At 41.4% G+C, this 65702-nt stretch overlaps 3 protein-coding genes across 5 annotated transcripts; 1 reads left to right on the forward strand and 2 right to left on the reverse strand.

Annotated features, from left to right (window-relative positions):
- Positions 1-8400: 8400 nt before the first annotated feature.
- Positions 8401-12465, reverse strand: LOC116247794 (uncharacterized). 2 transcript variants are annotated; one of them, XM_031620115.2, is made up of 4 exons: positions 10901-12465; positions 9403-9490; positions 9253-9331; positions 8401-8623 (listed from the first exon to the last, which is right to left on the reverse strand). In XM_031620115.2, the coding sequence occupies exons 1-4, from the start codon at positions 12437-12439 to the stop codon at positions 8533-8535; spliced, it is 1797 nt and encodes a 598-aa protein (XP_031475975.1). In that variant the 5' UTR covers positions 12440-12465; the 3' UTR covers positions 8401-8532. The 2 variants fall into 2 exon arrangements, with proteins under 2 accessions (XP_031475975.1, XP_049931975.1); XM_050076018.1 differs by lacking the exons at positions 8401-8623; positions 9253-9331 and having other exon boundaries at positions 9442-9573.
- Positions 12466-16581: 4116 nt separating this feature from the next.
- On the forward strand, positions 16582-18389 carry LOC116262414 (peroxidase 3-like). The gene is made up of 4 exons (XM_031641762.2): positions 16582-16884; positions 17224-17415; positions 17501-17663; positions 17773-18389. Exons 1-4 carry the CDS (start codon positions 16684-16686, stop codon positions 18183-18185), a joined length of 969 nt encoding a protein of 322 aa, XP_031497622.1. The 5' UTR covers positions 16582-16683; the 3' UTR covers positions 18186-18389.
- An 8549-nt stretch (positions 18390-26938) lies between these two features.
- LOC116246193 (DNA polymerase I B, chloroplastic/mitochondrial-like) lies at positions 26939-58795 on the reverse strand. Of its 2 annotated transcripts, XM_050076272.1 has the most exons (13): positions 58627-58795; positions 58429-58590; positions 56458-57400; positions 56126-56314; positions 54450-55126; positions 52538-52991; positions 48981-49076; positions 44866-44958; positions 44555-44749; positions 36931-37023; positions 34684-34896; positions 34507-34596; positions 27032-27646 (listed from the first exon to the last, which is right to left on the reverse strand). In XM_050076272.1, the coding sequence occupies exons 2-13, from the start codon at positions 58569-58571 to the stop codon at positions 27485-27487; spliced, it is 3348 nt and encodes a 1115-aa protein (XP_049932229.1). In that variant the 5' UTR covers positions 58572-58590; positions 58627-58795; the 3' UTR covers positions 27032-27484. The 2 variants fall into 2 exon arrangements, with proteins under 2 accessions (XP_031473793.1, XP_049932229.1); XM_031617933.2 differs by having other exon boundaries at positions 26939-27646; positions 58429-58794.
- Positions 58796-65702: the final 6907 nt, after the last annotated feature.

Genomic DNA, 65702 nt, shown 5'->3' on the forward strand with positions numbered 1-65702 from the left:
TCCACTACAGGAGTCGAGTAATTATATTAGTTGGATCAATCGGTGAAGCTGAAAGGATATGCTGAATCATAATCCAATTGTATGACTTGATGCAACAGCTCTAGTTTTGGTTACTTACCGTCCATCATGTAATGTAATCAGCCTGCCTTTAGATGTGAGAGGAGTCCCACACAAACCTTCAACGCTCCATCTGGTTGTGGCGGGCGTTGATCTCGTCTATGATCCTACCGGCAACCGTGCATGGATTCCCCCATCCAGCTTCAGCATGAATCTGTAATTCACCTGGGTTTGCGCTTTTTGTTGTTTACCTTTTTACTTTGTCGGATTTTCATTAAAAAAAAAAAAAAGTTTTTTTCTAGTAATCTGTATGTATATCGTAAAAGTATTTTCATAATTGAACATAGACGCCCATGCACCGCTACCTGAAGTACATTAAAAAAGAAAAAATTAGAAAAATGGGCGAGAAGACAAGCCCAAGTACAGTCTCATGTCGAGTATACTCTGAGCCAATGTCTTATTAATAATTGTTCTCCAACCGACCACTATCAACTGCGACGAAGCTTAATTCCCAGAAAGAGCCTAAAGATTAAACATCAAACCTCTGCAGACTTCTTCTGGTTTTATTCTTCTCCTCACTAGCTTCAAACCATATGTAATTTTGATACAACTAACAAGGAAAAGGAAAAGAGCAAGCGTTCCAAACATGAAAAGATACATACCTAATATTTTTTGAACTTTTGTAGCTTCAAACTGGAACAAAACCCGTCATATACACTCATCAAATACAAAATAAACTAAGAATTTCGACTAATAGGGAATTTGGACGAATTTTCTTCCCATAAAAGAGGAATAAATAAACGTCTAATTAAGTAGCGCCACTTTTTCCAAAAAGTTACGTGTACAGAAAAAACTTTTTAAGGATAATCATGCAGTCGAAACATCGATCCTACAAGCCTCTTTCCAATTCCCCCTTTGGTCATCCTCTATGTGTCACATTTCTTATACCTTTGATCTGTTCTGAGGTACGCACAGGCAGCTTGCTTGACCACTAAATTAAGCAAGGCAAATTCCTTCGAGGTTTGTCTTTCGTGTATTGCTCGGATAATCACGGGGGACGCGATAGCTTGAGATGGGGGTAAGAGAATGCAGGCAGCCATGTCCTGGACCGCCTGTGCCTATGCACCAGCTCTCACACGCATGCACCTCAATCACAGTGGAGGTCATGCAGGCACATTGGCTTTACATGGCCGGCTTGCTGCCTTTTGGTCCACAGGTCAAGCAGCAGTGTTTCCTGCAGCATGCGCGCATGGGCAGCTGATATTAGTTGACCTGATCTTTTAACAGTCAACAACACCACATCCTTAATTTTTCTCTTTTCTTCCCTGTAATCATTAATCTAGCTAAACCTTCATCAGTAAGAGTTGATATAAACTAGCGGTTACAAGGAGGACATGAAAAGAGATCGTCAAGTTGCAAAAGAGAAATGTTAACAACATCAACATTCTATTTGTTCTGAACCTGACATCTCGATCCCATGAATTGGTCAACACTTGATCTCAAAACTAACGCAGGAACACAAAACGTGCTACCTGACCATGGCTTTCACGCAGTCGCTAACAGCGTCCCTCAGCACCTGGGATTTTCTTTTCTTTTCTTTTTTAAAAAAATTTTTTAAAAAAAAAAGCAAAGACAAAATGAGATTGCATGCATAATCGAATTTCAAATGCTTTCAGAAGCAATTGATCAGTCCTTCATGTTCGCATTCTTTGTACAATTTGTTGAAGGATCCACATCGTCATTTTCCCAAAAGGCGTGCTCTAAATGGAACTGTGCAAGATGGTCGGCAAAACCTCAAAAAACATCGACCTGACCCACCAAAACGAGAGGCGGTGGAGGGTCCTACTGGTTCGAGTAAAAGGAAAGGAAACATCTTGCTTCCCTCATCGTTAAGCCACAGCCCCATTACGCCATTGATCTTTTCCAGCAGCGCTCATGATGGTGGGAAGCATTTGCACTCTTTACATCTAAAAGAGCAGACGATCAGCGGAAAGCTTTAGGAGTAAGAAGCAAGTCAAGCAATAGGGATGAACGGGTGAACAACCAAATGAGCTGTCGTTCCCACTCCCCACCAACCTTTTGTCTTGCTCGATTGACTTCCTTTTTTGAATAATATGGAGCAACACATCGGAAAGAGGCAGCAACAGGATTTGGATGATGAACTTCAGCCCAAGCAAAGAGGCGGACAAAGATCAGGTAGTTGCAGAGTAGAACAGGGTATACGCAGGGCAGATACAGAGAGAGAAAAACAGCGATTAGGGCGAAGTTCATTTCATTACTTAATGACCAGCCATTTATGGACTGAGTTTGTTGCAGATGAGCAACTGAGATTGTGTTACAACAAATATCTCAGATTATGAATTACAATTGTGTCCTTTCCTAACAAGTGTCTACTGTTACACTTGTTCTTTACAGAATCGGTAGAGCAGAAGTATGGACTCCGTATGACAGAATGCTGAAAAAATGTGTATTTGATATCTTCCGAACTAATTCAGAAGCAAAGAAAGAGAGAACCGCAACCCATCTGCGGACCCATTAAATTTGTGGTTGGATTTGGTTGCGACGATGCTGCAGCCATCTGTTAGTAGCCACATGACGATTGAGAAATAATTGAAATTGTGAATTTTCTTCTTCGAATGTCTTGTACACTTCCTTTGAGATAAAAAGACTACATGATGCCCAAGAAAAGCATGCAGACATTTGGCAGCCATTGTATTGGTGGGGAGGAGTAATCAGCACCACACAAACATGATGTTACTCCTTTCTTTTTGTCAAGATTGGAGGCTTCAAGAACAACATGAAACTGTGGGTGAGACCTCAGTCTACATGAAGCTGCACTCAATAGTTCTTTCATGTACAATCCCGATAGGAAGAAGGGCTTAATTTGCTTTCAACTCAGTTGTTAAGGAGCCGTCTCATCAGGAAGTGTAAGGGAGAACTTGAAATTGTCAGACCCAACTCCTTAGGACGAGAGATCGTCACAAGAGGTAAAAATAGAGCGGCCGGATCTAACTTCGCACAGATCTCAACCGCCGGCTTCTGATGACATAATTTTTAAATGGAATAGTAGGAAGCTGGAAGTTTATTGCAATTGATTCACTATATTATATATTTTTTCTACTTCAGACGACGAGGCATCCTCTGCAAACCAGAGCATTTAACATCTAATGTGCATGTATGTAATCCAGTGCAGATAAAGTTCGACTACTGTGAACACAATTCCACACGAGGCCTTTGGTTACGCGGTGCCATAGAAAAGTTAACCTAGTGACTCAAAGACTTGACATTGGCACCTCTATAACTCCCTCTCATACCATCAGCTCTTCTGCTGCACTACCCATAGGAAGGAAAAAATTACCAAGACCGAAAAACCCAGAAGAAGTTTCTAACTTGAGGGTAGTTGTTAATCCTAAAACATGGATAGTTTACTATATTATTTTCCTCTTCGAAAATGTCAGACCTGATCGCACGAGATGAGCTTGAAATCCTCTAGAGACCATACTTTTTCCACACAAAATTGATATCCTGTGCACTTACACGAAGAAACCTAAGAATTTTACCAACTAAAGATTTTCCAGTGTACACTCAGCAATGAGATGCTATCCGCAGCCAATCAATGGGGTTTGGTGAAAAAATGGACAAGTTGCAACTCATTTTTACTGAAACAAGAGCGCGAATTCCTGAAAGCCAGGCACCTATTAATCATCTCCCTATTACTAGGATAGGAAGCCAAAAGTGGTTTTTCAAATGGGAAAGCGTTATGGCATAACCCAGCACCTATTAATCATCTCCCTATTAAAAAAAAAGGCAATGGCCAAGCCGATCAACAAGACTTTGATCCGAATCCTCGAGAGGACGATGGAGTCTGCTTTTTGAGTGGCACGCCTTTACGAGCATATAACTCACTCTTTCTTTCCGCTGTGAAATAGGACTGATCCACTTTCGACTCTTTCGAAGAGTCTTTCGGTTGTTCGACGAATCCAACTGCGGACAGCGAAGAACGGGTTTCTCAGAAAGCAAGCCACGGAGAAAGCCATTTTGTCATAGCCTTGGTTTCTACCTTCAAAACAAAACACTGCCCTCAAAAAAAGCAAGGTTTGATGTGAGTTTCGATCGCCAAGCTGCCCTAACATAGTCTTCTCAATATTCAAAATGAAACCAAAGAAAGAGGGGAAGGAAGCCAAGGAGGTCCAAAAGAAAGTCAACCGGCTTTCTTTCTTGGCAGCCAGGTTCTCAGACGCTTTGGCGTCTATCAAATCGAAGAAGTTCTGCACGGAGATGACCGGCATCAACATCAGTGGCCCTCTGACCTCCGCAATACACCGAGCAAGGCTTATAGAATGAGAATTGGCTCGTCTGGATTGAATGGAACCCTCATTTTCAGAATCTCCGTCCATGAGTCTACCTCTCGCTTCCATGAGACTTTGGAGATCATATTACCAGCCAAGATGAAAGTACCCTCCCTATCCCTGAAGGTGAATCCCTGCCAATACTCCTCGTTTTTAAAAAGGGCATAGATACATAACTTAAACCATCCTGGAATAGGAGGTGCCCAGGTTTGAAAGTCAAGCCATTTAAGATAGGTCGGATCCTACTATCAAAGTGACATTTAAGCAAGAGAATCCGTTCCCGAACAGCCCACAAGATAGCCTCCACCAAACTCTCCACCTGAATCACCTGATTTTTCCGATGTGAAAAGATGGCTGTGTCCAAAATCTTCCAAATGGAGACTTGGGCAGCAAGCTTCCAACCTTGAGATCTCCAAGCGGAGTTAGAATGTATACGAATCCCATTCTGAACTTGACGAGGAAAAGGGACGCCATCCTTCTACTTCTAGATGAAGGCGATCCCATATTGCACGAGCAAACATACAATACACGAGAGGAAGAGCCTCCTGAGACAAGGACACCGACTGACCAACTAGTGAGTGGCCAAGCTTCCTGAGCCTATCCTGGGTTAGTAGCTTGTTGTCGATGGCCAGGCGCTTTTGAGTAGGGCAGCATTGGGAGAGTGCCCTGGGAACCAGATAGGAAGAGCATCAGTGAACTCCCGCCCCCTCTCCCTATAAGCATTCCAACCCTCTTTTGCTGAGTCTATTCTATCCTTCTCATGCACCCCAAAAGTAGCCAATCAGGTCGATTATTTAGATGAATGCGCCCGAGAGCCTCTTTCAAAAGAGGGAATTGGCTAGAGTTTTCTGCATTAAGAAGAAAAAGCGAGTCAGAATCCTTTGACATTGCCTCAGATATTTTGAGGCCCGGTGTAATATGTAGATTAGGGTATCTATATTCAGTGAGGAGGCTTTGAAGGCTGTATTGCCCTTTCCAAGGATCAAACCAAAAATCCATACTGCTCCCATCCCCCACTTCCCATCGGGAACCCATCTCAAGAACTCGCATACTCCTGATTCAGCTCTTCCAACCCCAAGAGCCAAGGTGTGGATGCTTAACAAACCATGGGGAAGATTGAAGGAGGTATTGACTATGCAACACCCGAGTCCACAAACTTGAGGAGGTCATCATAATCCCTGCTCTCTTAGCCATCAGTGCAAGATTCCTATCAGGGAGTCGTCGAATCCCAAACCCGCCTTCTTCTTTCGGCTGACAAACCTGAGAAAAAGCTGCGAAGATGAATTTGATGAGTGTCGCTAGTGCCTTGCCATCAGAAGGTTCGCATGATATGCTCAAGCTTTTCAAGAACCGAGGCAGGGAGAATCCAGGATGGAAACCAAGAACATGGGTGACTACGACGCGTGGATTTGATCACCCGCACAGCTCTTGAGAGACCATGAAGCGGTTTTTGATTTTTCACATTGAACAACAAGCTGCTCACAGCCGTCTACCTACAAAAAGAAGAAAAGAAGTCCAATCCAGCCAAGATGATCAAGAATGCGGGAAGACCTATTAAATGAAACTCCACTCGTTCTACAGCACAGAACGAGCCATGAGCGAAGCTCTTTCTATAGTGTGTTCCGTGGACGTACTTTGAGGTCAACTTCCTAGACAGACAGGTGGATAGGAGCCTCAACTAGGGCGGAGCCTCAAGCCTACTGCATGCTTACAAGGTCAAGGAAGATGGCGTTTAGTGCTTTTTTTTCTTGAACATTGGAATTGCGGTGATCGCTTGACCACTTGACCAAAGGTACCTTTTGAGGTGCTCGGTAGGCGTCAGAGAGCAGTCTGAATTTGGGATTCAAAAGGGTCTGGGTCTGCTCGGCGGTGAGAAAACAGAAGGCTTGAGGCGCCTTGGAAAGACCGAGCTCATATGACCAACTGAGGTATAAGAGCTTGAGTTGAGAGTCCCTAAGATACGAGATATGGCATCGGAAGGTGTACTGTTGGAGAGCACACTTCTCACAGCGGTACTCGGGAAAGAGTCACCCGCTGAGAGGCTCGAGTGGAGGAAATCGAGTCTTCGGAGATGGCTTGGGAGCAAGAATGGATGCCTCTGAGAAGGCTATCCAAGACTTGGCGGACGAATTCCGTTGGGCAGCGACACGAAGAGCGCCCATTGAGGAAGGCCCAGATCAAAAAGATTGTGGCTGAGTTCACTGTCCTAAAGAGGGCAGTGGCTAGTGGGGCGACTAGTCAAGGAGACTCTTCACGAGTGAGAGTCCCCGAGCCACGGTGCTACAATGGCAGGATGCAAAGGGCCTTTGGGATTTCTACAAAGACTTGAGAGCTTTGAGGGGTCGGATGATGCGATTGTCAATACCGCCACCATGTACCTCACGGGTTCTGCCAAGCGTTGGTGGAGGACCCGTGAGGAAGATATTCAGAAGGGTCTCTTTGAGCTATTGGGATGACCTCAAGAGGGAACTCAAGGCGCAGTTCCTCCAACAAAATTGCGCGTTAGCTACCGCCGTGGGATGATTGGTCAAAGTGCCTGAAAGGTGCCTGACAAACTCGAGAACAGAAAACCGCCTCTTGAGTGATTTTAGGGTGGGCGTCAAAAGGGCAATGAAGAGGGTTGAGCCTTTCTAATCGATCTTGGCTTTCTTGATCGGCATTTCAGGTCTGGTGCATGTCTCCAAATTTGGGTTGATGTCCAGAATCAGCTTGAACAGAATACAAATAACTGAAAACAAATATCTGAGTAGATCAACGTCTAGAGATTTCACCTTCTTGTGTTGCTCAGCCAGAAGAACAAGGTCGGCAGTGTATTCTCATCAGTAGACTGCCATATCTGGCAGACCATATATGCGGTTCAACTTGCTCAGCAACAAACAAGTTGGACTTAATCTCAGTTAATATATTAACTCGTACAGAAACTGGCAGCTTGAAAACATAAAACATAATATCAAAATGTCAAGCACTTGATAATATCACATGCTATAACCACATTGATCAGGCGGTACAACATGACTTGCAAAACATGTGAATGAGCACTTGATGTTGTGAACAAACTAACGCAATGAGTGTTTCCAGTGCATCAGACAGGATGAGACCAACAATAATCCCATCCTTCAAATACATTCTAGATTCTAAGCTCTTTACGTAACGGTACAAACATTAATCTTGAGTGGTACAAGAACAACTCAGAAGCTACGACGTTGTTTCCGAGACATCCGACTCCTTATACACACGTCATATTTACAAAATTCAAAAGAACTGCCAAATGCTCGCATCCGCTAATGCGCCCATCCTCTAATGCACCAATGCGGAATTCTTCATGAGACTTACGTACAATAGCCCAGACCTTTTAAAATAAATAATGTTCCTTCTCCGTTGACAAGCACAACAAAAAAGGGACGGTCGTTTCAATTTGCAATTTCTACTTGTTCTCTCAGGTGGCTTCAACTAAGGTAGTCCAAAACAACAAACTTTATTCATTTATAACAATATCATTTACGTGAAACCACATGTGTGAGTGCAGACATTGACTGCACACCAAAAAAAAAAAAAAAAGGGCAGGAACAGTGCATACAGGAATTCTGAGTCTGGTGGATTTCTAGAAGACAACTTCAGAAGTTCTATCACGTGAAGTTCTGTCCAGAACAAACCGAACTGAATAGCATATCCCAAGTATTTTTCTGCTGTGAGGGAACCCCAAAGCACATAGAGACATCTTAAAAACTATTACTGTAAAAATAGACCTTATTAATTTGAATTCACAGCAGCCTCTCACTACCATTTTCTTTCATTAGCAACTGTTTTTTTCAGTGCAAAAGGAATCTAGAGTCCCGTTAGAGTCTTCTCCTTACAACTTTGTGCTCTTGCAGGTAGAACTTTTAAAAGAATTATCGTGTTCATATACACAGTAGTTCCACGAACATGGGTTGCAGAATTTTGAAAGAAAAGCCGCTTGTTCCAGTCACATAGATGTCGACATAGGTAAACAATCTTAAGGAGGAAAAGCTATGCTTGACATGGATATACAAAAACTCTCTGATTTCTCAAAATCTTTATATACATTCAAAAATTTATGCCACCGAACCAATTCTCAGAATCCCATGTACAATATAGGTTTATAACTTTATACATCATTTACTATGTTTCTTGATCTCAGGAAAACCATTAACTCCTCTCTATTTCTGACTTTTGTGATGTCATTCCACCACCTTTTCCTGAACCAAACAGAAAAAAATATCAATAGAAAGGAGCATACATGCATACACACACACATATGCAGGTATAAAAGAAAATTCAGTCACAAAGTAGGTTTTCTTGCCCCCCGGTATTTCCTTCTTTCACAAGAAAGTGGAAACTTATGGTTGACAGAACTCCAGATAATCAAGAGATTCATTTGGAAAGAAGATTATGTCGCAGAAAATAAGGCACTATATGACTTTGTCATCCTCAACATCACCAACTCATTCCTCTAAATGCTTACTGCAAATCTGCATGTCAAATGCATTTGGAACCATGTATAGGGAGACAGTTGTGGAGCAGAAAATAGAGGTCTGCGGTTTGTTAGACATCAGTATTCAAGCAACTCACGTTACATATATGGCATATTTTTTCACAATGTCTGTGACCGGTTAATTATCTTTATTTTCAACAACCCTGGCAGTTCTTTGTGAGCAGAAGGCTAATATTGCTGAAAAAGAACATCTATCAACAATAAAAAATAAGTATGCAATTCTGAGATTGGCTAATTATCTATATTTTAAATGCCCAGCAGTTCTTTATCAACAGCAGGCTACTATCAAAGAAAAGAGAACATCTATCAACAATAAAAGAGGTCTAGGCATACCTATTCGAAGCCCACAATAGATCATATGCAATGAAACTGGTGGCAGCAACAAAACCTACCATTTCCAAACCTCCATGCACTAAGCAAGACAAAATTATGTGTCAGTCAAGCAATAAATAAATGTAAAAGAAGACAAAGACAATCATGTACCTCCAGTAGTTAACATCCCGAATATGCCTGCTCCCATAGCAATTGCTGGCATAGCCCTTCGTAAAGCATCTTCATCAGATATCTCTTCCTGGTTCAAGAAAGTGCAAGCTTAATTCATGCTCTATTTTTTCCTGTGATGACGAGAGTTCCAAACATACTTCCCTCTGCGCTCTGAGTCAAAAAATGCAGGTGAACCCCAAAAACATATATAGCATGTTGGAACTCAAGTTTTATTTGGCACCAAGACAATGGTTTATCATGAAGACAAACAAGATTCCACCCAAGACAAAAAAAAAAAAACCCTCTATTCTCTAACTTGGGCATAATTTATTCCTACATATGGATGATTATGCAACAGGTTGAGTGAGCCTCCTCTGTCCTCAAGGATCAGAAACCAACAAAATAGGATGAGAAAATTGAGAACTCAATAAGGTTCTTTAGCTTGTTAAGACGACTATGAGCCTTACAGGTCAAATAGACATGATTAGTCAAGCGGCCATATTCTGAAGGAAAAGCTAGAAATTAAGAATAAATGTTTTACAGTTAAATTTTGTTTGTCCAAATAATTTCACCTATTCCTCAACGAAATGTATTGCATATCACATGAATGTAATGCAAATCTACACATGTTAACCTGCACATGAATTGCTACAGCATTGATTATGTGAACCCAAAACATAATTGAGATCGTGTGGTAAAGTCAATTTGACAACAGTCTAGAAGAACCATCAAGTTTTCGTGCACTTTTACTCTTCACAACCATAGCTTAGTGAAGTTCAGAAAGCTCAACATACAGTTCTTGTTCCATATCTCACAACTTCAGAGTTCCAATTGTTCACTTCAGTTTACGATTCCTAAGACAATTTACTCAACTAAATCACAATGAGCCACCAATTATGGTATAATTTTTTCAACACAGTAATAGAGTGGTCCCATAGCTTCATCTCAAAGGCATTAAAATTTATAATCCACTCATAATAGACATTGGCCATTTTGAAAGTCCGTATATTAAATGATAAAAGCTCATTCTAGGAAGTAGCTGTCTTCTACCGTAAGGAAGTCTTCTAAAGTTCAAATTAATATTAAACCATATCGCGTCTGAAGGATAGCCACCTGGGTCCTTAAACCTTGACAACTTGATGAATGTACTTTAGGCTGATTCAGATATACTACGTCCAAGGGGTTCGGTTATCCCTGAAACCTAGATTTCGCTTCCTATTGTTGTAAAATGAATGCAATGATGAAGGATTGCAAGGATCCATTGAGTCTCCTATGTGACTTCACATACATACTTCAGTTCCTTCATGCATTAACAGCATTCGATTAAGTTGATTGGTACCTAAAATTGTCATCCATGTTAGAGGATTGTCCAAGAATCAAGGTTTTGTTCATCAATAAGAAAAAAGGCATAAATGCAACAAATTCAAGAATCAAGATGCAGCAATTTGACTTTCCAATGTCAAATCATTTAAATAAAAGAATTCGGCCAAAAGTCAACCTGTTCGTCAGTTGTGGAACTCCCCAAGCAACTCTCCACGCCAAACTCTGAACTGAAGGACATAACTGGCGTCGGGTTCCTACTTGAATGGTTGGATATTGCCATTGACCCATGGCCATCCTCTTCATTATGATAGCCTATTGATTCAATAGAAGCTTCAGTAGTTTTATCCCTCATTTCTGTTTCCCCTTCCATCGTTTGCGGGAGGTTCTGTTTGAAGACATTTCCTTTCATTTCTGCATCTCCAATAGTTAATTCTGACCCCTCATGGAGATGGGCATTTGATGTGTCACGCCTCTTTGTGAATTCTTCGCTTCTTTCTCTTTCATCATCAGCCAAAGGACGGTTTCGGTCCTCTTTTTCGTCATGAATAGTCCAAAGATCAATTTCTTTTGTGATATCGTCGTCACCGATTTCACTGTTGCAAGAAAACATTTTTGACTCTTCATAGAGGGAAATGGGCAATTCCCCGCTAACTTCAGCAACCATGTCATTTTCTTCCTTTCCTTCGTCAATCAACTGGTCAGAAATTTCATCTGAATTGTAGTCCACAACTACTTTTGTATCGCCGGAGACTATTTGTGATGTATTTTCAACCACTTCTTCGCTTCCCTCCATTCCGTCATTGGTCAATCGAAGATCAATTTCGGACAGATTGTCATTTCCGGCCGTTTCTATATCGTCACAGAACCTTTCCGACACGACATTTTGGAAGTATATCAATCCTTTGTCGATCGGAACACCCTTGCTCAGTTTCTTCACCTCATTAAGCAATTGACCGTGAGCAGCCATGGCGTTGCTAATTCCACCTGATGCTGCATCCCGAGAAACAATACAGTTTCCCGCCTCACCAAATTCACTCCCCGAAGTCTCCCGAAAAGGAGACGATAACATCGACGATTCTCTAAACCCTAAACCCCGGCCAAAGGCATTTGAAGAGTTGATTAACGAAGAAATGACTGAATCCTGCCTAGGCCTCCCAATTGAGTCACAAGCTTGAGTGACCTCCTCCTCCTCTTGCATTCCGTCGTTGGAAAAGATAATTCTCGCCCCAGAAACTCCCAGCAGAGACTCACCAGAAACCGCCGCATGATTCGGTCCCAATTGGACGCCATTGCCGTCGGAAGAGACGATCTTCCTTTCTGAAATGCGCCTCTTTCGCCTTGATTTCAAGACGAAGGCGAGCGCAGCAAAGACGGAGGACAGCAAGAAGGCAATCACAAGCGCACTGCCGGAAGAACTCGAGGGCTGGTTGAAAATTCTTAGCGGGAAGGGGAAGGATACGGATGAGAAGTAGGTAGGCTGGAAAATGGTGGAGGCATACACGAGCCTCTTGTTTGTCCGGCAACGCACACGCAGAAGGGAACGCCGGGGGAGCGAAGGATTTGCCGCCAAAACTGCTACGGACTTAGGGCCGGAAGAGAGAGAGGAGAGTGGTGGAGAGGCGATGACCAGGCACGCCATTGAATATCCAAAAATTGGAGAATTGGGAAAATGTCGGAAGAAATGATGCTCGGCCGTCGCGAGCAGAGATCCCATCGGCAGAATGGCGGTTTCGAAAGATGGAGGCAACATGGAAATTCCATTCTTGTCCCTCGTTGGCACCTAAAGGCGGTCCGAGTCGACCATCCGCGAAAGAGTCGGGTTAGAACCTCGGACCAAATAAAATGCAAAATGTATGGATTCAGTTGAAAAACAACCTAAACTACTACTCGTAATCAGGACGCAAATATGATGGGCAAAGAGAGTAGGTTATCAAACCTGAATCCAAATTCGAACATGTCATTTGGAGTAAAAGTATATTTAAATGAGATTAGATTACGTAAGACCGAATGCATATCTAAATCACGCATATCCGAACACAAAGTTCATGGTTTGAACTTTGAAGAAGTTTTCTTTTTCATGTAGGCAAGGCCGGGACTGGCAAGCTGTTTGTTCAATTAAAGAAGATAGCTAGCTGTGCCCGTAGTTAAGTTAAGTTAAGTTAAGAGAGAAAAAATTCCAATTGTTTCGCACTTGCAAGCCTGAAATTTTATGGCAACAGTGCTTGAACTTTAATTGTCAGTGCGATCTGATGGTGATCTCTATACCCATTCCGACACGGCACTTGGGAATTTCCAACATACATGATGTTTGAGCTCTGAGGGACAGACAGACAGACATGGATCGCATCAATCCTGCAGCCTTGCCATTGAAACTTCTTGATATTGTCCGTTTGCCTTTTCACCATCAATATTGGGAACATTGCTGTCAAAACCAGAAGCCTGACTGACTGCTTAACGAAGAGACCAGCTTAAAATTCGTGACCTTTGGGTGATTTTGGAACCCCTCAAAAGGTTGTTCGATAAGAAACACATGTCCTTGAAAGCTTATGATCTAAGAGCAGCGTGTCGCTCTTCCATGAAATTCATATTGAACGATTAAACGTAATCACATAATATTTCTTCAAACAAGAACAAAAATGGTATTTTTGTAACAGCATCTGTTCTAAGAACACGGTCTTCTTCTTATCAAACATCCGCTAATTGAGCGGCAGTTTTCTACAAGCTGCCCTTGAGCTCGGCCATGGTACTGTCCGGTGGCTCGATAAATACTTGTTTAGTGAACTAAGTCCTTTTTTTCTCTGTCAAAAGAGTGAATGTATGACTAACAATCTAAAAGACAGTACGAAGGATGTACCAAACACGGACAAAGTAACTTTGTTCATGTTTGATACCCTTTCCCTTGATGCATGCCGCTTACGAGCGTCGTGATCAGAATTAGTGGCTGCCCAAGCAGGGGACAAAAAAGGTTTTTTCTTTTATAAAATAGCGAAACTGACACGAACCATTTGTTTTATGGCAAGGTATATTTACGACATTGACTCGACTCTTCTGCCTTTTATATGTATAGGAAGACGACCGTTTTCTTGACGACAATAAGAAGAGTCAAACTCGAAATGTCGAAGAATATATCTGCGTCGTGCCTTGGTGCTGGACAGCCGAGCGGGTCGACCTCATTGGTTCTCTAAAATTTTTGAAACAATTACTAAAAGCTTATTATCAGTATGATGATCCAATCAACTCACTATGACTGCTTGCCCCATTCATTTTGTTTTCGTCTCTGTCTTCCTATCGACATGTTCAAGTATATACCCGGAGTATTCATTGCCCACCAGTTGCATTTAATCTTGTTTTAGCTCTGCAAAGTGATAAGCTTATATAAGAAAGTTGGTAAAAACCATACTACTTGGGTTGAAGACAACAACCAATCCCATTAAAATTAATATTTCTTTTACAATCTAAGCTCTTAAATATGATTTTAAGAGTGATTTGGGGAGAAACATACATTATGCTAGTCGAGAAGACAACCTCTTAAATCTTGTTTTAGCTCTGCAACACCGCTAAAGAGCCTTTGGTGCGCAGGAGACATATCATGTGCCCCTTTAGCTTTCGAGGTACTTATACATCAATCGCTCGTCCGTTAAGTTTCGAAGCTTTTTATAGATGTTTATCTAAAAATTGTAAAACGGTGGAGAGTTTAAGTTTGTTTGGCGCCTTGTTTGTATATGTATGTAAATGGGTTTTCTTCATGTAATATTCATGGTAAATCATGAATAAGTTTTGAAACATAACATATATATAACAGTATGGAATATTATAATCACTAGAACTTAATTTAGGGTAAGTGACTGACACTTGTTAGGTATATATTGAAGCATTGTGTTTAATTTATTATAGCTTGCTTACGTTTGATCATCTGGCTAGTGAAAGAAAGCCATGGCCAGCTAATCCATGTGTGTTTGGTTACGAGGACCTGCGCCCATCAACATTAGTTTATCGTAGATGCATGTCGGATTGGTTAGGCCGTGGCTGGTGTGGTCACCCAACTTCCACGTCGGGAATCCTCCACCCTTTTGTCACCACCTGCCGTGTAGCCTTGTCCGATTCGAATTTTCCTTGTCGTTAGAGATCTCGATTTGCATCTTTAGATTTGAATAGTTTTTCTTCTTCCACCTGCTAGTAGTTGTTGTCATGGTAGATGCATGTTGTTAAGTTAGAGCCCACACTCCCTGTCCCTGCAATCAATCGTACGCCCTAATGCTCTAAGTTTCACGTCATCTACAAAAAAGTTTAATTTGCTGCCATCGTTACTTGACTTGGACTGGTAAGACAGAATGCGACTATTTTCTTTTTCAGGTCGGACTGCGGCAACTTCTCTGTGTTCCCATCACCAGTCTTAAGCCATCTTTCGCTTTCAGTACTGCCTTGGACTTGAAGGAGTTGGACTAGCTATCTCACCAAACAAAAGCAACCCTTGACTCGACTCCCTTTAACTTAAAGCTCTTACGTGAGCCCATTTTTCAGATCTCTTTAACTTGAAGGTATTATTACACTAGTCTTACACGTCCATTTTTTGATCACTAAAGTTGCTCTAATCATGCACCTTTTACAAAATGCTGCGAATATACCATTTTTCGAGTGCATTTCTTCTTGGATGTCCTTCATCTTGCCACCCTTAAAGTATGCATGCCCAACTCCAGCGTTTCGATATACAAATGCGCTTAACTGCCCAATAATTGGCTTGAGTAGTTGGAAAGGCAGGAATTCTTAAAGTTAGCTGCCACATCGTTCTCGAATCAGACAAGCTGAACTCAGACTTGCATTTATTATTCAGAATTTGAGGGCATAACTTCTACTTACATCGGTGAACTTAACCCACCAACACCCCATCCGACCTCTACCAGTACTCTTGTGCCACAACCCCCCAACAATAGAAAATTGATGTACACTATTGATTTTCTGAGGAATGGGTATGATCTACACCTCATAAGCTTCAATCCTTTATGCTGGACTTTCACATTTTAGAAATTTCAACGTCGTCCAGATTCGTCTCACTAAGTCCAAAAATTAAATCCATCTCTGCCTGCCCCTTTCTTACTCTTAGCCCTTAATTTGGACGCCAGAAGATATAACACTTAGCCCCCTCAAATCCTATTCTAGGTCTTCGCAAATTCTCATCCCTGCCTTCTTAGATCAAACAAGCAATTGAAACTACAGAATAGTTTATCTCTGTTGCTATAGGAATCCACGGGAGACCAGACAACTTTGTTCATGTGACAGAGGCAACCACAAGGTCAAAATGGGTGTCCTTGTGACGCACTGAAAATGTGTTCATATCGTACATTTAGTCGCTCCATGTGAAAGGCTAAGGCTATGCTTTACCTCCTTATGCGCAACATGAATCGAATATATGTACGTGACCCGTCTGTATACATGTATTTGGATTATGTACAGCGTTTCAGCCAAGTGCTGAAACAGGCGGACGTGCAGAAGAAGACAAGCAATATTATAAGCAACTGGTGTCCACCATTACACTAACTTTAAACAATGGCAAAAGCGAAAAGATGAATCTCCAAACGATTAAAAGGTTTAAAGTTAAGGAAGCAAAGCTTTCGCCCTGGCTAATCACAGAATAGTATTGATGGAGTTGGTGAACTATAAACAATAGAGAAAAATGCCACACTTGCAGGCACGCTTTCCCATAAAGCAAACCGTTGCCGAGATATAATTAAAAAAAGAACACGGTCTACTGTTAATATAACGGATAAGCGAACTGTTTGGTATTGCAACATAACGCCGATGGTAGGTTTTTATGAAAAGAAAAATCTCGAAATGGCACCTCTTCACATGATTGAAGACCTATAAATAGGTTGCTCCATTGGTTGAGTCCAATTCACACAGAACAGCCCGTCTGAACTGCAAGAGCCTTTCTGTAGGAGGCAGAGAGTGAGAGTGACAAATATGGGTTCCCTTGCATTCTTTGCCTTTGCTCTTTTAGGCCTTCTTGGCGCTTCCCATGCTGAACTTCAACTTGGGTTCTACGATCATGTCTGCCCACAAGCTGAGAGCATCATTCAGGGGTTCGTGAAGGAACACATCCCCAATGCGCCACCTTTGGCAGCTGCATTGCTTAGACTGCACTTCCATGACTGCTTTGTGAGGGTCAGTATTAGCTGAGACACCAGCATCCTTCTCCTTTGGTTCCATTTTTCAATTCCTTTTTTCGTTCTGCAAGTTCTTCTCATGATGACAAGCTTTCCCACTGCCATGGTTGCAAAAAGAAATTTGGGCGAGCTATTCAGTTAAAGAGCAGCGTTTGTATGGTCTACGGAATAGTTTTTGTTTTTCTCTTCGACTCTTTGGTCTTTCGAGAACATTTATCGTAATCTCATTTCATTAAAGAAAATAATTATATCAAATCGATAAGGAAAACGTTTCTCCGAGAAGGAACCTGGGGAAGCCTGTCCGAGTTCTTAATATGTCGATCTCCTTGGTGTTCAGGGCTGTGATGCATCTCTGTTGCTGAACTCCACCAAGAACAGCACAGCCGAGAAGAATGCGGCACCAAACATGAGCCTGCGAGGATTTAGTTTCATTGATGCCATCAAGAGCAAGGTGGAAGAAGCATGTCCGGGAGTGGTCTCATGCGCAGACATTGTTGCATTGGTGGCAAGAGATGCAGTTGCTGTCATAGTAAGACTGCCGAATCAACGAACCAAAATCCTTTTCTTGTTATAATTGTTTTGAGAAAAATGTGGTCTAACCCTTGATGTCACAGGGAGGGCCATACTGGAAAGTTCCCACAGGCCGCAGAGATGGAACTGTTTCATTGGCATCTGAAGCATTAGCCAACATCCCTGCTCCAACACTCAACTTCACCGGTCTAAAGGCCAATTTTGCGAACAAGAGTCTTAATGTGAAGGACCTAGTTGTGCTGTCAGGTGAGTTTTGGTTCTTGCATTCCATTTTTTTTTTTTTCTAAATCCCACTATTTGCTACAATAATGGCAGTAGTTAACATATTTTTTGTCAATTTCTCCGCTTTTTGCAGGTGCACATACCATTGGCATTACCCACTGCAATTTCGTCTCAAACAGGCTTTACAACTTCACCGGAAAACGTGATCAAGACCCAGCTCTCGACAAATTCTACGCCGCCAACCTCAAGGCCTACAAGTGCAAGACACCTGCAGATAACTCCACAATTCTGGAAATGGATCCCGGGAGCTTCAGAACCTTTGACACTCATTACTACACCAATGTGGTCAAGAGAAGGGGTCTGTTCACGTCCGACTCCTCCCTGCTTACAGATAGCACCTCCAAGTCGTACATTGATGGAATACTCAGTGGTTCCATAGATTTCTTCAAGGAATTTGCTTTGTCCATGGAGAAGATGGGTCAGATCGAAGTAAAGACTGGAACTGAAGGCGAGATCAGGAAGGTCTGCAGCCTCGTCAACTACTAAAAACACCAGGATCATGTTCCAGACGTCAGTGCGAAGTCATCTGATTTTTTTTATTTAATTGAATTTTGTACCTTGTGAAATCACTTGAATTGTTTTGTTCTTTTCCTTTTTTGGGGTTTGTTTTGAAGTGTGTGAAATAACGTTCGGTCCGCGAAGTAAGTTCACTTCAACTAGAATAAAATCTTTTCCATCTGATTGTCTGAAGTAGTACTTTTTGCAATTTCTTAAAATCTTCTCCATCTGATTGTCTGAAGTAGTACTTTTTGCAATTTCTTATCATGCGTAAGCCAATTATGAAACAGTTGCAAGTTGGCAGTTCCAAACGATGTTTTATTTCGTGGAGTATTTTTAATATGCTATCGCCTGAGTTAATCATAATTAAGTCTGGTCTCTTTTTGCCCTCCCGTGTTACTTTGGGGAGAACAAAGTTTGAAACTTTTTGCATTAAAATTTAATTTCACTCAAGATGCAGAACTCCCCATGTATCAACCCAAGCATGATTTATTGTTAAACAGATCGAATTTGAGCTGTCAAATCTTACTAACTCGACCATGATTTCATATTTTCTTCATACATCCGACAACTGTGATACAATTGGCTAGAAATGCTTGCTAATCGTCTGATAAATCTTGTACTCGTATTTTTGAAGGATGAACAAATTTGGGCGATGATGAAGAATCTGCCAAGGCCAGTGCCACTTGGTCCCACTCATGCAGCGCAAAACACGCGTCGGTCAAGTTTCGACAATGTATACCATGGGAAAGATCTCCTACATTCATCTTTCTAAAAGCACAGTAGACTTGAGGGACACCGTGTGTATGCTTTCATGTGCTTAATTATTTACAAGTAGAAGAAAGCATAGATGGACATATATATATATATATATCAACAAAACCTACACAAAAAAAACACGAAATTATGAGACAAACTATATCTAATCAAACGCAACCTCCATCAACTCACAAAAGAACGAAATTATGGGACAAACTATATCTAATCAAATGCAACCTCCATCAACTCACAAAAGAAAGGACAACAAAAATTCCTAAATCAAAAACCTAAACACAGATACCCCCTCCCTTCCCAAAAAAAAAGAAAACAAGAAAAATGAAAGAAAAAAGAGAAGAATAGGGTCGGGAGAGGACGAACAAAAAGGAGACGCAATTGGGACAAAGACAGGAAGAAGAGGAAGAAGAAGAGGCAGAAAGGAAGACAGATCCGGCAGTAACTATCAATCCGGAGATACACCCCATCGGGAAAGGGAGATCCCCCACAGTCCAGCCACAAACATAGAAAGCGAGGTACCCGAGAAGAAGATCGCCGCCGAAGGCCGCCGGAGATGGAGAGATCGCCACCGAACCTAGGGCACCGGGAGGGAAGAGAGAGAGAGACAGAGAGAGAGGAAGCCGGAAAACCCGTTTAGGCCGGGGAATGATAATCAATCTCCAACAGGCCATCAAACCCCCGGGTTTAGAAGACTCCATCCTTTGCTCGGGTGTGTAAACCGCACAAGAGTCAGGGGTTTACCGTCACTCAAACAACTACCGTACTTCCATCTTTAGGTGGGTGTTTGTAATAAGCCTATAAGGCGAGGAGTTTTTGCAAGTTTTCTAAATGGGTGGCAAAGAGTAGGGTGAACACATTCGGCTACAGATGGAAGTATGGTAGTTGTTTGAGTGACGGTAAAACCCCGACTCTTGTGCGTTTTGCACACCTGAGCAAGGGATGGAGTCTTCTAAACCCGGGGGTTTGATGGTCTTTTTGGAGATTCATTATCATTCCCCGGCCTAAACGAGTTTACCGGCTTCCTCTCTCTGTCTCTCTCCCTCTCTTCCCTCCCGGTGCCCTAGGTTCGGTGGTGATTTCTCCATCTCCGGCGGCCTTCGACGGCGATCTTCTTCTCGAGTATCTCGCTTTCTCTATTTGTGGCTGGACTGTGGGGGATCCCCCTTTACGGATGGGGTGTATCTCTGGATCGATAGTTACTGCCAGGTCTGTCTTCCTTTCTGCCGCTTCTTCTTGTCCATGTCCCAATTGTGTCTCTTTTTTGTTTGTCTTCTCGTGCTCTCGACCCTATTCTTCTCTTTTTTCTTTCATTTTTCTTGTTTTCTCTTTTCGGGGGAAGGGAGTGGGTATTTGTGTTTAGGTTTTCTATTTAGGAATTCTTGTTGTCCTTTATTTTGTGAGTTGATGGAGGTTGTGTTTGATTAGATATAGTTTGTCCCATAATTTCATGCTCTTTTTGTGTAGGTTTTGTTGGGATTGTGGTGCTATTTTGTGGTTTTTGCTCTTTGTTCTGTCTGTGTTATGTCTTATTTGATCTTGGTGCAATTTTTGTAGCATTGCGGATTTGGAACTTTTATAGTTTTAGTATGTTTATGCATGGGCAGGTTTTTTGTAAGTTGGGAGCCTGAAAAGTGTTGATTGATAATGTCTTACGCATACTTATTCAAGTACATAATCACTGGGGATACAAGTCAGTGTTCTTCTCTATCGTTGTTACATTGAGCAATGAGTATCATATGTTCTGTCTTACTTTTCTGCCTTCAAATCAATAATTAAGATGGATGGATTTACAATCTTCTTTGGAATCTTACTTTTTATTATCGTAGGCTTTCCTCGCAGCTGAAGTTTCATAGCAGTTTGTCACAATCATCCATTGAACAATCCACATGTGCTGCAATGTGCATAGGAGTGGTCTTTACGAAAATTTTATGTACAACCTTAACTCTCTATCATTCCCAATCATCCACTCTCCATGCCCAAGGCCTCATTATTTCCTCCTCGTAATTCACCTTCCCCTTCTCTTCGTTAACCTCACCCTCCATTAACTATCTCTTTCTCGTGAACATACCCTCTCATTACTCTCTTCCTCGTAACTTCCCTTCTCTCATCCTTGCTCTTGCCTCGTGACTCATAGAGGCTTAATCATTCTCCTACCTCGTGAACCTCTAACCCTAATCATATCCTCGCAAGCCCAATCCTCATCATGCTCCCTTCCAGTCCCTAGGCTAGCCTTAACTCCTCCACTTGTTCGAGCCTTCATCAATCCTCACCAAGTCCCTAGCTAGGCCATTACTTCCCCTCACTTTTCCGAGCCTAACCGTAACGTCCCACTTAACCCACACCCCCACCCCCCACCCCCCTTTAATGAGAACCCATATTAACCCCTTCCCCTTAGTCCCAAGGTCCCTAGAGAATGCGACCTAGTTAGTGCTTTTTCCGAGTCCCAACTAGCCTTAAACCCTCTCTTAACTCCCTCGTTGACCACGTCCCATAATCCTCACTCACATTCACGAGTTTAGGTTAGACCCAACTCAGTTGTAGTTGACCAAGCCCAGTCAACTCTAGACTACCCAAGCGAGTCCTAACCCACATCCTACCTCGGGTTAGCCCAGACCACCTCTTACTCCTCTAAGCTCTCTCACTTATTGAGCTTAGCCTTCCTTACCTCAGAGTCTTGTAGTTATGTCCTTTCGAGGTTGATAGTCTCTTCACCCTTCCAACCGACGCTCTCCTAGCAATCGTCGGCATCACCTACTCGTTGGCCAGGCGGGCCAACCTCAATATCATCCATCCTCAGCCAGCAGGGCCGAGCCCTTCAGCAGCATCTCTCGTCCTCGGAAGGCGGCCGAGCCACTTCCACCAACACCGTCCTTCAGCCAGTCGGTCCAAGCCACCTCCATCCCTCCGCCCAACTTGCTGATAGCCATCGGCTGTAGGTCGAGTCATTGCTTCCGCAGGTCTAGTTTTAGGGTCTAGCCGAGGTTGTATGTCCGGCTAGGTCTTGTAATCGGTTTGCTTTTGCTTAGGAGTTATTGGGAGATACACCTCATCGAAATTGGGACAAAGACAAGAAGAAGAGGAAGAAGAAGCGGCAGAAAGGAAGGCAGATCCGACAGTAACTATCAATCTGGAGATACACCCCATCAGAAAAGGGAGATCCCCCACAGTCCAGCAACAAACAGAGAAAGCGAGATACCCGAGAAGAAGATCGCCGCCGAAGGCCGTCGGAGATGGAGAGATCGCCACCGAACCTAGGGCACCGGGAGGGAAGAGAGAGAGAGATAGAGAGAGAGGAAGTCGGTAAACCCGTTTAGGCCGGGGAATGATAATCAATCTCCAAAAAAACCATCAAACCCCCGGGTTTAGAAGACTTCATCCCTTGCTCGGGTGTATAAAATGCACAAGAGTCGGGGTTTTACCGTCACTCAAACAACTACCGTACTTCCTTCTTTAGGTGGGTGTTTGTAATAAGCCTATAAGGCAAGGAGTTTTTGCAAGTTTTCTAGAAGGGCGGCAAAGAGTAGGGTGAATGCATTTGGCTACAGATGGAAATATAGTAGTTGTTTGAGTGACGGTAAAACCCCGACTCTGCGTTTTACACACCCGAGAAAGGGATGGAGTCTTCTAAACCCGGGGGTTTGATGGTCTTTTTGGAGATTGATTATCATTTCTCGACCTTAATGGGTTAACCAGCTTCCTCTCTCTCTCTCTCTCTTCCCTCCCGGTGCCCTAGGTTCGGTGGCGATCTCTTCATCTTCGGCGGCCTTCGGCGGCGATCTTCTTCTCGGTTATCTCGCTTTCTCTGTTTGTGGCTGGACTGTGGGGGATCTCCCTTTTTCGATGGGTGTATCTCCGCATTGATAGTTACTGTCGGATCTGTCTTCCTTTCTGCCGCTTCTTCTTCATCTTCTTCTTGTTTTTGTCCCAATTACGTCTCCTTTTTGTTTGTCCTCTCGCGCTCCCGACCCTATTCTTCTCTTTTTTCTTTCATTTTTCTTGTTTTCTCTTTTTGGGGGAAGGGAGGGGGTATTTGTATTTAGGTTTTCGATTTAGGAATTCATGTGGTCTTTTCTTTTGTGAGTTGATGGAGGTTGCGTTTTATTAGATATAGTTTGTCCCATAATGTCGCGCTCTTTTTGTGTAGGTTTTGTTGGGATCGTGCTGCTATTTTGTAGTTTTTGTTCTTTGTTCTATATGTGTTATTTCTTATTTGATCTTGGTGCAATTTTTGTTGCATTGCGGATTTGGAATTTTTATAGTTTTAGTATGTTTATGCACGGGCAGGTCTTTTGTAAGTTGGGAGCTTGAAATGTGTTGATTGATAATGTTTTACGCATACTTATTCTAGTACATAATCATTGGGGATATAGGTCAGTGTTCTTCTTTGTCGTTGTTACATTGAGCAATGAGTATCATGTGTCCTGTCTTACTTTTCTACCTTCAAATCAATAATTAAGATGGATGAATTTACAATCTTCTTTGGAATCTTACGTTTTATTATCGTAGGCTTCTCTCGCATCTGAAGTTTCATAGTAGTTTGTCACTCTTTTTCATCCATTGAACAATCTGCATGTGCTGCAATGTGTAGTCTAAGAGTGGTCTTTACGGAAATTTTATGTCTTCTATAACCTATACTTTAAGTTTTCCCAAATGCTTAGTTGTGTTATTTTGCATTTTTCATGTTATCTAATAGTTTTTTTTATTATGGATAACGTACTTTTCCGGCTTAGCTTATGTTGGGGAATCATACTTTTTATTTTGGAAAATGGTTGCTTTTGTTGCTGTAACACATCCTACACTGAGTATGAGGTTTAAAGGGCAGCCTTCTTTTGTTTTTTGGGAAAGTGCGTCTTATCTTTTCTGGAAATCAGGATAGGTTTTATATGTACAAACAATGGATGCCATTATTTGACATTCTTCACATGAAAATCATTCAAAAACAAGTAGGAACATCATTAACGGCCAATCAATTTGGTCTAAGCACGGCAGACCGGTGGGTCGGTGGCCTGGGTCAGGTCCGCCATGCTCATTCCTCCTTCCTTAGTTTTTTGTGTGGTGGGGAAGGACACGTTCTGTTATTTATGAAAGGCCTAGTAAGACGGTGGATCGCCGGCAAGGAGTTTTCCCTTCACAATTCACGTGGTGATTATTTTATTTTATAAATCACTGGGTTGGTGTAAAGTTTGAAAACCACTAACACATTATAGTTTTCTCGTTTAAGCTCGTATTTTAGTTCTTATATTGTGATTAATCATGTTCCATGAATCTAAGATTAAGACGGATCGTGAACCCCAATTGAGTCAGACCCGTGTACGTCTCTCTCTTTTTTTGTGTGAACCGTAGCGATATTACTTGTCACGACCCAATTTTTGACACCAAAAATTTTCTTTCATTTCTATAATAGCGGAAGCAATATTGAGTCATGACCAGAACATACGACATTGTTTTATTTCAATAATAAAATACTTGGACCCAAACAAAATAACCACAAATCCCCAAAACCGACGCAGTGCCCAGAATGCCAATGCCCGTCCATCACAAGACTGAGGTCGTCGCTCCAAAGCCAAAATCTATCAATGGCTACCTGTAGATAGAAAGAATGGTCAGAATTCCTCTGAGTATGAGAAAATCCAGACATGAATGAAACATTGCCCAAAATAATATTTAGTTTCGTAAAACGAATCCAAAAAGGCCTTATGAACTACAGCCATAAGTTTTCCAAAACTTTATACACACAAAAGTTACGACCCATTATCAGAACAAAACGAGGTGTGCACAACCTCCCAAACATTTCGTAGGCTTCCAACCGTGGTTCTCTGACGATGTCATGGTCATCGTGCCGAGCAACAGAAATCCCCATGGGCACTCACGGGCAGAACAGAACATATCTTCACCAGGCGATCCAACGGATCGAGGGCACCTGAAGTGAAGCCTCCTGAGATATCCCAGATCGCCGCTGCAGCAACATGGCCCCTCTAGGAACCCGGTTTGAGGGACCAGGAGATGTCTCTCTCCCAACACAGCAGCAGTACCCCGGGCCCTTGTGCCGCCCAATACCCTGTGGGCCCTCCAGTACAGCCAGAGGAGTGTGACCACTACCTCCCGGGACAAAACCAAACACTGGACAAAACAGAAAGCTCGCACTCGCATAAACCATCGCACAAAGTCCACGTTTCGCCTTCGAATTTCAAAAGTGAGGGTTTTCAATACTAGACATCGTCTAGTACCTCTCACAGAAACCGCCCTCAGGCTCGGTTTCTCAGACAGAAACAACAAGACATTTCTAATTCAATTTAATGACAACGAAGCAAAGTCGAGTAGTAATGCCATAAAGCAAAACACATCACGTTTAAAATTAACACAATAATCACTATTTCAAAACAAGATAGTTCAATAGCCTTCTCCTGAAATTTAAATAACCCAAAAGGTACCACAGAGCAATAAAATATAACATTACGTTTTTCCTTCGAAATTACAAACAAATATAAGAAAACCCCCTTTTTGACAATTTAAGAAACTGAGAGGGTACCAAAACGTGATTTCACATTAAACACCCGGTTTTTACTGAAAATTTCTCTCACAAACCTCTTTTTGAAGAGGTTTTCAGCAAAAACGTTGTGGCATTGTCTTCTAAAATTTATAACAGCTTATTCGTAAATTATGCTAATTAGGTGGACCCGCTTTGTAATTTTTCCAACTTAACGTAAAAAAGGCCGACGCTCTTTTTTTCTCTCATTTCACGCCTCGTTTTCTCTCTCCTACGAGCTGCTCCTCCGTCTTCTTCTCGCTCGACCAGCGGTGGGGATTCCACCGTTCGTTCTCAACCCAAAACCGGAGAGAAACTCTTCTCCTGCTGCGACATTCCGGCGTTGGGTTTCTACGTCGCTGCGCCACCCGTCGCCTTCCGCCGCCGCCACCACCTGCTCTCGTGCTTCTAGCATTGCCCTCGTGAGAAACCTTGACAAAGAGAAAGAAGGGCTGTCGGGCCCTCCACTGCTCGGTTGCAACAGCAGTTGCCGCTACCTCTTTCCCTTGCTCTCGTTCTCTCAAGTAGGAGAGCAACGACTGAAGCTGCGTTCCACAAGCCACCAGTATGAGGAAGGTGGCTGGTCTTCGGATCGATCGAGTGGCAGTGCCTGCGCATCACTGCGTTCCTTCTTTCCTGTTTGTTTTTAGATTTGGGGTTCACCGCAAGTCGATCAAAGCATGTCATGTCCTCTGTCCATGTTGCTTGGAACTTCCCCCTTTTATTATTACTATTTTTTTTCTTCTCTGCTAGTATCATAGCAGGTTCGGGAAGACAACCGAGTCTTCCCACTGCAGATTGGTATCGCTCCTTCTGTGGCCCGACCCTCTCAGAGGGTTCATGTATCAAATCTTTATATTATTTGAGGTCGTCTATGTTTCGGTTCTTTGTGGATAAAACGAAATTATACCTAGCATGCTATTTCCGTTCCAGTCTTCAATAACTCACTCATGCATATGTATCTAGAAATTCAAAATATACAGGCTTCATGCTCCATTCATGATTGAAAATCCCCATACCTCTGAAAATCTTGACAGCAACTTCTGCCTCTGGTTCCTTTCCAGCAGCCACAAACCTCTACTCCAACAAGAGAGCAAGAAGAAGGACGTTACGTTCTCTCTCTCTTTCTATCGTTGAGTCGCTAGGCAACAAGAAATGGATCACGGGCAAGCACACGATGTTCATACGAAGGTCAAATCTAATCCAAACCATTCCATGACAAGGGGTTGCAACGTCGATTTGTACTAGAGCACCAGTAACCAACAGTTGTCGGAGTTCCCTCCTCCTCCTTATAACCTAATATTCCAATTAGGTCTAGTCAGGCGCATACTAGCAATTTCACCACGAAAGAAAGAATTATGGAACAGGAATGGAACTTGAACGAATCTGAACCTCCCTCTCAATTGCGTGCAGAACATTCGATCTGCCTGTGCACAGGGAATTCATGAATCAAAATAAGGATTTCGATAGCCAATAAAATAAGCGTCGTTTCGGTGGTTAAGTCTTACCACAACTTATATACACGGCCACAACGGAAACTCGAACCTTGTCCTTTTCTCACGTGGCTGCGCATCAGCGCAATCACAATCCAGTGTAGAACATATTCGTAAATTGGAAGGAAAATGAATTTTACATGTAAGCCGAAAGATGCAAGATAACGTCCATGTTAAGCCTATAACTTCCCATGAAGCAGCTTCCAGTGTACATGCTGGTATGCATTGTGGGCACATTGCTTGAGCTACGCAGGAAAAGTCTTCTTAGCACCCTCTTTGGAGATGTCCGTTCCAACACAACACTGGGAAGACGATCCAACATCAAGCAGGCTAGTAAACATGTCTCACTGCTGCTGACCAGTTCCACAACATCATGGTTAGTGCACCCGAAAGAACCACCCTGTGATGGGTTCAACCGTATTTTCACCTTGTCGAGCATAAAGGATGTAAAGTCTTCAAGCCCATTGAAGTAGCCAAGACAGTTCAGCCTCTTCCTACTTAGCCGAATACCAGTTGGCTGCACATTTAGCATCAACTGCCAGGTCAACCCTGAGAAAGTTGGTCCCATAGAAAGGTCTTGACATGCACTCAACAACTATGCTTTTAGCAAGCTCTGCAGTTTCAGTGGGTCCTTCCAGTATCACTTCATCATGAACCTACACACGAAAGCACTTTTAATCACTCTTGCTGTCCTTCTGTGATGACTTCATAAATGATTTTATGAATGGATGGATGGCTCAACACGCAGATTAACAAGAATAATTTATGAGATTTCATGCATGTTGATGCTTATTGCGCCAGCCATAACAGTAACAGAAACTAGTAAAAGTTGGCCAACTAAAGCTCCACCAACTTAGTACAGGTTGTACTTGAAGCCTTCAGGTTGAAGGTCACCGGTGCATGTCTGTAGGAACAACGTGCTAGGCATTGGCCTGCCCCACCTCGCCTACCCAAATACCAATCCCATTTAGAGGGCCAAAGTTGAAGGTCACGGGTGCATCTCTGTCGGCATAACATGGTAGGCATCAGCCTGCTCCACCTTGCCGACCCAAACACCAAACCCATTAAATGGTCATAAAAAGAGGTTAAAATATTTAAGGAACTAGTAAAAATGCCGGATAAACTCCAACCGTACCCAACAGAATCTATTGGATAAACATGCGTCAAATGCACCTCATCAGTGTCTACTCACAAATTCCTACTATTATGTAACAATTTTTCATGCGTATTTCACATCATTTTCCACAGGAACCTGTACCTGTTCATTCTAAGATATTTCATGAATAAAAGTTTGCTGCAGAATTACGCACGCACAATCAATATAAATAAAATAATGCACAAAACATTTTATAAAGCTCACATATCCAGCCGACACTTAACATTCATACCTTTGTAATAATAGTACCTATCACAGCCAGCCTTGTGTAGATCTAAAGGAATGTGGTGCTTAGAATGTTATGTGCACAAGTCTTATTGCAGGCTTGCAGCAAGCATGCAGATTCAAATTAGCAAAGACCTGTTCACCCAAGCCATCACTTTGCAGGAGGAAAAAAAATAACAAAATCTCTTTGACCCCTTTCTGAGCCTTCTTTCTCATTTCTAACCACCTGCTAGTGAAAAGGCATGAAGGAGACCAGCCTTTGGTTAGTCACAGACCACATGTTTTTCATGCAACATGGCCCACCTAATTTCCACCAAATAGTATGGTATGGCTTTATAGTTCCAATTACATACACCCTATTATAGTCTACCTCCTGCTCACTAGATTTCTAGTGTCAGATGTGACCCCACATCTATGAAACACGGGTACAGCTCTAAAGGCCAAGCACTCAACACAAGTCTGGGTGCAGGTGTGGGCCCAAACACGGTCAAGCTGTGTCGGGTGTGGCCAATGTACCCAAGCTTGTACCCGACCACATTTGGACTCGGTCAAAGTTGACCGAGTCTATTTTGGTCCAAAGGGTAGTTTTTTTTTTTTAATACTGTGTTTATACACGGCAAACAATGACCTCCAACCAAATGAATGCTTCTGCTGTTTCGTTGGGATTTCTGTGCAGCACTGTGGGTGCCACCACCACCAGCATCTGACAACCTTTCCGATGGGTGGCACTATTTCTAGCGGCGCCTATTTTTCTGGTGAGGACAGGTGGGTGGCATTTCATCCCTTTTCTATTGTGTTTTCCTCTTGTTCACCCTATTCAATGTGTTCTTTTATTGATTCCTGCTTTTTTGTCCGATTTCATGTGCCCAACTTGTGTTGATTAACTGATTACTTGCTTGACTTCATTCCTTCATGCTTTGCCTCTTTCCTGCTGATTTGCGTCAATTTGTGCATTGTGTTCTGATTTTTCAGTGTATTTGTGCTGCAATGGAATATTCACTGAATACGTTGAGTTGGTGACTTAGTCGTTTGTTCATCTATTGTTTTAGTTACAGTTATAGTTATTACCATGTTCATTTTATGTTTTTCTGTTTTATGCATCAATTTGTTTTATGTATTCTGTTTTTCTTATTTTCTTCCATATAAAAGGCAGGCTAGCCCAACGGCTTGTTAAAAAAAAAAAACTTGTACAAACTAGCGAAGTGAATCCATCTCTGACAGTCCAAAAATGAAAAGAATTGTAATATTCTGAACCATTCATAAACATCACAGCAAATAAGATTAAGACATTTATGGCTAACAAGCTGTAACAAGACGTTGGGTTGTTAGTTGTTACTTCTTAATAGAAGGCAACTATTGTGCGCTCCTTACTACACAAATACAATGTGCACACTAAGTCACATGGGTACTTCAAAATTGTCCTCGTACCCATCTCGCTGTACCCATACCCAAAGTGGGCACTTGGACACACTTGAGTATTTTTTATATCAAAACTGCTCGATTTTGATTTAATTTTTTCCAACTCAGTTTTCATTTTGTTTTTAGAGTTATTGTTCATTAACATGCAATTTTTTTTTTATCTATATCACTTGTTTGTTTAAATGTTGCTTTCATTAACATGTCACATGGATACGGGTACGGTTTTATACATCATTGGCTAATTGCAATCTAGTTGGTTATGTATTCCAGCTCAAAAAAATTGAGAACACTACTTCTTGCAAGAGAAAATGCAACTGTTGAGAACTTATTAAAGGAGCAAATTTGCATGGAATGAACATAGAGTCTACTGTTTCTGATGGGTGGACAGACAGAAGCGACCATTAATAAATTATATAGCTTATTTACCTAATTATCCAATTTTCTTAAAGTGTGTTGATGCATCTGGAGAACATAAAAAATGCAAAATATTTGAAGAGGCTATTCATAGAAATGATCAAAGAAGTGGGAGAAGAAAATGCAGTGCATATTGTTACTAATAATGCACCAGTATGCAGTCGTGCTGATATGAATTTATCAAGTGATCCCAAATACAATCATATTTTCTAGATGTCTTGCGTAGCACATGGCTTAGAACTTACACTAAAGAGTATTTGCAACCCCTCAAAAGAAGACCCAAAAGCATATACTCTATGTTCATGGCGTGAAGGACTTGAACATGATGTATCAAAACTTTTGTTGTAAACCATCATCATGCTCTCTCTATATTCAAGATGCGTTTTAATTTACGTTGTTGAAGGTTCCCAAGACATGTTTCGCCTCCTTCATTATGATGTTGAAAAGATTAACCAAGTTAAGAGTGCATTGGCGTTGATGGTAATTGACAATGACAAGGAATTTTATCGCAGTAATGATGATAAGAGGGTCGTTAAAAAGTGCATTTTAGATTATTTATGATGGAATAAAGTCACATATTTCCTTCTATTTACCAAGCCTATATAGGAGATGCTAAGACAGGTCGATAAAGATGGACCCATGCTTCACAAAGCTTTTCAAATATGGGATATCATGATTGAAAAAAGTCATATGGCTGTTGATGACTCATTTATTCAATCATGTGCATGAATTCTAGTGAAAAGATTGAACAAAAGCAATACGCCTTTGCATTGCATAGCACACTTTCTAAATCCCAAATATTACTCACAGAAGTGGCTAAAAGGATGTGTTGGTTGTGTATCCTGTCGAATTATAAGAGTTTATATTTCTAGGTGGTTGTTTGCAATATTTAATAGTTAGGAGGTCTCTTTAAACATTTCTCTATTTTCTGTTGATGTACTTTGTAAATCTCTCTTCAACCCTAATCTCTTTATTATGGAGATTAGGGTTAGTAAATGGATTAACAATTCTCTCTCTAAGGCTGCCGGCTGTAACATGGTATCAGAGCCGGCGATCTCCACCCTTCTCCGCCGACAACTGTCGTGATTTTCCGGCGACCCCTTCTCTTCTTCTCCCATCTCTTCCCACTTCTTCTCTTCCTCTATCCTTCCAGAGTTGCAGTGGAAAGTTGTAAATCAGATCTAGCTTCGTGGATGAATAGCAACACATGGACTCCATTATTATCCAGATCTAGGCTCATGGAAAAGTAGTTGCATGTGGATTCTTGTTCAGATCTGGGCTCGTGGAAGATCAAGTGCACGTGGACAATATTCTTATCATATTTTTTGCTGACTGTGGAAAAGTGGCAGCAAGTGGAGTAGTTGCACGTTGGGTATATTTTTTTTTCAGATTGAATATCTGTTTTATAATCTGGTGGACTGATTTGAACAGCAAAGTTTTTTTTATATGCATACGTGGATACGTAGAATCCTGGTGGACTGTTTTGAACAGCAAGTTCATATATTCTTGTTCATTTATTGATTGTTGTGATTGGTGGACTGATTTACTCAGCAGCAAGTTCATAGAAATTTTTTTAAGGACTGCTTTTGGTGCGAAAAAAATATATATTTTGCTGCCTAAGTTTTCTCAAGTTGATTGCTGCATGCAATACTCTTGATTGTATCATAGTGCAACCAGATTAAGATCACATTGTCAAGTCATGCACTATGGCCGCTGAAGGCAAGACAGAGATGCAGTATGAGCATAAGAACACAAGCAATCTCTTTTCTTATGGCTCTACTGTAAAGTTAGATGGATCTAACTATGAGATTAAGTCTCGTGTATTTATGATGTCTGTGATTGGACATCGGAATGAACATGTTATAGAAAAAGATGAACCTGTGATGAATAGTGGAAGATATAGTTCATGGAAGGAAGATAATAATATTGTCATGTCATGGATCATGAATAGTGTGCAACCACAAATTACCTCTATTATTGCATATTATACCTCTGCCAAACAAATGTGGGATTTTTTGAAGCAAACGTACTCAAATGAAAAAAATGTTAGCAAGATCTTGCAGGTGGAGGAGGAATTACTTAATTTACGACAAGGTGACCAAAGTCTTACTCAGTACTTCGCTTCCATCAAGTCAATCTATGAAAGACTTAAAGCTTTGCGTCCTCCATGTCCCACATACCACAAGACTCATGGTGAACAGTCTATAGTGGCAAAGTTTCTACAGAGTCTCTTTCTCGAGTATGCAGTAGCAAAGGCACAGATGTTGACTGGAGCAGAAATTCCTGACCTAACTGAGGCTTACAATAGACTCAGCCGTCTTGCTGTGACTCTTTCTCTGCCTTCCACTGATGCTACTCCCTCTACTTTGGTAGCTTCAGGAGGCCGTGGACGTAATTTCTTCAGGGGGAGGGGTATAGGTCGAAGGTCAGGAAGAGGTCGTGAGAGATTTCAGTGCACCTTCTGTGGGAAAATAGGGCATTTGGAAGAGAGATGTTGGGATAAGCATGGTCGTCTTTCCACTATACCCCTAGGAAGAGGTGTTGCATTTAAGCAGGGCAAAAATTTATTACAGTCTCCTATTGGATCTATCCAGGCAGTTTCATCAATAATAGAGGGGTCTTTATCTTCTTCCAATCCTGAGACTGTGACTATGAATATCAATAGGTCAGAATATGAGGAGTTCTTAGCACACAGATCTACTCAACCGTCGGCCTTTATAGTTATGATAGACAGTACTATGTCTGTTGATACTGCCCCACATGATACAGGTACTACTTGGATTATTGATTCAGGTTTTGTAGTAGACCTTCTATGTTTATCGTACTACACTCATTACCTCAGACACGTCATGTGAGGCTTGCAGATGGTAGATGGTCTCCTATTATGGTTATGGAAATATTAAGATTTCTTAGTCTATGACAATTCCTAATGTGTTGTATGCTCCTAAGTTTACCACTAATTTTTTATCAGTTGAACAATTGATTAATGATTTACATTGTCATGTTACATTTCTCTCTGATGTATGTTCATTTCAAGACTTGCAAACTGGGAAGACGATTAGTGGAGGCTATGAGAAAGGGGGCATCTACTTCTTATCTGATTCTGTGGGTATTGCAGTTGTCTCGACTTCTTCATTGTCCTCCTCCTTCCAGTGGCATCTCAGATTTGGTCATCCATATGTCTCCAAGCTCTGTCACCTACTTCCTCATCTATCAGTACCAGTCATTCCAGTGTGAGGCCTGTCAACTTGGCAAGCACACCCGTAGCAGTTATTCATCGAGTCTTAGTCCGTCCAATTGTGGACTATTTGATCTTCTTCATGTTGATGTGTGGGGTCCTAACAGAGTTGCTAGTAGGTCTAGATTTCGTTATTTTCTTGTCATTGTTGATGATTATTCTCGAGTCACTTGGGTTTTTCTTTTGAAAGAAAGGTCTTGGCTTTTTCTTTTGAAAGAAATGTCTGCAGTCATGTACTCTCAAGAACCTTATTATTGAAATAAATATCAGTTTGGTATTCTTGTTAAAAGCATTCGCATTGATAATGCTCTTGAGTTCAAGGCATCTACCTTAATGAAATTTTACTTTGATAATGGCATTTCTCCTCAGTTTACTTGTCCCCATACCTCCCAACAAAATGGAGTAGCTGAGCGGAAACATCGCCAACTTTTAAATGTGACACGCTCTCTAATACTTCATACTAATCTACCTGCATATTTTTGGGGAGATGTCATCCTCACTGCCTGTTACTTGACCAACCGTTTACCCTCATCCTCCATTGACAACAAGGTTCCCATTAAACTTGTGCACCCACAACGACCCTTGTTTCCAGTGGTTCCCAAAGTCTTTGGTTGCGCATGCTTCGTTCACATACTTGGACCCACACGTGATAAATTGGGTGTCTACGCCATTAAGTGTATCTTTATTGGCTACTCCAGGAATCATAAAAGTTACAAATGCTTTGACCCATTGACTCAAAAAGTTACAAATGCTTTGACCCATTGAGATTATGAGATTATAAGTGTGAAATATTAATTTTTTTTTTCATTTTATCATTTTTTTAGAATATAAAATTTGTCGTACCTGCATACCCACAATTTTTAAAATTGCCGTGTATGAACCCGTACCACCATACCCGACTGTATCCACACCCATGTGACATAGCTATGTCCTATACCCATGACTTTTGGACTTGGTCTGCACCCATACCCATAGCCGAACTCGTACCCAAGTAACAGCCCTACATGAGAAACATGGCAACTAGAAAAAGGAAACAAAAGGAACCAAGACTGTGAGGGACTTACCTGCAGTATTAACTTCCACCCTAGCTCTTTCAAAGTTGAATTCCTAGATATTTCAAGCATTGCACACATAGCAACATCTGCTGCACTCCCCTATTTAAATAAGAAAAGAGATAGTAAACTATAATACTACATGAATATCAAAAAATAGACAAAATTTTGAAGTGTATAAGCAAGTACCTGCACCGGAGCATTGATAGCCGCACGTTCAATGTGGGATTTAAGGGCACTACTAGCATTGTCCAGAGAGGGAAAACGACGAGCCCTTCCAAGCAATGTGTGAACAGAGTGTTTTTTATGAGCTTCGTTTTTGCGCTCTTCTTGCCATTTAAGTACCTCCTGCCTTTCCTTGTACCAAAGTTCTACTGTTTCTTTTGCTTCCTTAATAGAAACCTGGTTATGCCAAAACTTTTGTCAAACAAAAAACCTTTTGGCACCCTGTGCATTAAAAGTAACGTAACGAAATTGTAAACTTTGCCCGGTTAGCAACTCAAAAAAGTATATTTCCCTCTTATAAATGAAAACCATATCTGGACATGCAACATATGTACATATGCATTAACTGAAAATAAAGCTTATCTTTCATGTATTAAAAGAGTTAAGTTTATTAAATGGCATGCCCAAGTAGATACAACAACTGGGTTTGCCCAACCTAACCCAAAATTAATTAGAATTTAGCCATTAGTATTAGAACGGCCAATACCACAAAAGTGATGCAACATGAGTTGATCAAAACCAGTTGAACCACAAAGCAAAAGATGGCACTGTTTCCGTATACAACTTCATAGAGGGCTTAATGCAGTAATCACGAGTCACAACCAATGGAGAAAATAATGACATAAAAATCGAGCCTGAAGAGTTTCTGAAAATTGACAAAGAAAGATGGTAGTTGTTTCACCTGCATAAATTTTGGATAAAGCAAAATGTGCAGAGATGATGCCATTCCTTTCATATTGACTTGTGCCAAGTGACATGGGTACGTGTGCATGTCTAACATGTGCATGTGAATGTGTACGTGGGTGCTATGTATATTCCCCCAGCATATGCATGCAGATACAAACAAATACACAAGGTATTTGCTTCAAGAAATAAAATCATGCATCATGCACATATCCAGAAAGACACACATGTGCTCAAACATGTGCACCCAGCTTGACGTAAATCTTGACTGTACCGATCAGCAGGGTATGGGTCAAATGGTCCAAGTATGGATCAAACAGTACTGGATACGGTCAACTGTACCAATATAGAACTCAGTCAAAGTTGACTGAATCCTTTCATGTCCAAACCTTAGGATTTCTTTTTCTTTTTCTTTTTTTTTACATCGTTTATACTCGAGCAAATGCATATATGTACAGTCGTACCCACGTTTTTTTAAATGGTCCGAACCCATACAGATTAATAACAAATTCTATTAATATAAGTTACATAACTCTACATCATAATGAAATACTAATATAATTTAGATATTTAGTATGTTTGTCATTTTCATACTTTATTCATTAGTTTCTTCTCTATAAATTTGAATCATGAATGTGTTATTTTGTTGGTTTAAATTCCTTCTTTTATATATATATATATATATATATATATATATATATATATATATAATTGTTCATACTCCCTTGCCCAAGCTTTTTTAAAATGGTTTGAACCTGTACTCATACCCCTAGCACCCTTACCCATACCTATGTGACATAGGTGCAGAGAGAAACAATGTCAAAGATATAAAAATAGACACAGGTGCGTCATTTCTCACTAAACTTGACTTTTAAGACAATAGCAAGCCGATCAGGTCAGCAAATTTATCTTGCAAGTGACAACAGCTGTAGCTTTTATTTGATTTCCGACTAAACAATGCGAGGAACCTTTGTTAGAATCAATCTCAAAATTAAAAGGTCAGAGAGAAACAATAGACATTCTAACCAAGACATTCCCCTCTACCAAGTTTCAACATAGACAGAAATATAGATCTCAGGTTCCCATCAGCAGGTTCTGCTCCCAGTATTTCTCAACAATTTGTTCCTCTTGAGAACAAAAAAACAAATCTCAAAAACTTTATAAAATGAGTTTTAAGAAATTGTGCTAGATTTTCTTATTCATAATAATTACTAAAGCAAATTAACAATTTTTTTAGGAATATATTGAATATCTGATATATATATATATATATATATATATATATATATATATATATATATATATATATATATATATATATCAGATATTCAATATATTCCTAAAAAATTGTTGTGTGTGTATGTGTGTGTGTGTGTGTGTGTGTGTGGTGGGGATCCAGCTGTCCCACATACCACATTCAAACTTTTCTGCATCCTATGTGACAGAATTCAAGCTCATAAAGAGACAGGTCTTCGTGTCATGTAGTTAATAACTTAATAAGAATAAAAGGAACAATCAAGTTCATACCTTCCAATCACGAGCAAGACCCACTGCTGTCTTCCCATAGGCAATAGAAAAATTAAGCATCTTCGCTTTCCTTCTTTCTGAGGCAAAAGCATCCTTCATATGAAAGGACAAGAATTGGTCTCTCATTAGTTAAACAGATATACAAAACTGTCCCATCCACAATTTTCTTTAAATTCAAAAGTCTCATTTTGTCATACAAATGCCATTCCATCAATAAAACAAACAAGAAAAAAAAATAGACATATCTTCTTCTGGCCACACATAAATCATAATTTTAACACACCATAATTAAGAATGAAATATGATAATGAAAAAAATAACAAATGATGTTAGAATATTGGTTAATGGGTTAGGTAGTTTTATGGAATTTTAAGAAGTTACATGTCTTATTTGTTAACTTTTATATTTCTTGAGTATCCATATGTAATTTTTGTTTTAGCCGCCTCTCCCTAATCTCTTTTAATCAGAGATTAGGGTTAATAGCAATTAAGGTTTTTGCTCTCACCGTCTCTTTCTCTCTCTCTCGACGTCGTCTCTTCTCCCTTGGTCTCACGCAACACGGTAACAAAGCGTGTTCCTTCTTGGGACTGACATCTGTTCCGATTCATCACTCATCTCCTTTTTTTTCATATCCATCATCTTCTCCTTCTTCTACTCTACTTACCCTCGTACCTGTTGGGCTCGATTTAGGGTTTTCTCAAAAATTTTCAAGACCCTAGATTGATGCCTTGTTGCAGTTGAGTTAAATACATCACTCCAGCAGTATGGTCTACATTTGTGTTGGTCTATTATTCTACAATCTGTTATGTGTTGACGGTCTACACAATTTTTTTACTTCTGTCGTGTGGTGATCGATGGTTCATTTCTGATCAGATTTATTCTACTATATATATATATACATATATATATATATATATATATATATATATATATATATTCTCTTTTGGCTGAATTCTAGTGGACAGATTTATGATGGTTGAAAATCCTAAACCTGATTCTTCTCATGAGTTTAAATTGGGGGCGATCCATTCTCTTATGGTTCTACAATTAAGTTGGATGGCCTTACCTATGAAATCTAGTCGAGGTCATTCGTGATGTCGGTCACTGGACATCGAAAAAAATATTTACTTGAGAAAGATGAACCAGTAATGAAGACTAAAAAGTATGCTTCTTGGGAAGAAGATAACAGCATGGTTATGTCTTGGATAATGAACAGTGCAGACACTTCTATTGCTCCTACCATTGCATATTACACTACTGCTAAGGAGATGTGGGACTTTTTATGTCAGACTTATTCACATGATAAGAATGTGAATAAGGTATTCCAGGTAGACAAGAATTATACAAACTGCAACAGGGTGATATGAGTTTGCCCCAATATTTTGCTAAACACAGAAATGAAAAAAAAAATGAAATGAAAAAACAATATGCTAAACACAGAAATGAAAAAACCCTTTTTTGACGTTAAAAATTTTTAAAATAAAAAATATCAAAAAAGGATGAAAATAGGCTTAACGCAGTTTGACCGCACCCAACTCGAGTCAAACACGAGTCAAGTGCGTGTCCAAAATGGACGAAAATGATCGGGTGTTGCTGACGGCACCCAACTCGAGTCAAACACGAGTCAGATGCGTGTCCAAAATGGACGAAAATGATCGGGTGTGGCTGACCGCGCCCGACTCTTGTTGACTCGAGTCGGGTGCGAATTTGAGCCGCATTTGCACCCAAGTCGTGTCGACAAGGGTGCGGCAATCTTTCTGCAGCATTCGGGTGACTTAGAGGCTAAGTCGTGTGCATGTCACTCTATCTCAGTGACACACCCACATCAGCACTGGTAGCTTCCAATGGACGTGGGTCAAGTTCTTCCTCTATCTCTAGAGGAAGAGGTACAGGTTGGGGGATTGGAGGACGTGGACGATTTCAATGTACCCATTGTGGAAAAACGGGTCATTTTGTGGACAGGCGTTGGGATATCTATGGTAGACCATCTGGAGGCTCACAGGAAAGATGGTCTAAGACTCCTACAGTCAGAGGTACTTTATCATCCGCCCTTACAGGAATGGCTCAGGCAGCAGCCATTGGAGAAAATCCAACTACTTCTGAGTCTTTCTCTCTTAGCTTAAGCAAGGCAGAGTATGAGCATATATTATCCAAAAGAGCTGCTTTATCTTCCTCATCGGTCTTTGCCTCGTCTAGAGTAGTTGGTTATGCTCTCTCTACAGTTTCACACGACCCAAGTACAGTTTGGATGATTGTTAAGTGCCTCAAGGCACTTTTATAGCAGGCCATGTTTGTTTTCTTCCTTGACCAAGTTTGATCAGCCACGGTTTGTTAAATTAGCCGATGGCAGATTCTCTCCCATTTTGGGAAGTGATGTTAAAATCTCTCCGTCCTTGAGTTTATCACATGTTTTATATACTCCAGAGTTTCCTACAAACCTGTTGTCAGTGCAGCAGCTAACCTCTTGCTTGCAATGTAAGGTCATGTTCAACTCTAATTCTTGTGTATTTCAGGACTTACAAACTGGGAAGATGATTGGTGGAGGCCATGAGCAAATGAGGAATCTACATATTATTGACATTTGTGGATTTTGCAGCCATTTTTGTGCCTCAAAAACCCACTCCGCATCAGTTGCACCTGCGGTTGGGTCATCCTTCTCCATTGAAGTTGCATCATATTCTTCCTAATATTTTTTTGTCAGAGTACTTTGAGTGTGAAGCTTGCCAGTTTGGCAAACACACTCAAAGCAGTTTTCCTTCCTGTTTGAGCACATGCAATCAGAGTCTTTTTTATCTTCTTCATGCTGATGTGTGGGTCCCAATCGAGTTGCTAGCAGGTGTAAGTTTTGTTTCTATCTGGTTATTGTTGATGATTATTCTAGAGTCAATTGGGTGTTTTTGTTGAAAGAGAGGTCTGATGTATTTTCAAAAATTTTATTCTAGAAATAAAGACTCAATTTTCTTCTACTGTCAAATGCGTTCGCACTGATAATGCTTTAGAATTCAAAGCCTCCAATTTTATACAGTTTTACAACACTCATGGTATTCGACAACAATTTACATGTCCCCACACGTCTCGATAAAATGGGGTTGCTAAGAGAAAGCATCACCAACTTCTAGACATGGCTCGCACCCTTATGTTGCACACTCATCTCCCTGTAGGCATTTAGGGAGATGTCATACTTACTGTTTGCTACCTGATCAATCGTTTACCATCCTCAGCTGTTCAAAATGAAATCCCCATCCAACGAATGTTTCCAAATGGACCTCTATTTCAGATTCCTCCAAAGGTATTTGGTTGTACTTGTTTTGTTCATGTTCTTCGTCCACACGGATAAATTTGTTGCTCATTCCATCAAATGTGTTTTCATTGGCTATCCTTCCCATCAAAAAGGCTACAAGTCTTTTGATCTCTTAACTCATTAGAAATTTATAAGTGTAGATGTTACATTCTTTGAGTCTCAACCTTACTACATCTCCACTCGTCCTCCTGAAAAGGTGTCACCTTTGGTTCCTCATACTCTTCCTCCCTTTCCATTGGAGTCGGTTCCTTCTCACTTTGAGTCTGTCCCTCCTCCCAACAGCCGCTTTAAGGATCCTCTACAGATTTATATTCGTCGACATAAGGCTCCACTACCACTCCACCAATGTCTCCTCAAGAGGTAAGCTCTCATGAAAACTTGGATTATGGCACTCATGGCACTGATGACCTTCCCATAGCTCTTCGCAAAGGAAAACGGCAATGTACATTGCATCCTATCTCACATGTTGTGTGTAGTGACCATGTGAGACTAGCTTTGATCAATTCATTCATCCTATGGCTGTTCATTCTATTCCTTCAAGTTATCAACAGGCTCTTATGGACCCAAAGTGGAAACAAACAATGCAAGAAGAGATGGATGCATTGATGTCCAAAGCCACATGAGAGTTGGTGAATCTACCACCTAATTGTGATGTTGTTGGGTCCAAGTGGGTATTCACTATCCAGTATCATTCACTATGGAGCGGTATAAGGCACCTTAGTTGCAAAAGGGTTTAGTCAAACATATGGAGCTGACTTCCTTGAAACATTTTCTCATGTGGCCCAGCTTGGCACCATCACGCTTTATCATCTCTGTCGTACCAAGCATGAGGACTCAGTTTGGGTACATATATAGCTAACGCAGCATACATGCTTTCAAAGTCAAATGGTTGCTGCATATACATTGTCTCAAATAGATCTCCATAAAGTTGTTTGAGGTTCTATCGATGTGTGGATTTCAGAGGTCTCCATTGGATCATTCCCTTTTTATAAAAAAATGAGCTTTAGGTATGGCTATTCTAGTTATGTATGTGGATGATATTATTCTTACAGGCGATAATGATCAAGATATTTATGCTACAAAGAAGTTTCTTCAACAATACTTTGTAACAAAAGATCTTGGTCAGTTGTGATACTTCCTAGGCATTGAGGTTGCCAGAAGTAATAACGGAATAATTCTATGTCAAAGAAAGTATCTGTTGGACATATTACAGGAGACCGGGATGCTTGGAGCAAAAGTTGCTAATTTGCCTATGAATCCTCATCTACATCTGCATGAAGATCAATCTGAAGTTGTAGACTCACGATCACATGGATCCCTCATTGGGAAATTGTTGTACGTAACTATCACTCGTCCAGATATAAATTTTGTAGTGGGACGTCAGAGCCGGTTTCAGGTACATTGGGAAGCAGCCATGATGGTTCTTCGGTATTTAAAGTCATCTCCAGGGAAACGGTTGTAGTTTAAAAAGGGTTCAACTTCTGAAGTTGAAGCATTCAGTGATGTTGTCTATGCCGAATCACTAGAAGATAGAATATCTACTACAAGATTCTGTGTCTTTATAGGAGGCAATCTGATGCAAGATGAAAGCATAACCAAATCTTGTAATTGGATCTAGTTAGATTTTTAATACTTGTAAACGGATCCAGATCCGTAAGCCATTCCTGTCTCTATATAAAGGGACGTTGGTTCATTTTGTAGACAGTCAATCAGTTGAAGAAGTGAAATGCAAGTTTTCTTAGTTTTCTCTGTTCTTCTTGTTCGTTTGATCATGTGCTTGAATTTTAGTTAGTTTAAGCTTAGTTTTAGTTTAGTAGTGAATGAAGTGGATTAAGATCTGTTTATCTTAATTCTTATCGCATCAATTGGTATCAGAGCGAGACTTTTACGAACATGAAAGACCAAGTTCAGCAAACCTTGCTGCTGACCATAGCAAGGCAGGAAGCTGATTTATTGTTCGTTCGACAGGATCTTGCTGTCGTAACCAGAAACATTGACGAAATCAAAGAAATGCTCTGCTCGTTTTTGCATTACTCACAAAATAAAGCAGAAAATTACCAGGCGTTTCCTGCAAATGGTATTCCCAATCTCTGTGCATTAAGAGCCGAAGGATCGTCGCAAGGTTACTCTGCAAGAGACGCAAGGGCTTTGGGGGAATCTTGAATGCATCAATGGAAGGAGTTCCTGCCGGAGGCCCGTTGTCGGCAGGTGTAGCAAATCTGACAGCAGGGCGCCTCGCCAGAGCTCCTCTATTTCCGTCAAGAGGTGGTGTAGAACCTACCCATCGTCAGGCATAAGTCACGGCCCACGTTGGTTTGCCCTTCGGTGAGCAAATGAAGGCACCATGTCCGGCAAAGGGAGCGTCGTCAGCATCGGCTCCTCCTAGTGCACTGGGTGAAAGTGCGGTAGACGTCGCCGACTAGTGGTGGTGCAGGGGACGTCGCCAGTAGTTCTGCTCAACTGAAGGGGCAAAATCTGGCAGCGTCTCCATTCGACAGGCCACCGCCCGTCGCTCTGCCTCCCGCCGCAGTTCGAGGACCGAGGGAAAGTCAGTCGCCACCGCCGTTCACCCACCATCATCACGGGTGGGAGGCGGTGGGTGCCCCGCCCTCTGGTTTGCCCCTTCCACCTCTGTTTGAGGCGAAAAAAGGGAAACTCGAGCGGCGCCTTGAGTTACCGCTCGAGGGTTTGGGTGGGTTCCTTTTGGGACCGGTTCAAGCGGAACTGGGTTTTAGACCCGATTCGAACCTGTATTGCTTAGTCTCCTGGTTCAAGAGTTTGGATCCAAACCCAATTCCACTTCTTCCACTTTCATTAACTGGATCCGGTGCGGGGTTGCTCCAGAATCAAGTCCAAGCTCAAGTTCCTTGTCCAAAGCCTCAAAACTACCACCTTGACCTCGGGCAACGAGCGGAACACCACTTTAGCATACACATGCGAGCGGTGGGACCTTTTGTTCAACAGATCCAAACCCTCTAAGGTGAAAAAGCATTTTGGCACAACGAAAGATTTAAACTCGTCGAGGACAACTCTTTTCCAACTAGGGGAGTTTGATGCAAGATGAAAGCATAACCAAATCTTGTAACTGGATCTAGTTAGATTTTTAGTACTTGTAAACGGATCCAGATCCGTAATCCATCCCTTTCTCTATATAAAGGGACGTTGGTTCATTTTGTAGACAGTTGAAGAAGTGAAATGAAAGTTTTCTTAGTTTTCTTTGTTCTTCTTGTTCGTTTGATCATGTGCTTGAGTTTTAGTTAGTTTAAGCTTAGTTTTAGTTTAGTAGTGAATGCAGTGGATTAAGATCTGTTTATCTTATTCTTATTGCATCACAATCTTATATCCTCGAGAAGCAAAAAACAGAATGTGGTGGCTAGGTCTAGTGTTGAATCTGAATATAGGGCTATGGCCCACACTGCTGTAGAAATGACTTGGGTTCGGTCTATGCTTACAAATTTGGAGATCCCCGTCACACTTCCAATGAAGATGTATTGTGATAACAAGGTTGTCACATACATAGCTATCAATCCTGTATTCCACGAGAGGACAAAACATATCGAGGTTGATTGTCACTTCATTAGGGATTTGGTGCAGGAAGGAGTTACATCCAGTGCATGTTTCATCAGAGAACAAGGCAGCAGACTTACTCACTAAGGCACTATCATTCGCGAGTTTACAAGAGGTTGTAACAAGCTGACCATGATTGACATCTATGCTCCAGCTTGAGGAGGAGTGTTAGAATATTAGTTAATGAAGGTTGTTTTATGAAATTTTAAGAAGTTACATATGTCTTAACTTTTATATTTCTTGAGGAATCATATGTAATTTTTTGTTTTAGCCGCCCCTCACTAATTTCTTTTAATTAGAGATTAGGGTTAATAGCAATTAAGGATTTTGCTCTCACCGTCGCTCTCTCTCTCGACCTCGTCTCTTCTACCTTGGTTTCACGCAACAAATGAAATTTCCAGGAAACCCCTATTAAGAGCTAAAAGAGCATCAACTACTCGGAAGCCAAAACAGTGAGAATGAAACTAGTATCCAAGTCCAGCTCAGTTACATTTCCTTAATAATTAAACAATGACAAGAAAAAATCTATCAAACTCATGGTTCTAAGTTCTAACTTCTAACTCAAAGAATGATTTTCTCTGAATTGGACATGTACTTTCAAAGACACTGGATTTTCTCTGATTTGGATATGCAGTTTCAACGAGGACGGAAACATGTAAAGAAGGTTTCTACAAATGAAGTGAGAATAAGAACCAAAATTTCAGATCATGCTGATGAATTAAGTTTAGAACCTTCTCTCTCATTGGCAGAGATTACCTTCAAAAGAGGAGCAGGAGGTTTCTCTTCACCAGGTTTTGGGGACCACTCAAGCAAAACTTGATTTTTCTCCACAGCCTCTCGTATGTGAGTATACATATTCATAGCAGTCCTTGAATGGAAATCTCCACCAGCTCTGAAGGCATTCAGCATACTCTTGCAGTTTGAAAGGTGGGCCAAAATTCTCAGCTCCAGCTACCAAGAAAAGAAAAAATCCACTTTCAGTATAGAAAGAGTAGGGGAGAAAAATAATACGGCAACAACCACCATTAGCATGACCCCCATATATCATCAATTTAGACAAAAAAAACCTGCCCATAATCAGCAACGATAAGAGAATTCCCAGGTTCTGCTACAAATGCTTGTCGAATTTTATAACGGTCCTTCTCCAAGGCAGGCTGGTTCTGAAAGATAGCAAGAACAGCAATAGTAGCAATACCAATTAGGCAGTTAGATGCATGACAGCATACAGTTTTACAGAAAACGCAGAACACTTATCAGCCAGAGGCACAATGCCAGATGCAGGTTTCATAAAACATAATTTTGATCGATAAACTTGGAAGAACAGCTTATCAAACCTGCTAATGTAAGAAGGAACATCATTTCCAATATTTCCATTGAAGTGTTAAAATATGCATATGTGTCATATATTTGTGTAGTAGTACTATGTTTTACATCTACATGCTTGTGAACATACTTCCTATAATGTGTATGTGTGTACATATAGGACCAGTTGATCAATCCGCTAGTCACATATTTTTTTCACATTTTTGAAAAGAACTAACTATGCAGATATGTTCATGTGTAAAACTATGAAAATCGGTATAAATTCCATATCCGTTGAACATACAGATGAGTTTTATAAGGAAAAAAAAATCTGAAAGCTAGTTCCAATTGAAATCCATGGGAGAGAGACTCCCTACCCTTATTAACCATCATAAAAGAATTTACGTACATGGAAGAATGAGAAGAAAACAGAAACACAAGCTGAAACAACTCATCACTACTGGTCCAGCAAAAGAAAAGTCTTTACAAATTTCTAACAGAGCTACTACTATTCGAAAGACAGGTCGCAGAAGATATCCAAATAGTCCCATACAGAAACCATGCGGGTCAGCCAATTTCATAAGTCCTGTCTTGATCGCTGCATGACAACAATCTTGTACCAACCTCCAGAGGAAGTTTTTGCTCAACAACCACAATGCTATCAATCTGGAGCCCCTTGCTCAACCATTCAGGTGGCCATTTCCTTCCACCCTCAATCATACCTCTAAGCCTTCGCATCCAACTTTTATTGTTGCCAGAGACATTGATGGTTCCTTGACTGGAATTTACTATTTCCAGCCCCCATTCCAGCACCTTCCTCTCTGCCTTGTCATCCCCACCGCCAATTTCCTCTTTACACCATACCCGACCTCCATTTGTAACGGGGTTCACAAAGCCATTAACTACCCTAGCACACCCCTTCCATCTGTTAATAATATGCACCACCTAAACCTGTTCCTCCTCCTGCGCCTCACCCCCACAGACTAAACAGGTTCAAACCCAAATTTTAACTTCCTCCTCTATCAAACTATCTCTCCATTTAATAGCCATGAAAGCATCTGCAGTGGCTCCAAATTGAACACACATTGACTATCAGGAACGCAACCTTCATCATGAATAGACTTGTTCCTCCACCACCATACCCTCCAACAGACTACATGAGAACAGATAGTCCAGCATTGTTTCAACCATTTTTTTTTTAAACTGCACCTTATTCCAAGCTTTGAACTTAGTAATATCAAGCCAAAGAATTCTAGATCTCCCAAAATTCCTTACCAGCTGACTCCGTACCTTGTTGATCACCTTGCAATCAATGAGTAAATGATAGTTACTCTCTTCCTCCTCTCTGCACAACTGACATCTATTAACTAATTGAATCCCATATTGTTCAACCGATCAACTGTGAGAAGCTTGCCTTCACAAGCCAAATAAGTGAACCAACATGCCCTCGCAGGAGCCTTGTTAGTCCAAAGATCTTTCCTCCATCACTCCTCTCTTCCTCCTGGATTAAGGACCTTCCAGATAGAGTGCGCTTTGAGATCTCCACTACCATTCCTCCATATAATGTTATCTTTTTTATCATTAAGCACAAGGTTTCTTACTCTATTGCCAAATTTTGGAATCAAACCTTCAAATCTAGCCATTTTTTCCTTGGCTACACTGACTTTCATGGACAGAGACTTGTAAGCTTCATCATATTTCTCTCCTCCCACAACCCTGATTAGAATGCGATCCAACCAAAAGTCAGTCCAAAATCTACATCTTTGGCCATTTCCCAATCTGAAAGCTAGTTATTAAACTTCCATCAACCTTTTACCTTTTAACTTTTTGTTTGTGCCTTTGTGGATGAGTGTTGTGAGCAATGTTTTAAAACCTGGTGAGTCAGGACTCGACTCGTTCGTTCTTGACTCGTGACTCGGCAGGTCAACTCGGTCACTCAGGCTGGGTTTTGTTAACTATTGCTTTAAAAGTAAAACAATGTACAAGTCATCATTTAAATATAAACAAGTTGTAAAATAACGTGAATACATGTATAATTCATACCATCAAGTAATACCTAAGTTACATTGTCTATTTTGTTAACAAGAAATTGATAACAAGATTCATAATTGCATTTGTCAAAGAAAACTGTGTGGCAAGAATCAACATATCAACGGAAAACAAGCCAATAAAAATCAAACACTAAAAATAACACATTCAACATTTACAACTATCTAATGGTTAACAAATACAACATATATGTTAATATGATATAAAACTAAAAATCCAAAACTAACAACTCCAATGTCCTAATTTCCTAAAACTTGAAATAAATACACTGACACCATATAAGAAGTAAAACCTAATTAGTTTTACCTTTTCATTTGTAATATATAAATTTATAAATGAACAATAATTCTAAATTCTTATACTCCAATAATTTAGAAGATTCATGTCAAAATTTAAGTAATATAATAAACAAATGACCTTGTTAATTCCAAAATACAAAATTTGCCACTAGACCACACTGAGTCAAACAAGCTTCAGCCGAGTCAAACCAAGTTTCAGCCAAGTCATGCCGAGTTTTGACAAAAACCGAGTCTCCTTATTGGGTTGACTCGTTAGAGGGCCGAGTCAAACCAAGTTAACCGAGTCAGCTTGTTGGCAACTTGGCTCGGCGAGTTTTTAAACACTGGTTGTCAGTCCATGTGTGAGAGAGTAAGCCTTACATTATGGCTTAAACATCAATATTCAGAGTGCATTTTATGCTAACTACATAAATGCACAAGCAGAACACACATTCTACTAAAGAATAATATATATCATACTTTTTTGACAATCCTGTCATGGGCATGGTGACACTTGTAAGAAGACCCTACATAAAGATATATTAAGAACACTGACCATCATAACAATAGACCATAATTTATTAATTTTGTAGCTTTTGCAACTGCTTGACTGAATGAAGCTTACATTGGCTGAATGAAGCTTACACACTGCACATAGGAGTGGGCAACAGGCGAGCTTGCCAAATCGACCCACGGGCTGAATTGACTGGGCTTGTCCCAGCTTGATTGTTTAAATGACTGGTTGAAACAGCGGGCACCAGCAAAGGCCTGTATATGCATACATGATATCCAATCCAGCCATTTTGCCCCTTGTTTTTCATTTTCAGAAGACTCACCATGTTAGATGATTCTAAACAAATTCTTTTGACTCAGTTATGAAGAGGTTGATACCAGAATGCTGACCCAGTAACATACTAATCCAGGTTAACTCAAGCAATTAATGAGTAGACTTATCGGGTTCACCAAATAGGGCATAAAGCACATTAACACTAACTAGATTAGTTTCATTTGTTTTATTTATGCCCTCCACTTTTTGGAATGATGTTGAAATGAAAATTTAGTGGAAGACATCAACTAGTTAAATTTTTTCATTTCAAATCTTTTTATCCATAGAACAACTACATAAACTTTGCATTAATCATCTGTGAGTTGTAAATTTTTACAGTTTGCAAATTACAAGTGTGCTACCCTAAGTTCCATCTGCTTTATAGGTCTTCAACTTCATATTAGTGTTTTTACTTGTTCAATCAAAGTGCTGCATGATACGTTCGATGTGAAGATTCTTGGAGTTCAAAGGGCCTCCCATGCAGGACTCTCCAGACATGGAGGTTTCTTACACAACAAGAAGGCGATGGAAGGTACAGTTTGCCAAACCATCCAATGCAAGAGCTATTTTGGTCTATTGATTCTTGAGCATGGCTGATTGCAGTCATCCAAGAGAGAGTGTGTGTGTGTTTGTATGCTACAAAACTAAGAACATCCCAGACTCAATCTGATCCAATAAAATACTTGCACTCAATCTCAAGGTCAAAGATAATCTCAAACATATGAACCTGCAAATTTGGCCGCCTAGAAGATAGCCGCCCAGTCTCAGTATTGATATTTAATGAACAATGTATACGCCCATTTTTTCCCATTATTTCCTTTCCCTGTAGTAATAGAAAACAAAACACAGAACATCACTATAGCAAAATTACAGAAGATGCAAAGATGGATACATGGATATAATTTACAGATGTCATCCTGAAAAGAAAATGAGAAACAACCAGCGCCGCTGCATGTATAAACCTTTTGTCATTTTTCCTAACGATATCCAAGCTAGAGAAAGTTGATAAAAAATGCTCATGCACAAAAACACATGCCTGCCACCCATATACACACTCACACTATGTGGAACAACTGAATGGCATGCCCCAGTGCCACTGTTTCACCGTGTATGGAATGCTAGAAAATGAAACTTCCACACAATCTAATTCTACACGATCCAACAAATGTTCTTTGTTAAAAATCAGCTGCTATTGCTTTTTTAAAAGTAAAATCATGAATTTCTAAGGCATCAAATTCTGTCATACTGAGTCTTTCATTTTTCTTGTTCTTGGTTTAACTTCTTGCACACCCATTCACTCTTTGTGCAGTAGGCATGTAATCTTTTCAGAATATTAAGAGGATTCTGGTCATTCTAGAAGACCAGACCAGCTAAACATTCAGCTGGTTCAACAGTCAGTCATATATTAAGCTGGTTACCCAATAGGTACTCATTAGGTTCTCTGTACAGAAACAGGGGTATGACTTGTCACATAGGTATAGGCACAGGTGCCGGTATGGAGCATTTTCAAAAAAAAAATCAGTATATATATATATATATATATATATATATAAATAAACTTCAATATACATAGTGTTTTTATCTTTTTTTTTTGTATCTTACTTGTTTATGGCTTATGAGATGTTTAGTCTTTATGATGGAAGTTTTATTTAGAAGCTATGTCACATAAGTACGGGTACGGGTGCGGGTACGGGTGCTAGTACGAGTACGGACCATTTTTAAAAAACTTGGGTACAGGGGTACGGTTGTACACACACATGCACATATACATATATATGTAAAAAAATTTCAAACAAAATAACATATTCACACGTATATATATCAAAAATTACAAACAGAATATATTCATAAATCATAATCCAAAACTTATCAGCCTATAAGTAAAGGACATCCAACAAACCAAGAACACCACAAAGGGAGACGGCCCGAGTCCATCCAAAGAGACGTACACCCGCTCCTCCTTCCATCCTTGTCTCTGACTCCCACTCCCTCTCTGCGCATCCATGGCTGCCGAGGCAACGGCCGCCACTAGTACTGTTCTGCCTCTCGTGGGGAAGAAACGTTATAGCGAAGACGATGTGGGGTCTTATGACAACAATGAAGGATTGAAGGGTTTTCAATGAAGAAGGGTGGGAGTAAATGGACATGCTTGTCGGACCCTGTGCAGGCGCTGGCGAGCGTTCGGCACGAGTTCGGCGAGCACGGAGGCATGTCCATCGAGGCGTCCGCGACATTCACGGTCATGGAGCAGGAGACGATGTGGAGGATGTTCGCCGGCGAGCTCGGTCCTGACCGAGATTTCATCATATACAGCCGGCACTTCAACCCCACGGTGCTGAACCTCGGCCGGCAGATGGCCGCGCTGGAGGGCACCGAGGCGGCCTACTGCAATGCTAGCGGCATGTCCGCCATCTCCTCCGTGCTGCTGCAGCTCTACGCCAGCGGCGACCATGTTGTCGCCCCGACGTGCCTCTACAGCGGCACCCACGCTCTGCTCACCCATTTCCTCCCCCAGGCAGCCAACATCACCGCTACGTTCGTCGACCTTCTTCACTGCCGCTGCCTTCGTCACCGGACGTCACTCGGTGAGAGGTCAGAAGAAACCCTTAAAACTTTAAAAGAAAACATGTTTTAAGTTTTAAGGGTTTCAAACTTTCATTTTTTTAACGTTAAAATAGTTTTAAAAGATAAAATCAAATAATCGTTAAAATTTAAAAACGGACATATTTGTACTCGGTCAAATTTGACCGTGTCAAAAATAAGACGGATACGGCCTTCAGTGCATTGACCTTACCCCGGTACGGTCAACGCCGCACCAATGGCGTAACGAAGCCCATACCCGTACCGGTACTGGTGTCGCACCGGTACCGGGCGGGTACTCCTCCTTTGGAGGAGTACCCATGTTACAGAGTTTAGAAGTTATATTGAAGTTATTTAGAAATCAAAATACAGAAAATTGTCATTAAGTCCCCTCATTAATACAGTCTTTATATAGTAGGTTCCGCAATTGGGCTGTCCATCTCTCTCTTTCCCCCCTTTATTACATTACTCTTTAGTTAATACTTAATAGCCATTATTATAGCATTAAATACAATTAACATTCATTATTACAACAACTTCATTATTCCAAATAGTGTAATTAAGAGGCACACACCTCAATGCATGAGGCATGTGCCTCACTATGCTCCACCCAAGCAAAACGCCTCAAGGCATTAGAGTGGAGCGACCGTCACACGAGGCGTGTGCCTCAACCTGGTGAGGTGTATGCCTCATGCCAATTTGTGGGGCGTGAGGGACACGCCTCAGCTGCCCTTCAATAGACCACTTTCACCCCCCAGATGCTTAAAATCACATAAATATATATACAAGTATATATATATATATATATATATAGAGAGAGAGAGAGAGACAGAGAGAACAATTCAATCTTGCTGGATGTTAAATGTTGCTGGATGGCTAAAATGTAAAAATTTGTCACTAAAAAAGTCACTACATTAGGTTCAATGATGGTTTATAATGCCACAACAGTTTACGGTAGCTTTAGCATATATATATATATATATATATATATATATATATATATATATATATATATATATAAGAAATTGAAATCTATCGGCTGCGGATGGCTAAATATTTAAAAACCATAGCTAAATGTACCATAAACTGTCGTTATAGCATAAAGTGTTGCTGATGCTACCACTGCATGGTATTCTTTGTAACGGCTTTCAAATGTTGTGTCATCTGCCAACTGGCTGATTTGTGATTTCAATTCATTTGTGTGTGTGTGTGTGTATAAGATTTTAACAAAACAAAAGTAATGCATTTTCTAAACACTTATGTATGCACATGTGTGTGCGTGTGTGTGTATCTGTATACTCATACACACACCCAGTCATGTCCCCAGACCCAGACCCAAATTTTTAGAAATTGCTCAGCAACCATGTCCCCATGTGCATTTATGACATCAAGGCAAGCATACGATTAGGAGTTGCCCCATATATAAGAAGAGATTCTGCCCCAGAAAACCTCTCAATAATGCATGATTATAACATGGCTAACAATTAGTACCCAAAATTTACAATTCATCATGGAGAAAATACCAGCACAAACCCAAAGATATTGATAAAATCTAACTTTGTGCACATGATGAAGCACCACCAGGTAACTATTTATAAATGCCTTGCCTTTGGCTAAAATTTGAGATTAGTTTCAAGTTACTAGAACAAAATTAAAGACAAAGATCATAAAAAAATCAAAGAAGATGTGATGCAACGCAGTTACCTGTAAAGGCAGAATGAAGTTCGATATTAGGGCATCAATGGAGCTCATCTGACAAAGAGCTGCAATAGCATGACATGCTTTCTTCCCCTCCTCGCCACCTCCAAATGCATGAAATGCTGATCCATATACAGATTCATCTTCACTAACTTGTGCAACAGATTTTGCTTCTTGCTCTACGTCACCTGCTTTGTCATTGTTAGACTGAAAATCATAATCATCGCCCATGACATCATAAAGTTCTGCAGAGATCTTCCCAGCAAATGTTTTTAAAGCATCACTACTAACAGAAGGCCACCCTGAGGGTGTATACATCTCCGTGCGAATTTTAGCTTTAAGAAGATGGAGCTCAATATTTCGGTACTTTGGAGCTGCCTTCTTGCCTTTCTCAGGAACATAATCAACATTAGGAACTCTGAAAGTCCGCTTGCAAGGAATATGCTCATTTGGATCCTTGCTGTTAATACAGCAATATAAGAAATTGTAATATAAGAAACAAAGTCAAACGTACACAAATTATAAATTTTAAAAAATTAAAAAGAATGATGTACAACACTTAATCAGATGGTTCTAGTTGAGCTAATAAAACACCCAAACTTTGACTCCCAGACTTAGATGAATTGGATAACTTGATAAAAACTAAGTCATGGGCAACGATATCCCACAATTTCCCAATTGGCAACCACTTAAAGTGTAGTTGTCTCCCATTCGCAAACCTTTCAGCCTTTCACAATTGAAAGGCAGGGATTAATGCCTTCTACTCCAACCGTAAGACGTAGCTCTTCCACTTGACATTTGCTTTTTCCTTTTTCCCTTTATAGTTGCTTTATTGTTCCAAACAAAGAGGATGTTTAGCACTTTTGCCAATTGATTAACAGAGACTCATATCCAAATCTCAACTTTTCTTTTCCAGTTTTCTGGAAACAGAGAGAAAGGAATCACATTGAAAGGGAAAACAAGCAAGAGACCAAGGAAGGAGATCCAATGACCTTCCAGCAACTACCAAACGAGACACTTGATATTGGGGGAGTTGTAATTAAAGATGGTATTCATGAGTAACTCATCCATTCACCAACTGAACAGTTTACAGAAACCACTAGCTAAGCCATTTAATAGGACAAAAAATTCTAACCACATGTGTTCTCAACCATCCTGTGAACCGAACGGTAACTTATCAAGTCACTAGCTGAAGAGTTCATATAAACCACCAAACAAGCCATTTAACAACAAAAAATTCTAAAGAAAGACACTTGACTACCATGTAAACCCGATGGTGGCTCATCCTATCGCTAGCTGAAACACCCTAGACCTAGAGCCTCTATGCGAAAGTGTGGCATGAAGGAACAAATTGACAAGTTGAGCAGCAGATAAACAGAAGACAAAAGTTACAATAGCCTGAAAATTCACTACATTTTCACACTATAGCTACTATGAAACTCGTTATGATGTGACAAGATGGTTAAAACAAAGATTACATGCAAGAAACCAGACTAGTACTGTAAGATATGGCCAATTGTTGCAGAACACCAGTGTCTGTCATACAACTCAACAAGCATTTGTACTTTGTAATTCTACCAAAGATCAACCAGCTTTGTAACCGAATTAGCCCACTTGTCCAATTTATGATCCACTCAAATCCAAGCAGCATCTGAAATCCAGGGAACTGGTGGGCTATTTTTTCCAGATGAAAGATTTTCATAGGCTCACAAGGGTCCTAAAAGCTTTTGGATAATCACCTGGAGGGAGATTAACCACAAGTACAAAAGTAGAAGATTGTGCTTGTCCTAGATCCAACCAAACGGTCATTAGCAAAAAGGAAGTTATGCAGGCATCATCATACATAAGTGCATATAGCTCACCAACAGAATCATTAAATAAGGGGCATTTGTAAGGAATAAGGAGATGTGGTAAATACCTGTTTGCAGTCTCACCAAAGAACAGCTGACGCAATTGAGCATCACTACCAACATTCATATACAATGCATCTGGACAATATTTTGATGCCCATCTCCTAAACCTGTCAGCAGCAATTTTTTGCTCATTAGTAGCTATTTTCTCCAAATCTGAGAGGTACTTTCTGTCAACCAACATCCCTTCAGATTCCATTTCAACCAAAAGGACACCAAAAGGACGCCAATATTCTTCATAGAAATCATACATATTTCCCCTTCGAGCACCATCAAGTTTCCACTCCATTTTCATCAACTTTTCTTTCAAGCTCAAAAAGAGATCTAAGGTAGTTATTGAATCTCTGACAGAGTAGCAAATCCATGGTATTCTCTCCTTCTTTTGAAGCTCTTCAACCGGAGCAAGAGAAACAATTTTTCCTTCAGACCCATCTTTCCTAAGTTTTCTTCTTCCAAATACAGTTTTCATGGAAATCTTGCCAGACATCAACATATTCTTCTCAAGTGAACCAGATTCAGACATCACCTTTGGATCACCTGTAAGTGCTTCAAGAGAATACCCACCTTCCATGCGTCGAGAGGAATCCCATAGTCGCGCAAGATGCATGGTATCCGCATGAAACCCAGAAACTTTGATCCCATGATTCTCCAACACGTGGAAATCAAAGCTATAATTATGCCAAACCTTCAAAATAAAGGATAATAATATATTTAGTAAAAACATATGAAGCTGGTGGTTAGGTCATCACCAACACAAAATTGGTTTGACAGCTACTGCTACCCTTGTTTCCCTTCTCCAGCAAAATCCTTTCTCCAACTAATCCCAAAATATATTTGTCATCTAATAAGATATGAATAAATGTGACTCACACATGGATAATATTAAACACATTCTCATAAAATGCTCAAAGTCCAATGTTCGTTGCCATGCACAACGGCTTTACGCCTCAGCATGACAAGGAGACCTACATAAAACGTGCCTTTGCCAAAGAAACAAATTGCAACAACCTTAAAATAGTGACTATGGAACTGGAACGCTGAGTAGTACACTATTTTTATCAATTGCCTTGCACAAAAGAATGTACATGTGTTTCATTGCTTTCAAGATGAAGAACCAAAATATCAAGCATCTGAAAACTTACTGCAACTTCAAAGTTAAATCCTAGGGAGTGTGCTACATCATCGGCTTTGCAATATAACTGGCAGGCCTGATTTAGATAAGACTTAAACTGGCATAGAAAATCCTAGGCAGCATGCCACATCATCAATTTTACAACATAACTGGCAGGTATGGTTATAGCTAAAACTTGAACTAGCATAAAACTAGTTGCTTAAATGTTAGCTATCCTCAGCTGCTTGTCATAACAAAAACCACAATATACATTTTGAAGTTCAAAACTTTACATGTGAGTCATATATTTTGTCTGTATATACTTTTCTACAGAAAAACTAACCATGCATTTAAAATGCCCTTGCTTTAAGGTTGCTTGGGCAAATTAATTCAGTTGCATGCAGCTACGATTAATCTAACCAGTTTGATGTTTGGGAAACTACTTGATGATACAATTTACAACTTCCTAACACAAACCACTAAATATTTTACAAGGTTCTTCAGATCTTTGTAACCAGACATACAGAGAGAGAGAGCAATATGAGCAATAAGAAACTTGCAATATGAAGCTACCTTCTTAATGCCAGGGTCTTCAAAAAATGGAGCAAACGCCATTAAAACATCTCTACCACCATCAAGAATGTCAACCCATATTGCAGTTTTGTCATCACCAAAATTTGTTCCTTTACCAGAATAGACACTGAAGCAGATCAACTCACCATTGGCTGCTGGAGTTTCTTGCTTCACATCAATTTTTGCAACCTGCAAAGTATTATTACCACTTATAAATTAGCTGTCTTAGTGTGTAATTTTATGTACACTGTCAATTTAGAAACTCCACTGTGGTCACAAATTGTCTATATGCCACATACCATACTTAAACCAAGTGATGCCATTTTTCATACCTCTGTATCACATGCATGAACCAAAGACCTGTACTCCCCAATTAGCTTTTCCACAACTACCTTTGCAGTTGAGACATTGTCTACAACAAGCACCTTATCATAGAGACAAGAAAGCTTCATTCGATCATCTGAAATATAGCTTCCAAGCTCTTCTCTTACATTTTCTTTCCCTATCGAAGCTTCAACAATATCTTCAGAATTAGAAATTTCATCATCAAGGTTTTTTCTGTTCAAACCAATTCCGGGCACAGCACCATTGACTTCATAATGAATTTTTTCATTTTTGACAACCTCCGTTCCTAGTGGATGACCATTCGTAGAAATACAGTCTCTCTTTTTACTAGGAACCCGTGGTTTGGAGGCTTCAGCATGCAAAGATAAATCAAGTAATGCTTCCTCGATTACAACTGCATGAGAATTTGTTCCACTAATGCCAGAACCAGATGGAATAGAATCCCTTGTACCTTCAGACTTGCCAGTTATTAAAAGTGTGTTTTCTGAAGAATCTTCTTTTGTTGCATTACTTCCAGAAGGATTTGACACAAAGCCATTCTGAGGCATATGCTCTAAAACCCTACGATTTTTCTCAAGTAGCTTGGATGCTCTCAACCAATTGATCTCTTCATCCACCCACTTTGAACCTTCGTGCATTGTGCCTGTACCCACTGAAAGATGCTCATTTGCTTGTGCTTTTGGTATCTGTTTTTCCACCAAAAAATGTGTGGGAGTAGAACACCCTTTTGAAGAAGGTATTGTCCTGGGAGACTTTTTATTTAAGTGGATAAGTGTAGTAGGAGACATCCTCAGATCAGCACGGACTACATATTTTGAAGTATGGCCACTGTTCATAGGTTTCCAGACATTATCAATCACCCCACGATTCAAACCCATCACTGCTTGCATATCTGCAACATTGTCACCATCAAGGAGACCAATATCCTGCCTATTAAAAAAAATTAGATTAAATCAGGTAACAGTTTCTTCAGAACCACTTAGAGATGAACAATTGAAATAACATGAAGAGCAAGATTTTTGGGGCATACAAAACTTTGACATACCCAAATTGTTCAATGTTTACTTAGGGGAAACCGCTTTCAGCATAAAACCCTCAATGCCACACCCTTGTGCCTCTAAGGTTTTGGCTTGCGTTGCGGCCAGTTACAGGAGAAGAAGAAGTAAACCATGGAACGATATTATGCAATTTTTAATCGTTTGACATATGACACATGCAAGAAGAAAGCAACGGAAATCGCTGGAACAGCTAAGGAGAAAAGAAAGAAAATGCAACGTCAATTGTTGAGCCCAAGAAAGCCACGTCCTTAAAAATCCATGCCAACCATTCTAAGCAGATATTCAAAGTAGAACCAGAAGGATACGCAGCGTGCAAAAGGAGAAACTATAAAATAAATTTCCTTTTTTCTATGCAATCAAGCATCCCCAAGTATCCTTACATCTTTGGCATAAGCGAAATACCAGCCCAAGAAACTCGCACGCAGTGCTCAAGGTGGGAAAAAATGGGACAAATATTGAATGCCGGCAGTAAAGAAGTTTTGCTTTTGTTTGACGTGCTTCAGACTTTCTACTTTCTAAGCAGAAACCATGTCCACCAAACAAATAAAACAACACAAATATCATTCCCCGTATGATGTTCCCAACACCCATTGCTAATTCCAAACGTCTCCCCGCATATCGAACAAGAGACCAGTAGTCGATGCCCCAACAGCCTAGGCACTAACAAGTCAAACTTGAAAAACTAGTGAGAAGGGAAAACCTGAAGCCGGAATGAAAGCGCATGGAAATGAAACTCTACAAAAGAAGGCCAACTGTGTTTTTTATTTATAAACTCCCAACAGAGAACACTCGATAAGCCTTTTCCATACGTTCCCACATGAAACGGCAGCAAGCCAAAACCAGAAACACCACCTTCAGTTGAATGGTGAAAGAGATATATAAGAATAAAGCATATTGTACCGGTCGAAGCCGGTTCGTGGAAGTGAGTAGGGGCAGGAGGCGAAGGAGCGGCGCCGAAACGGTGGAGAGAAGGCGTGGAAAAACGAGGGAGGAGGACAGGTCTTGAGAGGGCCAGCTCCTTGAGCGGTAAACCCCAAACCCATCGCCCCAGCAACTCTCCACCTTGCTCCGCTGCTCGACGCCGTAGCTTACTACCACCTTGCTCCGCTGCTCGACGCCGTAGCTTCTTACCACCTTGCAACTCACTGACCAGAGAACGAAAAACCCTTCAAGCACAGAGCTGGGGAGAAGCCAAAAGGCTAAAGAGATGAGGCCGTCTCACTCCCGTATTCTGTAAAACCTTTACCCTTTTTCCTTTCCTGCAGGACAAATAAGACTCGTTACTTGCAGTCCTTTCATAATTTCCCTCCGCCCGGGACACCCCACCCCCCACAAAAAGAAAAAAAAAAAAAAAAAACAAACAGCCAACAAATGGAAACGTGTATTTTCTCTTTACAAAACAAAAGAAGCGGCTCTCTTCCCCTTTCATAAATATATGATATTAAATTAAAATCGGTTTGCGAATGGAATCGAACCATAATTATTTATTTATTTCACGAATCAAATTGGCTGAAACTTGTGTTTTAATTTAAAAATCATAAAATTGAAAAACTGACATTCATAAAGAAAATATCAAAAAGTATAAAACTGCAAACTATAATCGATTTAGCAAATAAATATTTGTTCCCTTCCTGCCTTCGCGCCTCCGGATGCGGTTCTCCATAATTATTTATTTGTTTACGAATCAAAGTGACTGAAAATTGTGTTTTAATAAAAAAATCACAAAATTGAAAAACCGACATTCATAAAGAAAATATCAAAAAGTATAAAACTGCAAACTATAATGACTTTAGCAAATAAATATCTGTTTCCTTCGTGGCCCTGGGGGTGCGGTTCTCCTACGTCATCCTGTTGCCCGTTTCAAGTCCGATGCAGGTAAGCTACTCCAAGTTTCCACATGCTGGTGGCATCGATCTCTTCTGCCGTCGAGAAATTTGGACGCCAGGCATTTGAATCAGGGTTCGGTTGTTTGCCTTTCGTTGTGGGGTTTTGGTGTTCGAGTCGGGGTTCGGTTGTAGTTGAGTCGGGGGCCCACGTCCACACACCCCCATGCCCGGTGGCCGAGCCTGAATGGGTGGGTAAGAACCATGGAACCTGGCCTGGATGCACGGATCGACTATTGTAAGGGTGGATCATTAGCACGAAGACAGCACCTGTTCACGCCCATATTGTCGGCTTGAAATTTTAATACTTAAGTTGTGGATGTTCTCCTGCGTCTAGAGTCTGCTTTGCTTTTGCTATATCTACTTTGTTTATGTTGAGTTTTGGTGTAAGCGTTAGTGTTCACCTGTGTCGGAGTACCCTCCCAAAACGGCTCCTTAAGTGTAATATTGGGATTCCTTGTTTTGGATGGTCGGCATGAGAATTCTGTAAACGGCTTCGGTCATCATATGTAAGTAAAGTTAAAAGCTTACTTGCTTCCCTCGTGATGTACTCATCTTCTTCAAGTGAATATATTGCGAGTTTTCTTTCCACACTCTTTGTGCAATTTGTGTTATTTGTTTTCGAGAAAGCGTTCAAGTGATCTGCGGCCACTTGAACAAGGCGAAGGCTTGCGGCTTACTGGCGAGAGTTTGTCGCGCCGGACGGTCCGAATGAGTCGGCCCGTGACAACTGATATCAGAGCTTAGGCTCTGTTCAAACTGGGGAAGCGATCGGAGAGTCGGTGTAGAGCGTCGCACCGACTTGCTACTGTTGAAGAGAATGCCATAGCATCACAATACAATCTGCGATGTGCCAAAGGCAATAAGCCGGCCCGTCCAGAGGAAGCGAGCTCGGCCCATGACCAGGGAAACCTGGAAGAGACGGTGAATAGGTTAATCGCAGATGTGGCCACCCATGAGGAAGCCATCGGCTTTGCTGCCGAGACCTTTGAGGGATTCAAGGAGGAAATGAAGTTGATGCGGGAACAAATGGTCGAGTAAGTGGCCATGAACCGATCGCTCTCTGACTTGGTGAAGATCCTACAGGACGAAGTTGCTGGACTTCGGGCTTCAAATCAGAGATTGCTACGCACGAACTCAGCTAGTATTAGCCAAGAGAGGACCAGTAGGGTCGACGTTCAACGTCCGGCGAAGTACAGTGGTAGTCGGGATGCGAGGGTGATCGACAACTTTCTGTTCAAAGTGGACTACTACCTGAACTTGCAGAACGTCGTAGAAGAACATCTGAAGATCAAGACCACAGCAATGCTGTTAGAGGGGGATGCTGTGGCTTGGTGGAGGCGGAAAATGCTAGACATTGAGAATGGTGATTGCACGATTACTACCTTTGATAACTTTCGCAAACAGTTGAAGAGGTACTTTATGTCCGTCGATGCCGAAAGACATGCTTATAGGTTGGTTGCAAACCTAAAGCAAACTGGCGCCTTGAGAGATTACATCCTGGCATATCAGAAGGTCATGTTGGATGCACCTATGATGCCAGAAAAAGACAAACTTCACTGGTTCAACATAGGGCTCCAATCTTAGGCCCAGACCGACGTGGAGAGATCGAACTCAGAGACCTTGGAGCAAGCATATGTAGCAGCCGAACGCTTGGCAGATACCCAACGCAAAAGCTACACTGATACCTTCAAGGCTGTGAAGAAGTCCGACCACAGCGGTAAGAGAGATGACCGGCGAGACCACAACAAAAATGAACCGGTGTTCCAGAAGCCAATCGAGAGAAAAACCTTCTTTCGCAAGGACTACACTGGGCCACCAAGGGAAGTAACTTGCTGGGTCTGCGGAGGTAAGCACCAAGCGCGCGTCTGTCCGAAGAGGGTGAGACCTACCGGGCAGGCCAATGCCGCAAGGGCCACTGAAGACGAGACCGAGGAAGGGCAGACACGAAGGGGTGCCGCTCAGACGATCAATGCTGTACAAAGCCGCGCAGCATCTAGCAGTTTGGTGTACAAGGAGCTGATGTACCTAGATGTCACTCTGAATGGAACGTCTACTATTGTGATGGTAGACTCTGGGGCTACACATAACTTCGTCTCGAAAGAGGAGGCGGAGCGAGTGGGATTGAAGCATGTGCCGCAGTAGAGGACCCTTAAAACGGTGAACTCTGAAGCCAGACCCATCCTGGGAGAAGCGAAGGGTGTAACGGTTCAGATTCAAGGCTGGACGGGAGTCACTAACTTCTCTGTAGTACCTCTGAATGATTTCAAGGTGATTTTGGGGATGGAGTTTCTTCGAGGCCAGAATGCAATGATGTTGTCAAAAACCAACACATTGACGTTGATGGGTGCGGATCAGTCTCACACAGTGCACTGCCACTCCATCATAAACAAGTCACAGCCGATGTTGTCGGCTATGCAACTGAAGAAGGGCGTGCGTCATGGGGAACAAACATTTATCATGGCCGTACGTCTAGAAGAAGATGACCCTCAACCGAGAGTCATTCCACCAGGACTAGCCTCAGTCCTCAAGCAGTTCGAGGGAGTGATGCCCCCCGAGCTGCCCAAGCACCTACCCCCGAGGCGTGAAGTTGATCATCAAATTGACTTGGTTCCCAGAGCCAAGCCACCAGCTATGGTCCCCTACAGAATGGGACCGATCGAATTGAAGGAGCTGCGAAGGCACCTTGATGACATGCTTGAGTCAGGAATCATTTGCCCCTCTAAGGCACCATTCGGGGCTCCTGTATTGTTTCAAACGAAACATGATGGCTCTAAGCGACTCTGTATGGATTACCGCGCCTTGAACAAGGTGACGGTGAAGAACAAGTATCTATTGCCTCTCATTGCGGACTTGTTCGATCAATTGGGCAATGCGAGGATCTTCTCTAAGTTGGACCTTCGTTCTGGCTACTGGCAGGTCATGATTGTGGAAGGTGATGAACCAAAGACCACTTGCGTCACCCACTATGAAGCATATGAGTTCCTAGTCATGCCATTCAGGTTGACGAATGCCCCTGCAACTTTCTCGACTCTAATGAACAAGATATTCAACCCTTACCTTAACAAGTTTGTGGTGGTCTACCTTGATGACATTATGGTCTTTAGCAGCGACCTTAAGGAGCACGTCAGTCACTTGAAGACGGTGTTCCAAGTACTCAAAGAAAATGATCTCTTCGTGAAGAATGAGAAGTGTCGCTTTGGACAGCGGGAGATCAGTTTCCTCGGCCACATTGTAGGGAATGGCCAGCTACGAATGGATCCGGAGAAAGTGAATGCTGTTCAAGAATGAAAGCCGCCCTCGAATATGCCTGAATTACGGTCATTTATTGGGTTAACTAATTACTATCGGCGGTTCATCACGAGGTGCTCATTGATAGCGGCGCCCTTCACTGACCTACTTAAGAAGAATAGATTCTGGATTTGGATTCAGTCCGCCCAGGATGCCTTTGAAGGCCTGAAGCGTGCCCTTGTACAAGAGTTTGTCCTCAGGTTGCAAAATCACTCCAAGCCCTTTGAAGTACACACAGACGCCTTAGATTTTGCCATTGATGGTGTCTTAATGCAGGACGGTCATCCGATTGCCTATGAGAGTCGGAAGTTGAAGGACCCTGAGAAGCGGTACACGGTGCTTGAACGTGAAATGACCGCCATTGTGCATTGCTTGCGCATATGGAGGCACTACCTACTGGGGGCAGAGTTCGTCGTTAAGACGGACAATGTGGCCACGAGTTACTTCAAGACTCAGAAGAAGTTAAATCCGAAGCAGGCTCGTTGGCAGGAATTCTTGGCAGAGTTTGATTTCGCTCTGGAGTACAAGGTTGGAAAAACCAACGTGGTAGCAGATGCGTTGAGTAGAAAGACAGAACTTGCAGCCTCTCGGGCGGGGACCTCTGAAGCATAGTTGGAGGGTGCGCTCCTCGAGCGGGTTCGTGAAGGGATGCGGCAAGACTCAGCGGCCCAACACTTGGTTGCCTTGGCCGAAGCGGGGAAGACTCGAAGATTTTGGTTACGAGATGGGTTGCTACTCATCAAGGGCAGACGTGTTTTCGTGCCGAAGTGGGGCAACCTCCGGCGGGAGTTAACAAGAGAGTGCCATGATACGCTTTGGGCTGGCCATCCAGGCCATGAGCGGACTCTGACCCTTCTTGAACGTGGCTACTATTGACCTCAGATGCGTGACGATGTGGAGGCATATGTCAAGACATGCCTCATCTGCCAGCAGGACAAGGGGACTAATCAGAAGCCTGCTGGCCTGCTCGAGCCTCTTCCTATTTCGGAACGTCCGTGGAAAAGCATCTCCATGGACTTCATTGTGAGTTTACCACGAGTTGATGGCTACAGCTCTATCTTTGTTGTTGTGGACATGTTTTCTAAGTATGCCACGTTCATCCCAACTACAAAGGAGAGTCTAGCGGAGAAGACGACAGAGATATTTGTGAAGCATATTGTTAAACACTGGGGTGTGCCAAAGAGTATTGTGAGTGATCGCGATGCTCGCTTCACGGGCAAGTTTTGGCGTGAAGTGTTTCGGTTGCTAGGCTCAGACTTGCTGTTTTCCACAAACTTCCACCCTCATACTGATGGCAAGACCGAACGCATCAATGCTTTGTTGGAACAGTACCTGCATCACTTTGTCAGCGCCAACCAGAATAACTGGGTAAAGCTGCTCGATGTGGCCCAATTCTGTTACAACTTGCAGAAGAGCGAGTCTTCAGGCAACAGCCCCTTCGAAGTAGCCACCGGGCAGCAGCCGTTGATGCCTCACATGGTTGCAGCCCAAGAGAAGGGAAGACTCAGCTTTGCCTACTAGTTTGTCAGAGACTGGCAGGAACAGACGGAGATTGCTAAAGCGTTCTTGCACAAGGCCGCCAAGAAGATGAAGAAGTGGGCTGACAAGAATCAGAGACATGCTGAGTTTCGAGTGGGAGACCAAGTTCTTGTCAAGCTTTATCCAGACCGCTCGGGGATCTTCCGTGGACGACACCGGACATTGATCAGAAAGTATGAAGGGCCATTTACAGTGGTCAAGAGGATTGGGAAGCTGACATACAAGCTAGATCTGCCGCCAGACTTCAAGGTACATTCAGTGTTCCACATGTGTAACCTGAAGCCCTTTTATGCGGATGATGAAGACCTGGGGAGAAGCCAACCACAACGAGAGCCGATCTTGCAACGCGCTCCTTCGACCCGGAGGGCCATCGACCGACAGTTGGACCATCCTTTGACACAAAGTGAACTACCTTGGAGAACCGAAACGATACTTGGTCAGGTGGGTGGACGATGATCAACCAACATGGGAGTATGCCTTCCGCTTGAATTGAAGCCATTCATAAGAAGTCAGGATCTACCATGAAGCTGCTAGCGCCGAGGACGATGCTTGATTTGAAGGAGGGAGCATGTTCCCCTGTGTCAAGAGTTTGTACAGTCCTTTGCTTTTGCTGTATCTACTTTGCTTATGTTGAGTCTTGGTGTAAGCTTTAGTGTTCACCTGTGTCAGAGTACCATCCCAAAACGGCTCCCTAAGTGTAATATTGAGATTCCTTGTTTTGGCTGGTCGGCATGAGAATTCTGTAAGCGGCTTCGGCCATCATATGTAAGTAAAGTTAAAAACTTACTTGCTTCCATCGTGATGTACTCATCTTCTTCAAGTGAATATATTACGAATTTTCTTTCCACACTCTTTATGCAATTTGTGTTCTTTGTTTTCAAGAAAGCGTTCAAGTGATCTACGCCCACTTGAACGAGGCAAAGGCTTGTGGCTTACTGACGAGAGTTTGCCACGCCGCGCGGTCTGAAGGAGTCGGCCCGTGACAGTGGACATCCTTAAACAAATTTACGCTGCCTATTCTAGACCACAGGTCATGTAGCCAAAAGATCAGTTGCAATTAATATAGAAGGGGATGGGTTCAGTTTAGTGAAACTTTCATATAGCAAAGTCTGTCGCTGCCCATTGAGGGGACCTAGCGCAGGGGTCTGGTCGAACCTTCCGGACAAGTGCTTTAACTGCCCGTTGTTTCTAGCTTGCAAAACATATGTCGTGCTTTTACTCAAGAAAGTGATAATAGAAGCTGGTATTCTGATTCTAAAGTCACGCGTCATGTGACCAGTGACCTTAACAATCTGATAATATGTGTTTCCTACCCAATGCAAAAGATAATATTTCCGCCGCATGAGGATCAGGTCTGTTTATTTCGCATATTGGGAACTCTACTTTACTGCTTTCAAGTTATAGAGCAATCCTTACATTTGTTTCGTATGCTGCTAATGTTACAAGAAATTTATTGTCTGC

Source organism: Nymphaea colorata, chromosome 1 (genome assembly GCF_008831285.2).
Source record: "Nymphaea colorata isolate Beijing-Zhang1983 chromosome 1, ASM883128v2, whole genome shotgun sequence".
Taxonomy (NCBI): domain Eukaryota; kingdom Viridiplantae; phylum Streptophyta; class Magnoliopsida; order Nymphaeales; family Nymphaeaceae; genus Nymphaea; species Nymphaea colorata.

Bases quoted from the DNA above. Each gene is read 5' to 3' on its own strand.
- LOC116262414 (XM_031641762.2), top strand. From the start codon at position 16,684: ATGGGTTCCCTTGCATTCTTTGCCTTTGCTCTTTTAGGCCTTCTTGGC. The intron at 17,416-17,500 runs GTAAGACTGCCG...TTGATGTCACAG, and splicing joins GAGATGCAGTTGCTGTCATA to GGAGGGCCATACTGGAAAGT. The intron at 17,664-17,772 runs GTGAGTTTTGGT...CGCTTTTTGCAG, and splicing joins GGACCTAGTTGTGCTGTCAG to GTGCACATACCATTGGCATT.
- LOC116247794 (XM_031620115.2), bottom strand. From the start codon at position 12,439: ATGGGATCTCTGCTCGCGACGGCCGAGCATCATTTCTTCCGACATTTT. The intron at 9,491-10,900 runs GTTGACTTTTGG...TTCTTGAACCAG, and splicing joins GTTCCACAACTGACGAACAG to GAAGAGATATCTGATGAAGA. The intron at 8,624-9,252 runs GTATGCCTAGAC...TGTTTGGTTCAG, and splicing joins CTATTGTGGGCTTCGAATAG to GAAAAGGTGGTGGAATGACA.
- LOC116246193 (XM_031617933.2), bottom strand. From the start codon at position 58,571: ATGGGTTTGGGGTTTACCGCTCAAGGAGCTGGCCCTCTCAAGACCTGT. The intron at 44,750-44,865 runs GTTTTTTTTGTC...TTTTCTTGGTAG, and splicing joins TCGTTGCTGATTATGGGCAG to CTGGAGCTGAGAATTTTGGC. The intron at 27,647-34,506 runs GTAAGTCCCTCA...TTTCGTGTGTAG, and splicing joins GGTGGAAGTTAATACTGCAG to GTTCATGATGAAGTGATACT.